At 41.6% G+C, this 71,635-nt stretch overlaps 4 protein-coding genes and 1 long non-coding RNA gene across 7 annotated transcripts; all 5 read right to left on the bottom strand.

The window, feature by feature from the left end:
• Window positions 1–3,668: 3,668 nt before the first annotated feature.
• LOC128450996 (uncharacterized) lies at window positions 3,669–9,181 on the bottom strand. Its single transcript, XM_053434767.1, has 6 exons — window positions 9,161–9,181; window positions 8,196–8,298; window positions 7,802–8,061; window positions 6,744–6,846; window positions 6,146–6,609; window positions 3,669–4,869 (listed from the first exon to the last, which is right to left on the bottom strand). Exons 1-6 carry the CDS (start codon window positions 9,179–9,181, stop codon window positions 4,792–4,794), a joined length of 1,029 nt encoding a protein of 342 aa, XP_053290742.1. The 3' UTR covers window positions 3,669–4,791.
• Window positions 9,182–19,529: 10,348 nt separating this feature from the next.
• Window positions 19,530–22,280, bottom strand: LOC128450341 (uncharacterized). 2 transcript variants are annotated; one of them, XR_008339983.1, is made up of 5 exons: window positions 22,147–22,280; window positions 21,556–21,738; window positions 20,658–20,936; window positions 19,942–20,089; window positions 19,530–19,711 (listed from the first exon to the last, which is right to left on the bottom strand). It is a non-coding gene; the product is annotated as an uncharacterized LOC128450341 (long non-coding RNA). The 2 variants fall into 2 exon arrangements; XR_008339982.1 differs by lacking the exons at window positions 19,530–19,711; window positions 19,942–20,089 and having other exon boundaries at window positions 20,120–20,936.
• Window positions 22,281–23,963: 1,683 nt separating this feature from the next.
• Window positions 23,964–29,431, bottom strand: LOC128450336 (phospholipase A and acyltransferase 1). The gene is made up of 6 exons (XM_053433743.1): window positions 29,274–29,431; window positions 27,951–28,053; window positions 27,557–27,816; window positions 26,084–26,186; window positions 25,690–25,949; window positions 23,964–24,820 (listed from the first exon to the last, which is right to left on the bottom strand). Exons 1-6 carry the CDS (start codon window positions 29,283–29,285, stop codon window positions 24,746–24,748), a joined length of 813 nt encoding a protein of 270 aa, XP_053289718.1. The 5' UTR covers window positions 29,286–29,431; the 3' UTR covers window positions 23,964–24,745.
• Window positions 29,432–41,076: 11,645 nt separating this feature from the next.
• LOC128450995 (phospholipase A and acyltransferase 4) lies at window positions 41,077–42,168 on the bottom strand. Its single transcript, XM_053434766.1, has 3 exons — window positions 42,151–42,168; window positions 41,484–41,542; window positions 41,077–41,392 (listed from the first exon to the last, which is right to left on the bottom strand). Exons 1-3 carry the CDS (start codon window positions 42,166–42,168, stop codon window positions 41,077–41,079), a joined length of 393 nt encoding a protein of 130 aa, XP_053290741.1.
• Window positions 42,169–44,767: 2,599 nt separating this feature from the next.
• LOC128450338 (phospholipase A and acyltransferase 4) lies at window positions 44,768–47,320 on the bottom strand. 2 transcript variants are annotated; one of them, XM_053433749.1, is made up of 4 exons: window positions 47,125–47,320; window positions 46,101–46,219; window positions 45,710–45,966; window positions 44,768–45,301 (listed from the first exon to the last, which is right to left on the bottom strand). In XM_053433749.1, the coding sequence occupies exons 2-4, from the start codon at window positions 46,123–46,125 to the stop codon at window positions 45,143–45,145; spliced, it is 441 nt and encodes a 146-aa protein (XP_053289724.1). In that variant the 5' UTR covers window positions 46,126–46,219; window positions 47,125–47,320; the 3' UTR covers window positions 44,768–45,142. The 2 variants fall into 2 exon arrangements, with proteins under 2 accessions (XP_053289724.1, XP_053289723.1); XM_053433748.1 differs by having other exon boundaries at window positions 46,101–46,203; window positions 47,125–47,318.
• Between the last annotated feature and the right edge of the window lie 24,315 nt (window positions 47,321–71,635).

Genomic DNA, 71,635 nt, shown 5'->3' with positions numbered 1-71,635 from the left:
ACAAAACAAGGGGGGGTGACAACAGGCAGCATGGGGAAACAGAGCGTATCCGCCATGTCCACCAACTTCCCAGAGATAGGCATTCCCACAGTAGAAGCTGCAGAAAGCCGTACTTTGACATTCTGGCCCAGACCATCAACCTCTACTCAGAAGATGATGACAGCATCTCTGAGTACAGCTCAAAACATGGTTATGATCGAGCACACAGTGACAGCACCTCTGAAGTCCATTAGGGTCTGGTTCGCAGAGCGTTACAGCCCTGATCCAACACACAGGCGATCCAGAGCTTGCTCCTCACGGCCATAACCAAAACCCAGTTAAATCCTGTACGGACAGTCAGTATTAAGTTTCATGCAGTTAAATAGGAAAACAGTTTTTGTGAGCAGCAGCAGCAAACAAAAAACAAAATTCTGATTTAAACTTACATACCACTGCCAACTTTGTAAATATGTTTGGATCGACCACCTTTCATATCACAGTTAAAAGTCAATACCACACAGTTTATGACATTAGCATATTATTACAGAAACAATGATACAGTCATTTGAATTTTCAAAATTATGACATCCTTCTGCAGAAAAACCTGAGAAGTTTAAAATTGTTAAGTCTAACAGATACGACTGAGTACTACATTGGGTAAGATCCAATGAGGTAACAAAACTCTTGGACATTCCCCCCCAAAATATGACCTTATCATTGAACATGCCTCTCTACATCTTATCTTACAATTTACAAATGTCACATTTTTCAGTTTTCTCCTTGTGAAGAGCACAGGTTATTCATATTGTACTGTTACTGTAACTCTGAATGATTTGACTAATTTGAATCTTGCTTATTTTAACTAGATATATGTACAAATGCCCAGATGTTACCGTCAAAATGAACTGACAATTTACTTTTCCGCCTTTGCACTAAACATGTTCAAGTACGCCATCAGGAACACACGTCATGTGCGATTCCTGACACCGCATGGGGGATGTTGGGATATGGTTTTTGAGCTAAAACTCTTGAGGATATTTCAGTGGTGGAGGCATGGCTGAAAGAACGGCCGTGGGTGAGCAATTTTGTCCCGTACCTCGTGGAGGTGCGGGACAGACTAGAAAAATACCACAACCCTCCAGCCCCATCCTCAAACCCTTTTGAGGGAACCCGCCTGGCCCGTGGTGGCCCCCAGCTGACGTCTCTCTTCCTCCGACGTCAGAGGTCCTCACACTGGCGTTGGCTCCTGTCCCTGCTCCGCGCCGGAGGTTCCAACCTGATGTCCCCCATGTTTCGGCGTCAGAGGTCCTCGCTGCACCTGCTCCGGTCCCTGCTCTGCGCTGTTATTCTTCTGTCTGCAGCCTCATCGAAACAGTTCCCTGGCTGCGATCCTGCCGAGCGAATGCCAATCGCCGGCACCTGAGCCGACATCCAGAAAACCTGACGTTAAAGGTAGTCCGACCCGCCACCTCCAGATCGCGTCCTCCTGGCTCTCCTCTTCATGTGGCTCTCGTTCCACCTCTCCATCCCTCCCTCCACCCCCCCCTCTCTCTTTCTACACAACCCAATTCACAAAAAGGCCCTCATACGATGAACAAAGTTTCACCAGCCCTCATTTGTTGACTTCTCTGGCAAACAGTGGTCTTTTAAGGATAAAAAACAAATCCTGTTTGTTGAGCTCGTAGGTGGGAGACTGTTGCCAACCCCCCCCACCCACACACACACACACTGCCACCAGACACACAGGAAGAGCCTTTGCCATCCTTCACGACTCCAGCAGGTGCAAAGACGAGGTTCAATGACGTCTTTGTACCCAATGGAAGAAGTTCGGGGGGGTTTAAGCACAACGCCGCCTTCCCTCCATCTGCCTTTGGAAGGGGGGGGCTTGAACGTGAGAAGTTAGCACTGGCAGGCCGGTGAGTGGGGGCCATATATCCTGAAGTGACACAGACACTACAGGTAGTTGGGTTTTGGCGGCCTGCTCTTTACACTGCTGCTCTGGTCTTTGACTGGCTGAAGTAACTCATGTTGGCTCAGTGCCTTCCCGTCTCTAAGCCCAGTTCACAGCAGAAACTCACAGTGGACGGTTCTGTTTTCAAACCGGTGCGAAATTTACTCATTTACTGCGTTTCATTTAAAAATACATCAAAACGCCTGAAGTGCACCTGACTCCAGAGTTGCCGCTTAAACTCAGAAGTTGGGAAACGCTGTTTGTCCCGTTTAAGTTTGAAAACTCCGAAGCTTCGAGAGGTTTGGAAACGATGACGCAGACGCTCACAGCCTCTTGCTGATTGGCTCTTTTCAGTCAAACCTGTCCCGTGAAGAGAACCAGCATCAGTCTTTTCTAACAGATGCAGTCAAATTTACACGTTTCAGAGATGAGATATTATTCAAGCGAATGTGCAGTAATTCCCATAACCAGCAGGACGTGCATGTCTCCCTATTTACTCCAGTTGTCAGGTGTGTTAGCATGGACCTTGTGGTAGTGTGGATGCAACCTGGGTCTTATCAGTAGATCCATTTCCTGTTTTAAAGCCCAGGGAGCTCTGAACTAAAGCATCTCCATTAGAGTTACTCTCGTTGATCAGAGAAGACAAGAAGTGACACAAGGTAAAATCATTTTAGTAAAAGAATCAGAGAGAATATGAGTTAATGTGAGATGACGGAAACACTGCTGCTTATCACAGTATACATTTATAACTGGAGCTGCCAGGTGGGTTTTCTGGCAGCGTCTGAGGACAAATCTGTCCCAGATTTATGTCCAATGGGACGTTTTCCAAATGACTGTTTCCTCCTCTGCCGACATGTTGCTATCAGATTTGACAAATCTGCCACCTGCATCTCTGGGATGTGATTCTCTCTGCCACACAACAACAATGCTCATACTTCAGCTTTGTTTTTAAAATTCATTGGCGTAATATATCTGCACCTGACGACACCAATAAACGAAACTAAAGCTTAACACCAACCATCTGATGCTCACTCAGACCCATTTACACGTATACCTATGTATATGTGTTTTATGTATGTACAGTATGTCTGTTAAGTGTATAAGCTACTGGATTACCTACATTTCCCACGGGATTAATAAAGTGTCCATCTATCTATCTATCTATCTATCTCATCACATCATGCATCTCGATATTAACAAACGTTATTCCATCCGTTTCTTGACTCTTAGAAACATTCAAGATTGTTTGAAATCTGGATCTGATTCTCAGTGTTTTGGGGTTTGAAAAACATTAACCAAAATTCAGACTAAGAGTTGAATTTTAAAATAAACATTCTACACGTGGTGATTTATTCCCGAGCTGGTTCGGATCCTAATGATCACCCTTGATTAGTCATCTTCTCCGACTCCCAAAATGTGGAAAGTGTGCAGCCGTTCCCAAGCCTGGATTTCATGGAGCTCTTAGAGCTCTCACCTCAAGAACAATGTGGGGTGCCGTGCTGATGCTGGGGACCAGGCGAGCCCAGCTGCCCCCACCCCCCCACACACACCTGCCAGCAGCTTTACTGACCGGCCCCTCACCTGCCCCTGGGGCAGTTTCTTCACTGGAGGAGACATTCAATTTATCGTTCGATCTTATTTGTGTATTAAGTTTTGAAGTGAGTTGACAAGTTGAAGATTTAAGCCATTTCATGTCTCTTTAGTAAAGCCAGTTTTTGGTTTGGTTTTAAAAGGCAAGTTGACAGTGAGAAAACTTTATTTGGTCAAATATGCAGGATCAAGTGTTCTGAATTACAGATTATACATATACGTTTTGTATTGTGTGGAATTATAAAATAAGATAAGATACATTTATTAATCCCACACACATGCACACTCATGCAAATGGGGGAAAATTTGTCCTCTGCTTTTGACCCATCTGGTGAAAACAGGAAGACACACAGAGCATTGGGCCGCCATGCAAGGCGCCCGGGGAGCAGATGTTGGGGTAGTAAGGGGCCTTGCTCAGGAGCACTTAGACAGTGGGGTAGGGAGAGTCCTCTTGGACTTCTTTGGACAGATGTTTTTTTTTTCTTTGGTTGTCACTACGTGGAGTCGAACCAGAGACCATCCAGTCAGATTTTCTGCCCATAGTCCAATTTTTCTGCCACTTGTCCATCGCCTCTCCCCACCATGTACTGGAAATGGATGTTAAAGGTGAAGTCTAAAAGGGATGTGTCTTCAGACTAATCATCCAGATGATTTAATGCCTTAAAGTCTTGAAAAAATGTATCTTCAATTATTTTATTGCAAATAAATTGTGTGCAAATGATTATTTGATCTGTTTAAAAAGTTACATGAAAGATAAAGAAACATCCCTCACATCACATCACATTTTATCCAAAGCAACAATAAGATCATCAACATGAGAGAACAAACCCAGAACAACAAGAATCAAGTACAATTTGCTTCAAGAAAGCCAAACTACAAAGTGCTATATGTAAGTGTTATATAAGTGCTACTAGATATATAGAGGTGCTACTAAACAGATATAGAAGAATATATTTTGTATCTTTTATCCAACGTGAAGTCTGGAGAGATGTGTCTTTAGTCTAATCATCCAGATGATTTAATGTCTTATTGTCTTTTCTGATTCAAGGTCAAATGTCTTTTAACTGTGTTGAAACCTTTTTCTCTCCAGATTGCACAAGTGAAATATTTTATTTCAAAAGTTGAAATCATAATTACTCTCAGCTACATGCCAACATTCATTGTTGCCAATGTTTGGGATATGTTTTTAGTTTTCTTCTTGTTTTCATCCTCTTCCTCTTAACTGCTGGAACGACTGCGAAACAGAGCTGCACAGACAACAAATGTCCCAACTACTGCAGCGACAACTGGGGTTCCAGTGACCGAGGCAACTTAGCGGTAAGGCCAAAGATCGAAGCGGCTTCTTGAATCTGCAGGACAATATGAGACAAACAGTTATTTTTTTTAATATTAAGTATTTAAATATAAAGTATGTTCATATAAAGTAATTAAATATAAAGAATGTTCATATATATAAATAAGTATTTAAATATTAACTCATATAATTTAGATGAAACACACTAGTGGAAACATCACTAGGATTATTGTATATTCAATTTCTACCAATAAATCCTCTCACCTAAATCCAGTGTTGGGAGTAACGGTGTTTAAGTATAACGGCGTTACTAACGGAGTTCTTTTTCAGTAACGGAGTAATCTAATTAATTACTTTTGTCATCGTTACAACGCCGTTATCGTTATTGATAATGTAAAGTGGCGCGTTACTACAATTTGGTTGAATGAAGCGTGCGGTTGTAACAAATCACCCTGTTCAAACCCCAGGGGAAATGCTCTACGCTTTTAATTTTAAGGACACGGGCGGACTCGACCCGCTGTGTACCTTGCGCGCTGCCCGACCAAGTTATTATAAACGAAAGATCCCTGGTTGGACCGATGACCTTGTTATCGGTCTAACCCCTAATTAAATAAATATAAATATAAACGAATTCGACACAAAAAGGTTGCGTATTATAAGTGTATTTAAACAAAACCCACATTAATCGAGCCCGCAAACCATGGCGGCCCCGTAAACATAAGCACGCTATTTACACACATTCAACACATCAATATTTCCCCCCCAGGTCCATAATATAATCCCCAAACAAAACGTCCCAAACAAAAATGCCTGCAGGTGAGCGAGGTATAGTGTTTTTATTCTTCAATCAGTTAATATAAACATCTTTGACGTTAAAGATGTTACAGAACGTAACAGCGTTATAAAACATGAAAAATAACGCCACAGTTACTTTGCTGAGTAACTAATTACTCTAACAATGTGGTAACTGAGTTACTAACTCAATTACTTTTTGGGAGAAGTAATTTGTAACTGTAACTAATTACTTTTTAGAAGTAACTTGACCAACACTGCCTAAATCTAACACACTGAACCTTTAATGGCTGTGAGACGGTTGATTTAACATTCTGGATTATTATGTAAATCAAATGGTTTTGTATTTATATAGCAGTTTTCTACTCTTGATGACCACTCAAAGCTCTTTACAGTACACTTACATTCACCCATTCACACACACATTCATACAGTACATCTATTAGCAGCACTTGTTTTTTTGTTGTTCTAACATCTACACACTAATTCTGCTGTGGAAGAGTTAACAAGGTTAACGAACACAACAGTTAGATACACACCTGACGAGACTCTGCCACGCCGTATCGCATCTTAGTAGCAAAGTGCTCACAGTTGTAAGTGAAAAGGTTGTACTTTAGCTCCCGGCCCACCATCGCAAGGGCCTCCTTCACTATGATGGAAGGATCACGTGGCTTGTACTTTTCATCCAGCCCATTGTTGATCTGGTAACGGTCATCCTTGACCAAATCGGCGAGCTTCTCACGCTTCACATATCCTATTTCGCTGATCAGCACCTCCAAAAAGATTTTTAACTTAGCCTCATTGAAATTCAGATCCTCGCCGAGTATCAGCGCAATGCCGTCCATCCCAATGATGTTGCACCCACGAGTCTGGTTCATGCACTCCAGCAGTTCGTTGTACCGTTTCTGGCCGATCACATTGATGAGAGACTGACGGAACCCATATCCAGTGCTGCTGCTGCTGCTTATGCTCAGACTCTTGAACGAGTCATACCACTTATCATCTGTGTGTTTTATAGAAAAGACAAACAGGAAGAACAGGGAGGCAAAGAAAGAGGAAAGGAGGAAGGTGCCATCATGAAATACACGTCATGTCCATGTGATATTCTAACGTGAATATAGTGATCACTTCACTCACCCTCTGTAGTGAAATGAACCACTTCATTCTCTCTGATGTAGACGGCCCAGTGCTGATAGGACCCACGGCTGATCTCAATCAGGTCTCCTGGTTTTACATTAATCTAAAAAGAAACATGAAGAACAAATATAAATAATAAAGTGTACATGTAGACAATGTGAATGTGCAGTGATCAAAGATTTTTTAATTCAGACAAAAATGTAAAGGCAAAGGGTCGTGAACAAACAAGGAAGGTGTGAAAGAGTCTTTAGAAACTAACCTGTTGTGGTTATTGTACAGATAATTTCAAACATGGCTGAAATTGTTTAATTTACCTCCAGTATTTTCATTTATTTCCATTACAAAGACAGATCTTCATATTTATGTATTTTACTTGTTGGATCACTTTGCGTCACACACAGATTTCTGACTCTCAATAACTCACTTTAGTTAATGGTTGACATTTATTTTTTTATTGTGTCGACCTTTTGACCTTATTTATATTACATTTCTCTCTCTCTTCCACTTTCACTTTCTCTCTCTCTCTCTCTCTCCTCCTTTTGTTTCTGAAATGCTCTGATCAGTCATTATATATTTTCCCCTTTGTTAGATCTGTTTTTGTCTTTGTTCAGGTTCGATTCTGCTCAGTTACATTTGGTTAAAGTTTATAAAACTTAAGTTCTGTTCAGTCGACTCCTTATGGACCAGAACTCTGTAATTTGTTCACTTTTAGTTAAATAAAATTCTTTATTGTTGAAAACCATTCAGAATATTTATATTCCTCTCGAGGGTCATTTTAATCTTTTCCACACATTTCATGCTCTATATATTTACAAGTATATGATTTATTTATATTCATATTAATTTAAAGCAGAGTTTACAATAAACAGTTTAATATCAAGGCTCATTTACATTTTATGTAATAAGGGTTTGATAACGACACCATAGGAATATATATCAGCTGATGTATTGGAGGAAGACTCGTCTACTGTCAATCGCCTTTTAAAAAACACATCTACACACTAATGTTGCTGTGGAAGAGTTAAAGAGGTTAACAAACACAACAGTTAGATACACACCTGACGAGACTCTGCCACGCCGTATCGCAGGTCGGTAGCAAAGTGCTCACTGTTGTAAGTGACAAGGTCGTACTGTGGCTCGCGGCCCACCATCGCACAGGCCTCCTTCACTATGACGGAAGGATCACGAGGCTTGAACATTTTATCCAGCAGATTGTTGACCTGGTAATGGTGATTGCCGACCACATCGTTGAACTTCTCACGCTTCACCTTTCCGTTGCTGCTGCTCAGACTCGCCGACGAGCCAGATGACTGAACACCTGTGTGTTTTATAGAAAAGACAAAGAGGAAGAACATGGAGGCAAAGAAAGAGGAAAGGAGGAAGGTGCCATCATGAAATACACGTCATGTCCATGTGATATTCTAACGTGAATATAGTTATCACATCACTCACCCTCTGTAACTAAATGAACCACTTCATTCTCTCCGATGTAGACGGCCCAGTGCTGATAGGGCCCACGGTTGATCTCTATCAGGTCTCCTGGTTTTCCATTAAACTAAAAACAAACATGAAAATACAAATATAAACTAGGGCTACGTTGTAGCACTAACGGGCCCGAGCACAGGCGATTTCAAGTCTGTTGCGGTCGGTGAAGAAAGAGCGTTCGATGACCAAGCGCTCGTCTCCGTGTTACATGTGTTTGGGCACTGCAGCAAGGATAAACGCCTCACTTTCTGTAGCCAGCAGGTGGTGCTATCGTTTTAAATCATGGTGTCTTTGCAGATGTCATCAGGTCGCGACTCTTGTCTTACATGTCTGGTTTGGACTGGATTGGACCAAATATGTCCAAGATACAGAAGATCAAGTTTTAATGGCGTGTAATCAAATTTTGACGTCACGCCAAGGTCACACCGTGAGACAAGAAATCAATCTTTTAATAACTTTTTATCTCCATCTTGTTGTGATGACACTCAACTAAATTTCACGTTGATCTGATGAAAGCTCTACAACAAGTACGTCAAAGTAAAAGTGTGGAATATGGCCAAAATGGCTACCAAATCCAGAATGGCGGGCTTCCTGTGTGGTTTAGCATATATGTCCAAGAGACTTATTTCTTTGTAATGAAAAGACACATGTCCCTATCGATTTTTGTAGATGTAGACCAATCGTAGTGCCGACCAATCGTTTAGGGGGCGCTAGTCAGTTATTTTGACACGCCCATTCCTTAAAACTATCTGTATATCTTCAGAGGTGGGCTGTAGATACACACATGTAGTTTGAGGGAGCTGGACCCATGAACACAGAAGTTACAGCAATTTCGTGTGTCATGGCGAGTTGAACTTTGATGACATGCCATTAATAATCTGCATGATGAAAAGTCAAGTAATCTTGTGGCTACATTATCAATGTCTTGAGACCCATTTGACACCGTTTGACATGGTTTCACAAAGTAGATGAGGAGAAATACATCCAAGTGTAAAATGTACCAAAAACATGACATTTCCTGCTGCCACCAGGAGGCGCTGTGTTTTTAAGTCACGATTTCTGTGTAGATGTCTTCAAGTCGCGACTCTTGTCTTACATGTGTAGTTTGGAGTCGATTGGACCAAATATGTCTGAGATAGAGAAGCTTGTGTTTTGATGGCGTTTCATTAAACTTTGACGCCACGCCACGGTCAGACGGTATGACGAAAAGTTGATCTTTCAATAACTTTTGATCTCCATTTTGTTGTGATGACACTCGTCTAAATTTTAGGTTGATATGGTGAAAACTCTACGAGAAGTACATCAAAGTAAAAATGTGGAATATGACCAAAATGGCCACTTAATCCAAAATGGCGGGCTTCCTGTTAATTTTTTCATAATGGTCCTTGAGGCTTTTTTGTGCATCTGGTCATGATACACAACTGTCTTGATTTTCGTGAGGATCAATGAATGCTAAATGAGGGGCTTTTCCGTAGGTGGCGCTGTTGAGCCATTTTGCCACGCCCATTTCCAAATACTCCAGAATACGTAAATGTACACCACTTTCTAATTTACTGCAAACTTTTACAACTTTTTGAGCATGTTTAAAAATTCTCAGAATAATCCTTTCAATTTCCATAGGGCCTCCCACCGGAGGTGCTCGGGCCCTAATAATGAAGTGTACATGTAGTCAATGTGAATGTGCAGTGATCAAAGTGCTCTTCATCGTGGCTTCATGTTGTGTTTGTTTGTGTGCACGAGCACGAGGGTCATACGAGGACACAGCCCTGCCACAGGTTGACGTACGAAAGAAACTCGACTAATGAATCAGGACTTGGAGGAAAGTTCACTGGAGTCATTTTCACACCTAAAAGTCTGAAACCAACATTGTTTCCATTTGATCTGTTTAGATTTGGTTTCACATTGTAATTCATGGAGCGCACTAAACATCTGTCAGAGATACGTACGTCCTGTGGTCATCAGCTTCGTGGACTGAGACCAACCTTCACTTGACATTGATTAGATTGTAGACAACATGTGTTTCTAACATCCACGTGTTCAGGTGCTGAATTCACCAAGTGGTTTGAATAAAGTTTGTGTTTCGTTTGATGGGAGAAAACTAATGAACCCATTGATTTCATTTGTTTGTTGGAACTTTATCATCATTTAGATTTTACTCTCACAAAATGAACGTCCTTGTCGTTCAAGCATTAAATCATCAGAGGTGAAGACAACAAGAAGTTCTGTTGAAGTTGTGAAGAAGTTGAGGCAGCATTAAATCAGAAAGTCCAAACTCTGCAGTTCTAGTTTTTAATCTGCAAACGAAACAAACCACGGTTCAGTTTGACCCTGAACGCCTCTTTTGGTCGGAGGAACCTTTCACACGTGATATTTAAATTCAGACAAAACTGAAAAGTCAAAGGGTCGTGAACAAACAAGGAAGGTGTGAAAGCTTCTTTATAAACTAACATGTTGTGGTTATTGTACAGATAATTTGATTTATTTCCATTACAAAGACCGATCTTCATGTTTATGGATTTTAGTTTGTTGCCTCGGTTTGATTCATACAAGGACTTTAACTGTCAATAACTCACTTTGGTTAATAGTCACTCTCCTCCTTTTGTTTCTGAAATGCTCTGATCAGTCATTATGTTTCTTTCCCTTTGTTAGATCTGTTTTTGTCTTTGTTCAGGTTCGATCCTGTTCAGGTACATTTGGTTAAAGTTTATAAAACTTAAGTTTTATGTAGTTCTTTCAGTTTTAGGTAAATGATTCTGTTTATTGTTGAAAAGCTGCTGTGATCACATGCTTCATCCTGTTTATTCTAATTTCTGTTGTAAACTCTTCAATATAATTATATTTTAAAGCTGCATTCAAATGATAAAGTCGTAACTAATGAGCAGCAGGAGACTCACCGTTCGTTCCATGTCTTCACCTCTTCGTCTATCAGCTTCTGAAGCAGACTGTGTATGTGCAGTAGAATACCGCAGATAAAGAACCTTTATAACCGTTATAAACTTTATAACCTGCCTGCACGGCCCTAATGGAGAGGGAGAGCGTGGCCTAGGGGAAAGAGTGTTCTGCAACAAGAAGGTTGCCAGTTCGAATCCCACTCTTTCCCATCTGCATTAAATCATCAGAGGTGAAGACAACAAGAAGTTCTGTTGAAGTTGTGAAGAAGTTGAGGCAGCATTAAATCAGAAAGTCCAAACTCTGCATTTCTAGTTTTCACTCTGCAAACGAATCAAACCACGTTTCAGTTTGACCCTGAACGCCTCTTTTGGTCGGAGGAACCTTTCACACCTGATATTTAAATTCAGACAAAACTGAAAAGTCAAAAGGTCGTGAACAAACAAGGAAGGTGTGAAAGCTTCTTTATAAACTAACATGTTGTGGTTATTGTACAGATAATTTGATTTATTTCCATTACAAAGACCGATCTTCATGTTTATGGATTTTAGTTTGTTGCCTCGGTTTGATTCATACAAGGACTTTAACTGTCAATAACTCACTTTGGTTAATAGTCACTCTCCTCCTTTTGTTTCTGAAATGCTCTGATCAGTCATTATGTTTCTTTCCCTTTGTTAGATCTGTTTTTGTCTTTGTTCAGGTTCGATCCTGTTCAGGTACATTTGGTTAAAGTTTATAAAACTTAAGTTTTATGTAGTTCTTTCAGTTTTAGGTAAATGATTCTGTTTATTGTTGAAAAGCTGCTGTGATCACATGCTTCATCCTGTTTATTCTAATTTCTGTTGTAAACTCTTCAATATAATTATATTTTAAAGCTGCATTCAAATGATAAAGTCGTAACTAATGAGCAGCAGGAGACTCACCGTTCGTTCCATGTCTTCACCTCTTCGTCTATCAGCTTCTGAAGCAGACTGTGTATGTGCAGTAGAATACCGCAGATAAAGAACCTTTATAACCGTTATAAACTTTATAACCTGCCTGCACGGCCCTAATGGAGAGGGAGAGCGTGGCCTAGGGGAAAGAGTGTTCTGCAACAAGAAGGTTGCCAGTTCGAATCCCACTCTTTCCCATCTGCATTAAATCATCAGAGGTGAAGACAACAAGAAGTTCTGTTGAAGTTGTGAAGAAGTTGAGGCAGCATTAAATCAGAAAGTCCAAACTCTGCATTTCTAGTTTTCACTCTGCAAACGAATCAAACCACGTTTCAGTTTGACCCTGAACGCCTCTTTTGGTCGGAGGAACCTTTCACACCTGATATTTAAATTCAGACAAAACTGAAAAGTCAAAAGGTCGTGAACAAACAAGGAAGGTGTGAAAGCGTCTTTAGAAACTAACCTGTTGTGGTTATTGCTCAGATAATTTGATTTATTTCCATTACAAAGACCGATCTTCATGTTTATGGATTTTAGTTTGTTGCCTCGGTTTGATTCATACAAGGACTTTAACTGTCAATAACTCACTTTGGTTAATAGTCACTCTCCTCCTTTTGTTTCTGAAATGCTCTGATCAGTCATTATGTTTCTTTCCCTTTGTTAGATCTGTTTTTGTCTTTGTTCAGGTTCGATCCTGTTCAGGTACATTTGGTTAAAGTTTATAAAACTTAAGTTTTATGTAGTTCTTTCAGTTTTAGGTAAATGATTCTGTTTATTGTTGAAAAGCTGCTGTGATCACATGCTTCATCCTGTTTATTCTAATTTCTGTTGTAAACTCTTCAATATAATTATATTTTAAAGCTGCATTCAAATGATAAAGTCGTAACTAATGAGCAGCAGGAGACTCACCGTTCGTTCCATGTCTTCACCTCTTCGTCTATCAGCTTCTGAAGCAGACTGTGTATGTGCAGTAGAATACCGCAGATAAAGAACCTTTATAACCGTTATAAACTTTATAACCTGCCTGCACGGCCCTAATGGAGAGGGAGAGCGTGGCCTAGGGGAAAGAGTGTTCTGCAACAAGAAGGTTGCCAGTTCGAATCCCACTCTTTCCCATCTGCATTAAATCATCAGAGGTGAAGACAACAAGAAGTTCTGTTGAAGTTGTGAAGAAGTTGAGGCAGCATTAAATCAGAAAGTCCAAACTCTGCATTTCTAGTTTTCACTCTGCAAACGAATCAAACCACGTTTCAGTTTGACCCTGAACGCCTCTTTTGGTCGGAGGAACCTTTCACACCTGATATTTAAATTCAGACAAAACTGAAAAGTCAAAAGGTCGTGAACAAACAAGGAAGGTGTGAAAGCGTCTTTAGAAACTAACCTGTTGTGGTTATTGCTCAGATAATTTCAAAGATGTCTGTAGATTTATTTCCATTACAAAGACCGATCTTCATGTTTATGTATTTTACTTGTTTTATCAGTTTGTGTCACACAAGGACTTTAACTATCAATAACTCACTTTAGTTAATAGTTAACATTTATTGAGTTATTATGTCTACCTTTTGACCTTATTTATATTACATTTCTCTCTCTTTCACTCTCTCTCTCTCCGTCTCTCTGCTCCTTTAGTTTCTGAAATGCTCTGATCAGTCATTATATATCCTATATATCGAAACTACACTGTGCATGTGCAGTGGAATACTGCAGATAAATAACCTTTATAACCTTTATAAACCTTATAACCTGTACGGCCCTAATTTCACAATCATTTACTAGCAGAGTGTCATTTCTCATGAATTGCACAGCAGGTGCGTTCAGGCTTCAACCATTTGTGAAGCTGTGAGAGAACATTTATACGATGTAAGTGTGGCCAACTTGGACTATGGGCAGAGAAGGTCTCTGGTTCGTCTCTGGTTCGAATCCACGGAGAAACAACAAAAAGAGGAACCTGGATTGATCTGTCCAAAAATCCAAGAGGATTCTCCCTACCCTGTCTAGTGCCCCTGAGCAAGGCACCTTACTCCCCCAACATCTGCTCCCCTTGCGCCGTACCTGGCTGCTCACTGCTTTGTGTGTCCTTCACCAGTTGGGTTAAAAGCAGAGGTTAAATTTCCCCCCTTGCATGAGTGCCTGTGCATGTGTTTGGGATGAATAAATGCATATTAATCTTAAATTTAGTGATTGACTTGTCTAATTTAACATTTAAATAGTCCAATCACGAAGAGGTCAACACCACCCTGGAATATTAATCCAGGGATTATGTATTACTCTCTTTCCACGCAACCCTCCATGGAGGACAAGTGCAGTTTGCTGCTCATCTCATCAAGGAAACCTCCTCTAAATCCAAACTCTACCAACCTTCAAGCAGGCCTGACTGGAGCGCCTGTCTATTGACCTCAGCACAACAGCTGCATCGCACAGCAGAACCACAAAAACTGGAGCCAAAACCCAGCAAGACGACTTCACTGGACTTCAAACAGCACAGAAACTTTTTTTTTTTTTTTTTCCATGGACGAGTACAACCCAGTCTCATCAGAAAATGTTCAATGGCAACGTTGGTCCACTTGGACCGACGTTACCATCTCACAATCTGGCCTCTCAGATTGTGAGATGGTAACATTTAGTCCTCCCATTGTTTTGCATTGGCGTGTTCTCACGTCACGTGACTCTCAAGCTCCCGTCTGCGGAGAGGAAAACATGGCGGAGATTCCTTGTTTTTTCAGATAAAAATATAATTTTGTAACTTAGTTTGGGCATAAAAATACATTCTGACACCATTTCTAGCGAGAAATGTGGTCTTTGCTTCCACAGTCTTCAGCCAGTTCGTGCTTATGATAAATATTTTAATAGTTATCACGCATGTTTTTATCGTTGCTATGATGGTTGCCATGGCACCACGGGCGCAGCTTGGTGTTTAAATCACAGTCCCTGCGTGGTGTCCTTCAGTGATCGTGAATGTTATTCATGTTATATAATAGTAATATTTGAGGCTAGATTACATCTCTAATGAGAAGGATCATGCGAGTCTGTTTATACCGAGGCCGGCCCGAGTGCGCGACCGGCCCGAGTGGCGCGAGCCGAGCGGCCCGAGCGGCGCGAGCCGAGCGGCCCGAGCGGCGCGAGCCGAGCGGCCCGAGTGCGCGAGCGGACCGAGTGCGCGAGCGGACATGACGTGTGGCTGTCGTAAAAACCCTATTTGTAAACAACCAGCCCTTTAACTCGGGGCTGCGTCATAAACACGGCGCGCTTGGAAGACCACGATGTCATCTTCCTTCTGTCAGGTAAGTAGTTTATTGTTTTTAAAGATCGTTACGATCTAGGTTTACAGTCCGAGTGCGGAGAGAGTCCGTCAATCCACACTATGGACGCTGTTCATCAGCTAATACGCCATTGTTAGCCACATGCTTCAGCCCACGGTAGCCTGTGCTACCTGGGAGGTGAATACATGGTTGTTGAAAGCAGTTCAAGACGCTTAGCTCATCATTGAGGGACGCTACAATATAAATATAAACATGAATTTGATTTATGAATGCTTTAGATTAATAAGGAGTGTATTTGTCTACCATTACTCCACAATATCAGGTCAATTTGGTTTAATGTATAGTATGCACTATGACAATAATGTTTCCATGTTATGGAGTTGCGATTCATTTTATAAAACAATTGCTATGTTCTGTTTTTTAATCAAGGAGGATCCAAGTGAAGCTACAGGAGTTTCATTAACGTCAACAACTTGGACCAAACAGTTTGTTTTGCTTGATGAAGAGCAGGAAGGGCAGCCTGGAGAGAAAGAGAAGCCGGGTTGAGCCCACTACCATCATCCACGTACCACGAGGAAGATGAGGGAGAGAAATGATCCTACCATTAAAGAGGTACTTTTAAGTTACATACCAGAAAAAACATTTTATATAATTTGCCAAATATACATTTTTATTAAATCCCCAAAGTACACTTGCTGAAATACAAGTTAATATCACACTGAAAGAATTTTGATCAATCATGCTTCCCTGCTGTGATTGTTTAACTAGGAAAACAACTTTTTCCACAGGAAGGCAAGTAAATTTAAGGAATACATGTGCAAAGTTTTCCTCTGTTATGTATAATGATGACCCCCATCAAACATAATGTTAGCAATATTTACACCTTTTAATTTATACTGTTTATTTCTGTCTACATGTGTGAATTTGCCTTCATTAGTTTCAGAAAAGAGCGATGATGTATCGGTCAGTGGGCGGCAGCACGAGACTCCGCAAACTAGTCTGTAAGCAAAGCAGACGAAGGCATCGAGGTTGCGGCCTGCCATCATTGTTATTTTGCTTAAGGGACTGAATATGTTTCATGTAGAAATATTAGCATTTCCCTTATATCTACCAAAACTGCTTGTTTCACAGACTGCAGTTTTGTTTTGATCCGATGTGGTGTGCAAATACAACCGTATCTGCAATGGGTTGTGGGGCATTAACATTTGTAACTCTAATTTTGTTTTGACAGACTGTGAAAAGAACGTTGAGAACATCACCACTCTACAGGAAGACACAGTCCAGTAATGGGTGTCAGAAGTTCAGTAGTGAACGACAGGTACTGTGGAAAAATATGTGTCATTGTTGTACAATGTCCTTTGACTCTGTTTAAACAAGGTCAACACAAAAAGGTTTGATTGTAAACTGATATCGGTATGAATTCATGTTATTCTCCTCGTCAAAAGAAACAAACAATCCAAATTACCTGCAGAAAGCCCTTGATGGACGCTTCAGCTGCATCGTCAGACTGGTGAGACAGCAAGATGCCAACTTTAATGCCAATTTATTTGTGTAACATTCTGTGACCAAATGTATAGATAACTTTTTGTAGATTGTAAAAATAGATAACCCATTTATTACAAAAAAACTACACTAGAATTATCGCACTGCGTTGTATGACTCCGCTAACCAGAGCAGTGTCCGTCTACATATTTCTACATATTTTCTCTCATATAAATGACACTGTATCTCTTGACAACTGAAACCATAAGATGAGGTCAGTGTGGCCTTGACCTTTTTACTTTAAGACAAATACAAAGTTAGACAATCCGAAAACATGCAGTTATGCCTCCGGCGACTCGCTATTGCAGAGGCATTAAAACCGTAGTGTAGTAGATTGGATTTTATTGGTGTTACATTGGACATCTTGTATGGGTACACCAAAAAATATATTTGGTTTCACATTCTAGATGGCAATAAGCAGAGTCATCAACTCAGGAAAAATATTTCTGTAGAAAAGAAAGCCTTGTATGTGTGTATGTATACATACACACAAACGCACAATTGAGACGTTTTTGTCTTTTATCATATATTCTCAGGCAGTACTGATGCATTTACTGAGACGGGACGTGAGGACCTACTCTGCGTGCTCAGAGTTCAAGCCCAGCAGGCTGCAGCGGGCCCGACATATTCTGGAACAGCAGCACAGTCTTTGGATGACTCCTCTGAAGATGAAAACATGGCGAGGTACTTCTCCACTGATGAAGAACTGTGAGGGCTGTGATTAGCTACACTCTCTTGCTACAATGCTACTCATGCTACTCCCTGGCAGCCTTAGGAAGGCATTAGCTTGCTGTGTGGTAGCTGTTAGCTTCAGCATTTTTAGTTTTTAGTGGCCTGTCTGACGTTTATGTTAAAAAAAAATCAGAGGGAACCATCTTCATAATTTAACACTATGGTTTGTTTGTGTCCTTCAGTTCTTCTCAAGAGAAGCAGTACAGGTGTGCCTCAGCTCCACGGTCCCTCCTGCAGCCTCCGCTCCTGATGCTAACCTCATGTCTCCATCACACCAAGCAGCAGACCTGGATTGACAGACCTTTCTCCAGAGCTGCCCCCTCCCTCTGAAACCCCCCTCTCCAAAACACTATTTGTGTAGTTTTTAAAGTATTTTTTGCATGAGAATTGTTGATCATATCATTTCCAGCAGATGCCTTAATATAATGTTTGTGCACAATAAATGACATTGATCATAACATAATGGTATTTCCTTGCACTTCTACACCATGATATTGTCAGATAAGATGCTGATTACATTAAAGCAGTGAATGCTCTGCTTTAAGCAACATAAACACACAATGATTCAATGGATCTGAAGTAGAATGGGCACATTACATTCTGTAGAGAATGCCTCAGTTATGGAAGTCAGAAAATAACTTTCTTTATCTGAGGTTCCAGCCATTTATAGTCACAGCAAAGCACACAGGTCTGGTTGTCTAAGTGGCGCCCATATCATTGTTTAAGATGTGTAACATCAAGTTTGTGTTTCAGTGCAAAATTAATCATTAGTCAAGAGTTCACCATCTTGTTTACACTAAAATTAGGTGACCCAGATGTTTCACAATGCAATCTGATAAGGTCTTATGAGAAACATTCTTAACATTAAAGAAATCAACACAGAGGATAGCAATATCTGTTTGACTTTAATCAGTAGCTGGTAATCGGCAGCCTGACTTATTCAAACACATTAATACTACAATGAATGAGGCAGGGCCTTCTATCAGAAATCAACTATATCGTCACGTTATGTTTCTCTTGAGCACATGGAAATTACCTTCAGCTTCCACTTACTGTCACCTGAACCATACTGTTATTTCTGTATCTACAGTGACTTTTAGGAAAACATATACTAGAGGGCAATGTATAAACATTAATACATCTTATTTATATAGAGCTTTTCAAGAAGTGCAAGTACTAAACTGAGGGAAAGCTAATACAAACAATATATATATATCTTATTTCCATGTGCCAGGACAGCCTCACACTTGGATATAAACCAATTTTAGAATACATTTGCTTATACTGGAGATCTTTTAAATTAATGTCCCAGAAATGATTTCTGATGGAAAACCCCTGCCTTATTCATTGTAGTATTAATGTGTTTGAATAAGTCAGGCCGCTGATTATCAGCTACGGATTAAAGTCAAACAGATATTGCTATCCTCTGTGTTGATTTCTTTAATGTTAAGAATGTTTCTCATAAGACCTTATCAGATTGCATTGTGAAACATCTGGGTCACCTAATTTTAGTGTAAAGAAGAAGGTGAACTCTTGACTAATGACTAATTTTGCACTGAAACACAAACTTGATGTTACACATCTTAAACAATATGATATGGGCGCCACTTAGACAACCAGACCCGTGTGCTTTGCTGTGACTATAAATGACTGGAACCTCAGATAAAGAAAGTTATTTTCTGACTTCCATAACTGAGGCATTCTCTACAGAATGTAATGTGCCCATTCTACTTCAGATCCATTGAATCATTGTGTGTTTATGTTGCTTAAAGCAGAGCATTCACTGCTTTAATGTAATCAGCATCTTATCTGACAATATCATGGTGTAGAAGTGCAAGGAAATACCAATATGTTATGATCAATGTAATTTATTGTGCACAAACATTACATTAAGGCATCTGCTGGAAATGTTATGATCAACAATTCTCATGCAAAAAATACTTTAAAAACTACACAAATAGTGTTTTGGAGAGGGGGGTTTCAGAGGGAGGGGGCAGCTCTGGAGAAAGGTCTGTCAATCCAGGTCTGCTGCTTGGTGTGATGGAGACATGAGGTTAGCATCAGGAGCGGAGGCTGCAGGAGGGACCGTGGAGCTGAGGCACACCTGTACTGCTTCTCTTGAGAAGAACTGAAGGACACAAACAAACCATAGTGTTAAATTATGAAGATGGTTCCCTCTGATTTTTTTTTAACATAAACGTCAGACAGGCCACTAAAAACTAAAAATGCTGAAGCTAACAGCTACCACACAGCAAGCTAATGCCTTCCTAAGGCTGCCAGGGAGTAGCATGAGTAGCCTTGTAGCAAGAGAGTGTAGCTAATCACAGCCCTCACAGTTCTTCATCAGTGGAGAAGTACCTCGCCATGTTTTCATCTTCAGAGGAGTCATCCAAAGACTGTGCTGCTGTTCCAGAATATGTCAGGCCCGCTGCAGCCTGCTGGGCTTGAACTCTGAGCACGCAGTGTAGGCCCTCACGTCCCGTCTCAGTAAATGCATCAGTACTGCCTGAGAATATATGATAAAAGACAAAAACCTCTCAATTGTGCGTTTGTGTGTATGTATACATACACACATACAAGGCTTTCTTTTCTACAGAAATATTTTTCCTGAGTTGATGACTCTGCTTATTGCCATCTAGAATGTGAAACCAAATATATTTTTTGGTGTACCCATACAAGATGTCCAATGTAACACCAATAAAATCCAATCTACTACACTACGGTTTTAATGCCTCTGCAACAGCGAGTCGCCGGAGGCATAACTGCATGTTTTCGGATTGTCTAACTTTGTATTTGTCTTAAAGTAAAAAGGTCAAGGCCACACTGACCTCATCTTATGGTTTCAGTTGTCAAGAGATACAGTGTCATTTATATGAGAGAAAATATGTAGAAATATGTAGACGGACACTGCTCTGGTTAGCGGAGTCATACAACGCAGTGCGATAATTCTAGTGTAGTTTTTTTGTAATAAATGGGTTATCTATTTTTACAATCTACAAAAAGTTATCTATACATTTGGTCACAGAATGTTACACAAATAAATTGGCATTAAAGTTGGCATCTTGCTGTCTCACCAGTCTGACGATGCAGCTGAAGCGTCCATCAAGGGCTTTCTGCAGGTAATTTGGATTGTTTGTTTCTTTTGACGAGGAGAATAACATGAATTCATACCGATATCAGTTTACAATCAAACCTTTTTGTGTTAACCTTGTTTAAACAGAGTCAAAGGACATTGTACAACAATGACACATATTTTTCCACAGTACCTGTCGTTCACTACTGAACTTCTGACACCCATTACTGGACTGTGTCTTCCTGTAGAGTGGTGATGTTCTCAACGTTCTTTTCACAGTCTGTCAAAACAAAATTAGAGTTACAAATGTTAATGCCCCACAACCCATTGCAGATACGGTTGTATTTGCACACCACATCGGATCAAAACAAAACTGCAGTCTGTGAAACAAGCAGTTTTGGTAGATATAAGGGAAATGCTAATATTTCTACATGAAACATATTCAGTCCCTTAAGCAAAATAACAATGATGGCAGGCCGCAACCTCGATGCCTTCGTCTGCTTTGCTTACAGACTAGTTTGCGGAGTCTCGTGCTGCCGCCCACTGACCGATACATCATCGCTCTTTTCTGAAACTAATGAAGGCAAATTCACACATGTAGACAGAAATAAACAGTATAAATTAAAAGGTGTAAATATTGCTAACATTATGTTTGATGGGGGTCATCATTATACATAACAGAGGAAAACTTTGCACATGTATTCCTTAAATTTACTTGACTTCCTGTGGAAAAAGTTGTTTTCCCAGTTAAACAATCACAGCAGGGAAGCATGATTGATCAAAATTCTTTCAGTGTGATATTAACTTGTATTTCAGCAAGTGTACTTTGGGGATTTAATAAAAATGTATATTTGGCAAATTATATAAAATGTTTTTTCTGGTATGTAACTTAAAAGTACCTCTTTAATGGTAGGATCATTTCTCTCCCTCATCTTCCTCGTGGTACGTGGATGATGGTAGTGGGCTCAACCCGGCTTCTCTTTCTCTCCAGGCTGCCCTTCCTGCTCTTCATCAAGCAAAACAAACTGTTTGGTCCAAGTTGTTGACGTTAATGAAACTCCTGTAGCTTCACTTGGATCCTCCTTGATTAAAAAACAGAACATAGCAATTGTTTTATAAAATGAATCGCAACTCCATAACATGGAAACATTATTGTCATAGTGCATACTATACATTAAACCAAATTGACCTGATATTGTGGAGTAATGGTAGACAAATACACTCCTTATTAATCTAAAGCATTCATAAATCAAATTCATGTTTATATTTATATTGTAGCGTCCCTCAATGATGAGCTAAGCGTCTTGAACTGCTTTCAACAACCATGTATTCACCTCCCAGGTAGCACAGGCTACCGTGGGCTGAAGCATGTGGCTAACAATGGCGTATTAGCTGATGAACAGCGTCCATAGTGTGGATTGACGGACTCTCTCCGCACTCGGACTGTAAACCTAGATCGTAACGATCTTTAAAAACAATAAACTACTTACCTGACAGAAGGAAGATGACATCGTGGTCTTCCAAGCGCGCCGTGTTTATGACGCAGCCCCGAGTTAAAGGGCTGGTTGTTTACAAATAGGGTTTTTACGACAGCCACACGTCATGTCCGCTCGCGCACTCGGTCCGCTCGCGCACTCGGGCCGCTCGGCTCGCGCCGCTCGGGCCGCTCGGCTCGCGCCACTCGGGCCGGTCGCGCACTCGGGCCGGCCTCGGTATAAACAGACTCGCATGATCCTTCTCATTAGAGATGTAATCTAGCCTCAAATATTACTATTATATAACATGAATAACATTCACGATCACTGAAGGACACCACGCAGGGACTGTGATTTAAACACCAAGCTGCGCCCGTGGTGCCATGGCAACCATCATAGCAACGATAAAAACATGCGTGATAACTATTAAAATATTTATCATAAGCACGAACTGGCTGAAGACTGTGGAAGCAAAGACCACATTTCTCGCTAGAAATGGTGTCAGAATGTATTTTTATGCCCAAACTAAGTTACAAAATTATATTTTTATCTGAAAAAACAAGGAATCTCCGCCATGTTTTCCTCTCCGCAGACGGGAGCTTGAGAGTCACGTGACGTGAGAACACGCCAATGCAAAACAATGGGAGGACTAAATGTTACCATCTCACAATCTGAGAGGCCAGATTGTGAGATGGTAACGTCGGTCCAAGTGGACCAACGTTACCATTGAACATTTTCTGATGAGACTGGGTTGACGAGTAACACAACTGGGCTTTACAATTATACTAGGCTAAGCAAAGACTGCTTATTGATTCTGTGTGATGTTTATAAGTTTGATTTGTGTTGCTGTGGTATCTTGGTTTTAAGTTATTTGAAAGTTAATGTTAGTCATGTTATGCTCTTCACAGTCTTTCCTTGCATGCATCTAGTATCTTTCTCTAATTTGGCACCAACACACACACCAGCATATCTCCCCCCCACATCTCTCTGACACTGACTACAGGTTGTAAACATTCCACAGGGGGGAAGCCGTTATCTTTGGAGTGGCCAGCCACCATTTTGAAAGCACACAGACAAACACACACACACACACACCCTCACATACACATCTTCATATAGTAAGTACATCTTTAGTAATTTGGGGTTGTATATTTTATTATCTCCACAATAAATAATAATACATCTTTTCTTTAACAAATGTTTTTTCATTAATGCTGCATAAGTGTGATTATTTTCAACCTCTACACTGTCAAGAACTCTATATCCTTCAACTTAGCTAACTATCTATCTGGTAATTCTGGTTATAGTTATTCATTTAATTGTTAATCAGAATTCTAAATTTGTAGTTAGTACTTTTTTTAGACTAAATCAATGAATTGGCTATCTTTTCACTTCCTTTGAAGGGTGGTGCCCCGAGGTAACTTTAATCAATTAAAGTTATTATTTAATATAATATTAAAATTCAATATTTTATTTTAACAGCGGAATTTATTGAATGCTGAAAGGCACACCATTTAATGGTATCACGTTTGATGCGTTATTGCACAGCAGTACTGAGGTGTCAGCGAATCACAGCCAGAGGATCAGATCTTATTTTAAGGAAGGCGTCCAAACTGGGAGAGCTGTAAGTTTCACTTCTCCCCAGCTCCTCGTTGAGAGCTTGAAACAGGAAGGCCTCAATCAGAGCAGCACTGGGATCCCATCGTCCTTTTAGCTCTGCAGGATGTTTTGAAAGAAACAAATCTAACATCCTTTTATTTTCCTGCAAAGTTCAGATACGCGTTTCAAAAGCAACAAAACACAACGTGTTGAAATAAAAAACACATCCATCGTTGGGAAGATAGTTTTCATTTAATTATACTTTGATTATTGCATTAAAAATATAATGAAGAATTGATCAATACGCAATAAATTAGTGGGATGAGAAAATAGAAACATGTGATAAATGTCTTTGCTAAATATATATTTTAAATGAGGAAAATCATTTTCACTGAAGAAATTTATCTTAAATTGTGTTTTATTGCAAATAAATTGTGTTCAAATGATTATTTGATCCTTTTAAAAAGTGAAGAATTACATGAAAGACAAAGAAAAATCCCTCACATCAAATCACATTACATTTCAATTAGCTGATGCTTTTATCCAAAGCAACAATAAGAGCATCAACCATGAGAGAACAAACCCAGAGCAACAAGAATCAAGTACAATTTGATTGAATAAAGCCAAACTACAAAGTTCTATATGTAAGTGTTATGTAAGTGCTACTAGATATATAGAGGTGCTACTAAACAGATATAGAAGTATATATTGTTTATCTTTTATCCAAGGTGAAGTCTGAAGAGATGTGCCTTGAGTCTAATCATCCAGATGATTTAATGCCTCATTGTCTTATCTGATTCAAGTCAAGTCTTTCAACTGTGTTGAAACCCTTTTCTCTCCAGATTGCACAAGTGAAATCGTTTATTACATTTTTTTAAATCATAATCACTGTCAGCTACATACCAACATTCATTGTTGCCAGTGTTTGTTCTTGTTTTATTCTTGTTGTCTTCCTCTTCCTCTTAACTGCTGGAACGACTGCGAATCAGAGCTGCACAGACTGCAAGTTCCCCAACTACTTGGATAAGTATGAGGCTCCAACGCCTGAGGTGGAAACAATTGATATGCCTGTGGTAACAGCTCCCTGAACCTGCGAGAGACAAGATCAGACAAACCGTTATTTTATAAACAATTGACAAACTGAAGTTCAAAACATTTTGATATTTTTCATTTAAATATTATCTGGATGTGTAGAATGTCACTCAGTAAATCTCTGACACAGTCCCTAATTATTGTATACTCAATTTCTGCCAATCGATCCTTTCACCTAAATCTTACACACTGGACCTTTAATGACTGTGAGATGGTTGGTGTAACATTCTGGATTATTATGTATACGACACAGTGAAGGTGACAGATGAACCCAGTGATTAAAGAGTTTGTTCATCTTCCTGCAGTGTTTGAAATATCATAATGGAGAAAATAAAGATTAAATAAATAAATAGATAAATAGATAAAAAGATAAAGAGATAAAGGGCTCAATTAAATGAGTTTTAACTACATCTGTTCTGCTGTGATTAGAGTTGAAATGTTTCAGAAGATTATTTACTCTATTATAAATCATGTACTGATTCATTCTGTTCACATGGCATCTGAGTTTATTATGAACATGATTGTTTCATAATGTAAAGATGTGGTTTCCCTGTGGGCTGCAAAAACTGAACTAAACAAACTAAACTTTACCTGATTAAACCTGTTGATAAAACAGATTTAACAAACAAAAGATGTATTTTCAACTTTATTGATCTGTATTTCCTCTGCAATAGCCTTTCAGAATATTTATATTTCTGTCGAGGGTCAGTTAGCGGAGCATTCAAGACCATGACTCACTTTGTGGAGAAAACAGAAAGGAAGAATCGTCTACTGTCAATCGCCTTTTAAAAAACACAACGTCTACACACAAATTTTTTGATGTGGAAGAGTTAACGAGGTTAAGGAACACAACAGTTAGATACACACCTGACGAGACTCTGCCTTGCCGTATCGCATCTCGGTAGCAAAGTGCTCACAGTTGTTAGTGACAAGGTCGTACTGCAGCTCACTGCCCACCATCGCACAGGCCTCCTTCACTATGATGGAAGGATCACGAGGCTTGTACTTTTTATCCAGCAGATTGTTGACCTTGTAACGGTCATCGCCGACCACTTTGGAAAACTTTTCTTGCAATACTATTCCGGGGCTGCTGCTCAGACTCACCGACGAGCCAGATGACTGACCACCTGTGTGTTTTATTGAAAAGACAAACAGGAAGAACATTGTGGCAAAGAAAGAGGAAAGGAGGAAGGTGCCATCATGAAATACACGTCATGTCCATGTGATATTCTAACATGAATATAGTTATCACTTCACTCACCCTCTGTACCGAAATGAACCACTTCTTGTCCTCCGATGTAGACGGCCCAGTGCTGATAGCCCTTACGAAAGATCTCGATCAGGTCTCCTTTATTTCCTTTACACTAAAAAGAACCATGAAAATACAAATATGAATAATAAAGTGGACATGTAGTCAATGTGAATGTGCAGTGATCAAAGTGCTCTTCATCGTGGCTTCATGTTGTGTTTGTTTGTGTTCACGAGCACGAGGGTCATACGAGGACACAGCCCTGCCACAGGTTGACGTATGAAAGAAACTCGACTAATGAATCAGGACTTGGAGGAAAGTTCACTGGAGACGTTTTCACACCTAAAAGTCTGAAACCAACATTGTTTCCATTTGATCTGTTTAGATTTGGTTTCACATTGTAATTCATGGAGCACACCATCCTGGTTTAAATTCGAAAGTTCAAACTCCAAACATGGTTTGGTTTTCACTTTACCAACAAACCGAACCATGTTTCAGTTTGACCCTGAACACCTGCTTTGGTCATAGGAACATTTCACAACTGATATTTAAGTCAAAGGGTCCGGACCAAACAAACAAGGTGTGAAAGTGTCTTTAGAAACTAACCTGTTGTGGTTATTGTACAGATAATTTCAAACATGCCTGAAAATGATAACAATCGATAACAAACTTAAGTTAAAGTTAACATTTATTTATTTATTATGTCAACTTTTTGACCGGATTTATATTACATTTCTCTCTCTCTCTCTCTCTTTCTCTCTCTCTCTCTCTCTCTCTCTCTCTCTGCTCCTTTTGTTTCTGAAATGCTCTGATCAGTCATTATATATTTTCTCCTTTGTTGGATCTGTTTTTGTCTTTGTTCAGGTTCGATTCTGTTCAGTTACATTTGGTTAAAGTTTATAAAACTTAGGTTCTGTTCAGTCGGCCCCTTATGGACCAGAACTTTGTATTTTGTTCACTTTTAGTTAAATAAAACCCTTTATTGTTGAAAACCATTCACAATATTTATATTCCTCTCGAGGTTCATTTTAATCGTGTCAAGTCATTTCACGCTCTACATATTTGCTTTATTTTGCTTTATTTATATTCATATTTATTTAAAGTAGAGTTTAAAATTAAACAGTATGATATCAAGCCTCATTTACATTTTATGGCATAAGGGTTTGATAACGACACCATAGGAATATATATCAGCTGATGTATTAGTATCAGAAATGTTTTATATCCCCAATATCAGTATCTCCACTACATGCACTTCAGATAACTATTATGAATCCTGTCTCTTTGATTCTTTTGAGTCATATCAGAGTTGTAGAGAGAGCTTCTCAGTTAGCGGAGCGTTCAAGACCATGACTCACTTTGTGGAGAAAACAGAAAAGAAGACTCGTCTACTGTCAATCGCCTTTTAACAAACACAACATCTACACACTAATTCTGCTGTGGAAGAGTTAACGAGGTTAACGAACACAACAGTTAGATACACACCTGCTGAGACCCTGCCTCGCCGTATCGCATCTCGGTAGCAAAGTGTTCACTGTTGTAAGTGACAAAGTTGTACTGTGGCTCACTGCCCACCATTGCACAGGCCTCCTTCACTATGACAGAGGGATCACGAGCCTTACGGCTTTTATCCAGCAGATTGTTGATCTGGTAACGGTGATTGCCGACCACATTGGCGAGCTTCTCACGCTTCACTTTTCCAGTGCTGCTGCCCAGATTTGCTGACGAGCCAGATGACTGACCACCTGTGTGTTTAAGAGAAAAGACAAACAGGAAGAACAGGGAGGCAAAGAAAGAGGAAAGGAGGAAGGAGCCATCATGAAATACACGTCATGTCCATGTGATATTCTAACATGAATATAGTTATCACTTCACTCACCATCTGTAGTGAAATGAACCACTTCATTTCCTCCGATGTAGACGGCCCAGTGCTGATAGGGCCCACGGTTGATCTCTATCAGGTCTCCTTTATTTCCTTTAAACTAAAAAGAAACATCAAAATACAAATATAAATAACAAAGTGTACATGTAGTCAATGTGAATGTGCAGTGATCAAAGTGCTCTTCATCGTGTCTTCATGTTGTATTTGTTTGTGTTCACGAGCACGAGGGTCATACGAGGACACAGCCCTGCCACAGGTTGACGTACGAAAGAAACTCGACTAATGAATCAGGACTTGGAGGAAAGTTCACTGGAGTCGTTTTCACACCTAAAAGTCTGAAACCAACATTGTTTCCATTTGATCTGTTTAGTTTTGGTTTCACATTGTGATTCATGGAGCGCACTAAACATCTGTCAGAGATACGTACGTCCTGTGGTCATCAGCTTCGTGGACTGAGACCAACCTTCACTTGACATTGATTAGATTGTAGACAACATGTGTTTCTAACATCCACGTGTTCAGGTGCTGTATTCACCAAGTGGTTTGAATAAAGTGCACGTGAAAAAAGGTTGTGTTTCGTTTGATGGGAGAAAACTAATGAACCCGTTGATTTCATTAGTTTGTTGGAACTCCATCATCATTTAGATTTTACTCTCACAAAATGAACGTCCTTGTCGTTCAAGCAATAAATCATCAGAGGTGAAGACAACAAGAAGTTCTGTTGAAGTTGTGAAGAAGTTGAGGCAGCATTAAATCAGAAAGTCCAAACTCTGCAGTTCTCTTTCACTTTCTCTTTCTTTGTCTCTTTTCTTAGTTTGCTCCTTTTGTTTCTGAAGTGCTCTGATCAGTCATTATATATTTTCCCCTTTGTTGGATCTGTTTTTGTCTTTGTTCAGGTTCGATTCTGTTCAGTTACATTTGATTAAAGTTTATAAAACTTACGTTCTCTTCAGTCTACCCCTTATGGACCAGAACTCTGTAATTTGTTCACTTTTATCTAAATAAATCAGTTTATTGTTAAAAAGCAGCCGTGATCAAACACTTCATCCTGTTTATTCTGGTTTCTGTTGTCAACTCTTTGATAGAATCACATTTTAAAGCTGCATTAAAATACTAATGTTGTATTTTACTCATATGTGAAAAACTTTGCACACATTACATGAACAACCTCAAAGTGAAGTTTGTTGATATATTTCAATCTTCACCTATTTATGACATCATGTCTGTGCCTTCACCTTTCCACACACAAAGAACAATTAAAACTGTTTCACTCTAAAGGGACAAAGACTAAATTTAACTAATGAGCAGCAGGAGACTCACCGTTTGCGCCATGTCTTCAGCTCTTCGTCTCTCAGCTTCTGACGCAGAGTGTGTGTAAACACTGGACTACTGCAGATAAAGAACCTGTATAACCTGCCTGCACGGCCCAAATGAAACAATACTTTACTAGGGAGGGCTAAGTTTAATTGCTCACGAATTGTACAGCAGGTGCGTTCAGGTTTCGACCATTTGTGACGCTGTGAGAAAACATTTGCACGACGTAAGTGTGGCAAGCGAAGTGAAGTTTAGTGATTGACTAGTCTAATTTAACATTTAAAAAATCCAATCACGAAGGAGTCAACAACACCACCCTGGAATATTAATCCAGGGAGTATTGATTACTTCCAACCAATATTAACAATAAGTCAATCAGGTTCATTATACTATAGAGCGTGAGATGTGGTTCTATCCAACAATAATATTTTTTATTTCAAATCACAGTTTTTGTAAAAGAGCCATCACACCATTCACATGTAAGGGTGGGGGGGGGGGGGTGGCGCCGGGATCTAGGGCTGAGGCTTAACAGTGTAGAGGCAGGCTGGTGAAAGAGGAGGGGCATCCCTATGAGAGTCACCAGGATCACACATGCACACACATCCTCACGCACACACACACAACAGTGGAAAACCAGATTGGGGGTGAAGAGCACACAGGAGGAAGACAACACCACAGGAAACACCAGCCTCCACCAGAGAGCTTGAAACAGGAAGGCTTCAATAAGAGCTACACTGGGATCCCGTCGTCCTTTTACATCTGCAGGATGTTTTGAGAGATCCCCCCCCACACACACACACTGAGATCACTGCTGCTGTGCTTTGTATGAAAAGCAGCTGTAATACAGTTAGTCCTGCTCCCGGGCCAAGAGACACTTGAACTATCACAGCGAATCGAGACCTCATCACCAAAAGCTCCTCGTCTTTGTCTGCAGCTTCTACGTGCTCGGCTTCTCTTTTTCATCCTGCAGTATTTTGTCCTGTGTTAGAAACCTCATCAACACACCCACTCTGTACAGCAGTGACATGTTCCTGCTGTATTCTCACGTGGACTCACTCTGACCTCATCTGGAGCTCTGAGGAGCAGGCAGGAAAAACTCTAGAACAATATCTGGAGTTCAGGGGATGAAAGCAGAAAAAACTGTAATACAATCGAGGAACGAGACAATTTCCAGGTAACTTTCTTCTCCTTGTGTCTCTCAGTCCTTCATTCTGATGTCATTCTCTAACTCATATCCTTTTATTCCTTCACTCCATCATGACCTCCTTCCTTCTCACGCTTCTACCTTTGACCTTTGACCTTCCTTGCTGAACTCTGCAGCATGTGTGTGCAAGGTTTAATCAGAGCTCCGAGGCAGAAAGCAGAGCTCTCATCCTGCACTGGTTTCATCGTCTACCCCCCCCCCCCCCCCCTCCTCAACCTCCACGCTCACTGCAGGTTGAGACAGGGCCCTGGTCATTGAGAGTCTAATGCCTTCCTCTTTTTCATGTCTTTTTAAAGTATCGACTGGTTGTGCGTCCGCAGCTCGATCCTCGTCTGAGAGAGGAGGGAGATATCGTGGAGAGCGAGATGCTTGGTCAGTGATTTGCAGACTTTTCCCTCATCGAGTCTTAAAAAGAAGAAAACCAGTTGAACCAGGTGAGAACGATGTTCAGGCGTTCAGGAAGTTGTGGCGGTGGCTGGGGCGTGGCAGCCGGTTGGCAGAGAGACACTCGCATGGGGTTCAGCTGAGATTCCTTTAAAAGCTCAATCACAAGGTAACAAGGTGAAGTCACTTACAGGGCAAGAGATAAACATGCATGATTAATTATTAACTATTGAAATTGTTTGCATGAAATGATACCAAAAGGTTTCAGATGTGAACTTGTGAAGTCACTACATAATTAATAATAAAAGACATTTTCCCTTTTGTCTTTCATTTATATGAAATTAAATGTATTTGATACAATCATCGTTTAAAAGTCTTTTCTTTGGCATCTTTGTTTTTATCCCAGGAGATTTTATTTTATTTAATTATCATCAGTATTTTGATATATCACGTATTGCTGTTTTCTTGTTGAACCTTTTTCTTTGAGAAGCACTTTGGTCAAACCATTTGTTTTAAATGTGCCATAAAAATAAGGTTGAAATTGTCATTGATATGTAGTTTGTGAGAAAGTGAGAAACTCCTCATAATGATTTACACGTTGTTGGGACTTGGTATTTCTGAATTACAGTTCGGCCTACATGTGTCGTCTCCCAGGGCGCGTCAACGTCACTCAGAGGAGTGAAAACCGACCGGGGGACACAAGTTTCAACCACTATTGATCACTCTGGGCCCCATGACCCATAATGTCACCATGCCAATATAAGCCCAGTTCTCCTTTCTCTTTCCACGAAACTCTCAGAGGAGAAGGATTGCTGTCCAGCTCACTCTGCTGGATTCCTTAACTCCACCCTCCGAGAGGAGCTCACTTTTTCGGTCTGCTGAAATTCAATGGAGGAGAGGTGCAGCTTCCTACTCACCTCAACAAGGAACCACAAAGGCAGGAGCCACAAACCAGCAAGACGAGTTCACAGAACTTTGAACAGCACAGCAACCCTTTTTTTTCTTTCCATGGACAGGTAACACAACTAGGCTTAACCATGATACTAGGCTAAGCATAGCCTAGTATAATTGCTGACGACACCGTTAGTAATTTGTGTTTTTATATTTTATTATCTACATAATAACTGTTTTTATTTCACAAATGTTTTTTCCTTAATGCTGCATAAGTGTGAATTTTGCCAAACTCTACACTGTCAAGAACTCCATATCCCTCAAGGTTGCTAACTATCTATGTGGTAAATTTGGTTAAAGTTATTAATTTAATTGTTAATTAGAGTTCCAAATTTGTAGTTAGTACTTTTATGAACCTTAATCAATAAATTGGCTATCTTTTCACTTTCTTTGAGGGTGGTGCCCCGCGGTAATTTCAATCAAAAAAGTTATTATAAGTTTGATTCGTGTTGCTGTGATATTTTGGTTACAACTTATTTGAAAGTTAATGTTAGTTATGCTCTTCTGTCTTTCTCTGCATGCATCTAGTAACTTCCTCTAATTTGGCACCAACACAGACACACACATATCTCAGCACCCTTCTCTCTGACCAACGCTACATGTGGTAAACATTCCGAAGGGAGGAGGAGAGGGCGTTATATGTGGATTGGCCAGCCGCCATTTTAGAACCACCCTCACTCACACACATACTCACGTACACATCTTTATATATCAAGTACACCATTAGTAATTTGTGTTTTTATATTTTATTATCTTCATAATAACTGTTTTTATTTCACAAATGTTTTTTCCTTAATGCTGCATAAGTGTGAATTTTGCCAAACTCTACACTGTCAAGAACTCTATATCCTTCAAGGTAGCTAACTATCTATGTGGTAAATTTGGTTAAAGCTATTAATTTAATTGTTAATTAGAGTTCCAAATTTATAGTTAGTACTTTCATGAACCTGTTATTACAATATTGATAATTTCTTTAGGGAACTAGATCTCCCTCTAAGTGATGTGCAAAATGCAACAGAAAGAGAGAAGGTTAAACTTGTGTTAAAAACCAGCTCTACAGCTCTTCACAAGTTAATTCAGTCACTTCCTTCCCGTGTGAGAAATGACTACACAGAGCCCAGTCAAGCACTAGTCGAGGAATTCCCTTCTACTGCTGACGAGATTACATCCTTTGTTACAGCATTCCAAATTAAAAATTCACGTCGCGTAAATCCCATCGATCATCTCAGATGTTTGAGGCATGTTTATTTTCAGGGAATGAACGAACCAGGCCTAGAAGACCATCCCACCTTCAAGACCTTGTTCTTACGTAACCTACATCCAAGAATACGCACACATGTTGTACTGATGACACAGTAAGGAAAACATTCAATTCACCAGATCAGGAAGATGTCACAGGTGGCTTTGGAAACTGTTGTCACTTCCAAGGCTACAGTAGGTGCAACCGAGCCTGTCAAAACAAACAGCACAGTGTTAAAGACATCCGCAGCCTCTTAACTTCCCCCTCACAACAGAACAAAGGGGGGTGACAAAAGGCAGCGTAGGGACACCGAGCGTATCCACCATGTCCACCAACTTCCCAGAGATGGAGATTCCCACAGAAGAAGCTGTAGGAAGCCATACTCTGACATTCTGGCCCAGAAAAATTACCACTGCTCAGATGATGATCGCAGCATCTCTGAGTACAGTTCAGAACCTGGTTATAACCGAGCAGACAGTGACAGAGCCTCTGAAGTCCTCCTGGACTCTGGCTCCCCAGAGCGTTACAGCCCAGATTGTTACAGCCCTGAGCCACGACACAGGCGATCCAGAGCTTGCTCCTCACGGCCAAAACCAACACAGTACTGACAGTAGGTTTTAAGTTTCCTACAGTTAATAGGCAAACTGTTTTTTTAGCAACAGCAGCAAACTCCAAAACCTATATTCTGATTAATGTTAGATACCACTGTGAACTTGGTAAATATGTTTGGACGACTACTTTCCATTCCATAACACTGTATTAGTCCATACAGCACATGTTGAGACATTAGCATATTATTACACAGACAATGATACAGTAATTTGGATTTCAAGACTTTGAAAAAAATTAAGACACCTCTTCTGCAGCAAAACCTGCCTGAAGGATACAATTGTTAAGTCTGCCAGATCAGACTGAGGACTATATTGAGTAGAATCCAATGAGTGAACAAAAACTCTTGGACAGTCCAAAACTGACCGTACCATTGTGTGTGCCACTCTCTCTACATCTAATCTGACAATTGACAATGTCTAACTTTCCTTTCTTTTCTCTTATCAGGTAAAGAGCACAGTCTTTCCTTGCAGGCAACTAACTACTTTCTCTTACCTGGCACTTTGTATGAAAAGCAGCTGTAATACAGTCCGTCCTGCTCCAAGGCCAAGAGACACTTGAACCATCACAGCTGCAAGTGTAACCCTCATCTCAACACTTTAATCTGCCCCACTTTAAAAAAAACGTCCTGACTCGGTAAAAACACCTTTATTTCCACAAATGTCTCCACTTGAAAGGTATAACACTCATATTGGTCCTCACAGAGATAGAGACATGCAGCATGTAGATCTGTGTGACTCCTCCTGGCTCCACCTGCCTCGTCTGGAACAGGCTCCACATGTGAACAGTGTCGGACTGTGAAGCAGCTCAATGTTGGCACAGACACGACGGAGGATAAAAACCCTCTGAGCTGAACTAAACCATCTAAACTCTACCTGATTAAACGTGTTTATAAAACAGATTTACCAAACAATAACATTCAATTACTACTAATTAAAGATGTATTAACAACATTATTAATCAGTATTTTTCTCTGCAATAGCCTTTCAGAATATTTATATTCCTCTCAAGGGTAAGTTTTAATCGTTTCCACACATTTCACGCTCAATATATTTGCTTTATTTTTATGTATTTATATTCATATATATTTAAAGTAGAGTTTATAATTAAACAGTATAATATCAAGCCTCATTTACATTTTATGTAATAAGGGTTTGATAACAACACCATATGAATATATATCAGCTGATGTATATGAATGATAACTATTATGAATCCTGTCTCTTTGATTCTTTTAAGTCATATCAGAGTTGTAGAGAGAGCTTCTCAGTTAGCGGAGCGTTCAAGACCATGACTCACTTTGTGGAGAAAACAGAAAGGAACTCGTCTACTGTCAATCACCTTTTAACAAACACAACATCTACACACTAGTTCTGCTCTGGAAGAGTTAACGAGGTTAACAAACACAACAGTTAGATACACACCTGACGAGACTCTGCCACGCCGTATCGCATCTTGTTGGCAAAGTGCTCACAGTTGTTAGTGACAACGTTGTACTGTGGCTCACTGCCCACCATTGCACAGGCCTCCTTCACTGTGACAGAGGGATCCCGAGCCTTGTACTTTTCATCCAGCTGATTCTTGACCTGGTAATGGTCATCTCTGACCACGTCGGTAAGCTTCTCTTGCACCACCTTACCGTTGCTGTTGCTCAGAAGCCCAGACGAGCCAGATAACTGACAGGGAGGAAAAGAAAGAGGAAAGGAGGAAGGTTCCATCATGAAATACATGTCATGCCCATGTTATATTCTAATGTGAATGTATGTATGTTATCCCTTCACTCACCATCTGCACCGAAATGAACCACTTCATTCTCTCTCAGTGCTGATAGGGCCCATCCCGGGAGATCTCGATCAGGTCTCCTGGTTTTTCTTTAAACTAAAAATAAACATGAAAATGAGATATAAATAGTTGACCAAACAATTGGAATCGTCTTTAAAAATATTTTACAATTGATGGATAAATGAATAGAAATAGGCTAGATGAACAGATGAACCATCCTCGATCAGCATGCTAATATATTTTCCCCAGTTATATCCTCGGAACTTACCTGACTAGTCCTGCACACTACAGCAGGGCTCAATAGCCCTGCTGTAGTGTGCAGGATGCTGGCAATTATCTGCGCATGTGATGGAAGAATGCACTTCACCCCAGCTCCTGGTTGAGAGCTTGAAACAGGAAGGCTTCAATAAGAGCTACACTGGGATCCTATCGTCCTTTTAGATCTGCAGGATGTTTTGAGAGATCCCCCCCCCCCCACACACACACACACACACACACTCAGATCACTGCTGCTGTGCTTTGTATGAAAAGCAGCTGTAATACAGTTAGTCCTGCTCCCGGGCCAAGAGACACTTGAACCATCACAGCGAATCGAGACCTCATCACCAAAAGCTCCTCGTCTTTGTCTGCAGCTTCTACGTGCTCGACTTTGCTTTTTCATCCTGCAGTATTTTGTCCTGTGTTAGAAACCTCATCAACACACCCACTCTGTACAGCAGTGACATGTTCCTGCTGTATTTTCACGTGGACTCACTCTGACCTCATCTGGAGCTCTGAGGAGCAGGCAGGAAAAACTCTAGAACAATATCTGGAGTTCAGGGGATGAAAGCAGAAAAAACTGTAACACAATCGAGGAACGAGACAATTTCCAGGGAACTTTCTTCTCCTTGTGTCTCTCAGTCCTTCATTCTGATGTCATTCTCTAACTCATATCCTTTTATTCCTTCACTCCATCATGACCTCCTTCCTTCTCAAGCTTCTACCTTTGACCTTTGACCTTACCTGCTGAACTCTGCAGCATGTGTGTGCTGGGTTTAATCAGAGCCCCGAGGCAGAAAGCAGAGCTCTCATCCTGCACTGGTTTCATGGTCTACCCCCCCCCCCCCCCCCCCTCGTCTTCCTCCTAATCTGCGTCCTGTGGGTGCACACTCCCTCTCCTCCTGTGACTGAGGAGCAGCGGTAAAACCCTCGTCGAGCTTCGACCGGCGGACTCTCATTCCTCCCTCCTCCTCCTCCTCCTCCTCCTCCACGCTCACTGCAGGTTGAGACAGGGCCCTGGTCATTGAGAGTCTAATGCCTTCCTCTTTTTCATGTCTTTTTAAAGTATCAACTGGTTGTGCGTCCGCAGCTCGGTCCTCGTCTGACAAAGGGGGGGGGGGGGGGGGGGATAAGGTGGAGAGCGAGATGCTTGGTCAGTGATTTGCAGGCTTTTCCCTCAACGAGTCTTAAAAAGCAGAAACCAGTTGAACCAGGTGAGAACAACGTTCAGGCATTCAGGAATTTGTGCCGGTGGCTGGGGCGTGGCAGCCGGTTGGCAGAGAGACACTCGCATGGCGTTCAGCTGAGATTCCTGTAAAAGCTCAATCACAAGTTAACAAGGTGAAGTCACTTACAGGGCAAGAGATAAATATGCATGATTAATTATTAACTATTGAAATTGTTTGCATGAAATGATACCAAAAGGTTTACAATGTGAATTTGTGAAGTCAATACATAATCTTATATAGAACTAAGACATTTTCCCTTTTGTCTTTCATTTATATGAAATTAAATGTATTTGATACAATCATCGTTTAAAAGTCTTTTCTTTGGCCTCTTTGGTTTTTATCCCAGGAGATTTTATTTTATTTAATTATCATCAGTATTTTGATATATCAGGTATTGCTGTTTTCTTGTTGAACCTTTTTTTTGAGAAGCACTTTGGTCAAACCATTTGTTTTGAATGTGCCATAAAAATAAGGTTGAAATTGTCATTGATATGTAGTTTTTCAGAAAGTGAGAAACTCCTCTTAATGACTTACACGTTGTTGGGACTTGGTATTTTTTGAATTACAGTTCGGCCTACATGTGTCGTCTCCCAGTGCGCGTCAACGTCACACAGAGGAGTGAAAACCGACCGGGGGACACAAGTTTCAGCCACTATTGATCACTCTGGGCCCCATGACCCATAATGTCACCATGCCAATATAAGCCCAGTTCTCCTTTCTCTTTCCACGAAACTCTCAGAGGAGAAGGATTGCTGTCCAGCTCACTCTGCTGGATTCCTTAACTCCACCCTCCGAGAGGAGCTAACTTTTTCGGTCTGCTGAAATTCAATGGAGGAGAGGTGCAGCTTCCTACTCACCTCAACAAGGAACTACAAAGGCTGGAGCCACAAACCAGCAAGACGAGTTCACAGAACTTTGAACAGCACAGCAACCCTTTTTTTTCTTTCCATGGACAGGTAACACAACTAGGCTTAACCATGATACTAGGCTAAGCATAGCCTAGTATAATTGCTGACGACACCGTTAGTAATTTGTGTTTTTATATTTTATTATCTACATAATAACTGTTTTTATTTCACAAATGTTTTTTCCTTAATGCTGCATAAGTGTGAATTTTGCCAAACTCTACACTGTCAAGAACTCCATATCCCTCAAGGTTGCTAACTATCTACGTGGTAAATTTGGTTAAAGTTATTAATTTAATTGTTAATTAGAGTTCCAAATTTGTAGTTAGTACTTTTATGAACCTTAATCAATAAATTGGCTATCTTTTCACTTTCTTTGAGGGTGGTGCCCCGCGGTAATTTCAATCAAAAAAGTTATTATAAGTTTGATTCGTGTTGCTGTGATATTTTGGTTACAACTTATTTGAAAGTTAATGTTAGTTATGCTCTTCTGTCTTTCTCTGCATGCATCTAGTAACTTCCTCTAATTTGGCACCAACACAGACACACACATATCTCAGCACCCTTCTCTCTGACCAACGCTACATGTGGTAAACATTCCGAAGGGAGGAGGAGAGGGCGTTATATGTGGATTGGCCAGCCGCCATTTTAGAACCACCCTCACTCACACACATACTCACGTACACATCTTTATATATCAAGTACACCATTAGTAATTTGTGTTTTTATATTTTATTATCTTCATAATAACTGTTTTTATTTCACAAATGTTTTTTCCTTAATGCTGCATAAGTGTGAATTTTGCCAAACTCTACACTGTCAAGAACTCTATATCCTTCAAGGTAGCTAACTATCTACGTGGTAAATTTGGTTAAAGCTATTAATTTAATTGTTAATTAGAGTTCCAAATTTATAGTTAGTACTTTCATGAACCTGTTATTACAATATTGATAATTTCTTTAGGGAACTAGATCTCCCTCTAAGTGATGTGCAAAATGCAACAGAAAGAGAGAAGGTTAAACTTGTGTTAAAAACCAGCTCTACAGCTCTTCACAAGTTAATTCAGTCACTTCCTTCCCGTGTGAGAAATGACTACACAGAGCCCAGTCAAGCACTAGTCGAGGAATTCCCTTCTACTGCTGACGAGATTACATCCTTTGTTACAGCATTCCAAATTAAAAATTCACGTCGCGTAAATCCCATCGATCATCTCAGATGTTTGAGGCATGTTTATTTTCAGGGAAAGAACGAACCAGGCCTAGAAGAGCATCCCACCTTCAAGACCTTGTTCTTACGTAACCTACATCCAAGAATACGCACACATGTTGTACTGATGACACAGTAAGGAAAACATTCAATCCACCAGATCAGGAAGATGTCACAGGTGGCTTTGGAAACTGTTGTCACTTCCAAGGCTACAGTAGGTGCAACCGAGCCTGTCAAAACAAACAGCACAGTGTTAAAGACATCCGCAGCCTCTTAACTTCCCCCTCACAACAGAACAAAGGGGGGTGACAAAAGGCAGCGTAGGGACACCGAGCGTATCCACCATGTCCACCAACTTCCCAGAGATGGAGATTCCCACAGAAGAAGCTGTAGGAAGCCATACTCTGACATTCTGGCCCAGAAAAATTACCACTGCTCAGATGATGATCGCAGCATCTCTGAGTACAGTTCAGAACCTGGTTATAACCGAGCAGACAGTGACAGAGCCTCTGAAGTCCTCCTGGACTCTGGCTCCCCAGAGTGTTACAACCCAGAGTGTTACAGCCCTGAGCCACGACACAGGCGATCCAGAGCTTGCTCCTCACGGCCAAAACCAACACAGTACTGACAGTAGGTTTTAAGTTTCCTACAGTTAATAGGCAAACTGTTTTTTTAGCAACAGCAGCAAACTCCAAAACCTATATTCTGATTAATGTTAGATACCACTGTGAACTTGGTAAATATGTTTGGACGACTACTTTCCATTCCATAACACTGTATTAGTCCATACAGCACATGTTGAGACATTAGCATATTATTACACAGACAATGATACAGTAATTTGGATTTCAAGACTTTGAAAAAAATTAAGACACCTCTTCTGCAGCAAAACCTGCCTGAAGGATACAATTGTTAAGTCTGCCAGATCAGACTGAGGACTATATTGAGTAGAATCCAATGAGTGAACAAAAACTCTTGGACAGTCCAAAACTGACCGTACCATTGTGTGTGCCACTCTCTCTACATCTAATCTGACAATTGACAATGTCTAACTTTCCTTTCTTTTCTCTTGTCAGGTAAAGAGCACAGTCTTTCCTTGCAGGCAACTAACTACTTTCTCTTACCTGGCACTTTGTATGAAAAGCAGCTGTAATACAGTACGTCCTGCTCCAAGGCCAAGAGACACTTGAACCATCACAGCTGCAAGTGTAACCCTCATCTCAACACTTTAATCTGCCCCACTTTAAAAAAAACGTCCTGACTCGGTAAAAACACCTTTATTTCCACAAATGTCTCCACTTGAAAGGTATAACACTCATATTGGTCCTCACAGAGATAGAGACATGCAGCATGTAGATCTGTGTGACTCCTCCTGGCTCCACCTGCCTCGTCTGGAACAGGCTCCACATGTGAACAGTGTCGGACTGTGAAGCAGCTCAATGTTGGCACAGACACGACGGAGGATAAAAACCCTCTGAGCTGAACTAAACCATCTAAACTCTACCTGATTAAACGTGTTTATAAAACAGATTTACCAAACAATAACATTCAATTACTACTAATTAAAGATGTATTAACAACATTATTAATCAGTATTTTTCTCTGCAATAGCCTTTCAGAATATTTATATTCCTCTCAAGGGTAAGTTTTAATCGTTTCCACACATTTCACGCTCAATATATTTGCTTTATTTTTATGTATTTATATTCATATATATTTAAAGTAGAGTTTATAATTAAACAGTATAATATCAAGCCTCATTTACATTTTATGTAATAAGGGTTTGATAACAACACCATATGAATATATATCAGCTGATGTATATGAATGATAACTATTATGAATCCTGTCTCTTTGATTCTTTTAAGTCATATCAGAGTTGTAGAGAGAGCTTCTCAGTTAGTGGAGCGTTCAAGACCATGACTCACTTTGTGGAGAAAACAGAAAGGAACTCGTCTACTGTCAATCACCTTTTAACAAACACAACATCTACACACTAGTTCTGCTCTGGAAGAGTTAACGAGGTTAACAAACACAACAGTTAGATACACACCTGACGAGACTCTGCCACGCCATATCGCATCTTGTTGGCAAAGTGCTCACAGTTGTTAGTGACAACGTTGTACTGTGGCTCACTGCCCACCATTGCACAGGCCTCCTTCACTGTGACAGAGGGATCCCGAGCCTTGTACTTTTCATCCAGCTGATTCTTGACCTGGTAATGGTCATCTCTGACCACGTCGGTGAGCTTCTCTTGCACCACCTTACCGTTGCTGTTGCTCAGAAGCCCAGACGAGCCAGATAACTGACAGGGAGGAAAAGAAAGAGGAAAGGAGGAAGGTTCCATCATGAAATACATGTCATGCCCATGTTATATTCTAATGTGAATGTATGTATGTTATCCCTTCACTCACCATCTGCACCGAAATGAACCACTTCATTCTCTCTCAGTGCTGATAGGGCCCATCCCGGGAGATCTCGATCAGGTCTCCTGGTTTTTCTTTAAACTAAAAATAAACATGAAAATGAGATATAAATAGTTGGCCAAACAATTGGAATCGTCTTTAAAAATATTTTACAATTGATGGATAAATGAATAGAAAGAGGCTAGATGAACAGATGAACCATCCTCGATCAGCATGCTAATATATTTTCCCCAGTTATATCCTCGGAACTTACCTGACTAGTCCTGCACACTACAGCAGGGCTCAATAGCCCTGCTGTAGTGTGCAGGATGCTGGCAATTATCTGCGCATGTGATGGAAGAATGCACTTCACCCCAGCTCCTGGTTGAGAGCTTGAAACAGGAAGGCTTCAATAAGAGCTACACTGGGATCCTGTCGTCCTTTTAGATCTGCAGGATGTTTTGAGAGATCCCCCCCCCACACACACACACACACACACACTCAGATCACTGCTGCTGTGCTTTGTATGAAAAGCAGCTGTAATACAGTTAGTCCTGCTCCCGGGCCAAGAGACACTTGAACCATCACAGCGAATCGAGACCTCTTCACCAAAAGCTCCTCGTCTTTGTCTGCAGCTTCTACGTGCTCTGCTTTGCTTTTTCATCCTGCAGTATTTTGTCCTGTGTTAGAAACCTCATCAACACACCCACTCTGTACAGCAGTGACATGTTCCTGCTGTATTCTCACGTGGACTCACTCTGACCTCATCTGGAGCTCTGAGGAGCAGGCAGGAAAAACTCTAGAACAATATCTGGAGTTCAGGGGATGAAAGCAGAAAAAACTATAATACAATCGAGGAACGAGACAATTTCCAGGGAACTTTCTTTTCCTTGTGTCTCTCAGTCCTTCATTCTGATGTCATTCTCTAACTCATATCCTTTTATTCCTTCACTCCATCATGACCTCCTTCCTTCTCACGCTTCTACCTGTGACCTTTGACCTTCCTTGCTGAACTCTGCAGCATGTGTGTGCAAGGTTTAATCAGAGCCCCGAGGCAGAAAGCAGAGCTCTCATCCTGCACTGGTTTCATTGTCTACCCCCCCCCCCCCCCCCCCTCGTCTTCCTCCTAATCTGCGTCCTGTGGGTGCACACTCCCTCTCCTCCTGTGACTGAGGAGCAGCGGTAAAACCCTCGTCGAGCTTCGACCGGCGGACTCTCATTCCTCCCTCCTCCTCCTCCTCCTCCTCCTCCTCCTCGTTGAGGCTTTTCCCTCAACGAGTCTTAAAAAGCAGAAACCAGTTGAACCAGGTGAGAACAATGTTCAGGCGTTCAGGAAGTTGTGGCGGTGGCTGGGGCGTGGCAGCCGGTTGGCAGACAGACGCTCGCATGGCGTTCAGATGAGATTCTTGTAAAAGCTCAATCACAAGGTAACAAGGTGAAGTCACTTACAGGGCAAGAGATAAACATGCATGATTAATTATTAACTATTGAAATTGTTTGCATGAAATGATACCAAAAGGTTTACAATTTGAACTTGTGGAGTCAATACATAATCTTATATAGAACTAAGACATTTTCCCTTTTGTCTTTCGTTTATATGAAATTAAATGTATTTGATACAATCATCGTTTAAAAGTCTTTTCTTTGGCCTCTTTGGTTTTTATCCCAGGAGATTTTATTTTATTTAATTATCATCAGTATTTTGATATATCACGTATTGCTGTTTTCTTGTTGAACCTTTTTCTTTGAGAAGCACTTTGGTCAAACCATTTGTTTTAAATGTGCCATAAAAATAAGGTTGAAATTGTCATTGATATGTAGTTTTTCAGAAAGTGAGAAACTCCTCTTAATGACTTACACGTTGTTGGGACTTGGTATTTCTGAATTACAGTTCGGCCTACGTGTCGTCTCCCAGTGTGCGTCAACGTCACAGAGAGGTGTGAAAACCGACCGGGGGACACAAGTTTCAACCACTATTGATCACTCTGTGCTCCATGACCCATAATGTCACCATGCCAATATAAGCCCAGTTCTCCTTTCTCTTTCCACGAAACTCTCAGAGGAGAAGGGTGGCTGTCCAGCTCACTCTGCTCAATTCCTTAACTCCACCCTCCGAGAGGAGCTCACTTTTTCGGTCTGCTGAAATTCAATGGAGGAGAGGTGCAGCTTCCTACACACCTCAACAAGGAACTACAAAGGCTGGAGCCACAAACCAGCAAGACGGGTTCACAGAACTTCGAACAGCACAGCAACCCTTTTCTTTTTCTTTCCATGGACGGGTAACACAACCAGGCTTAGCAATTATACTAGGCTAAGCAAAGACTGTTTATTCGATTCTGTGTGATGTTTATAAATTAGATTTTTGTTGCTGTGATATTTTGGTTTTAAGTTATTTGAAAGTCCATGTTAGTTATGTTATGCTCCTTATTCTTTCTCTGCATGCAACTAACTACATTGTCTAACCTGGCACCAACACACACACATACACACACACACACACACACACACATATCTCTCTGACCCCCGCTACAGGTCATAAACCTTCCAAAGTGGGGGTCCGTTATCTTTAGAGTGGCTAGATGGCATTTTGAGAGCACACAGACACACACACACACATACTCACATACACATATTTATATAGTAAGTAGACCTTGAGTAAGTTGTGTATTTATACTTTATTATCTTCGTAATTAATGTTTTTCTTTCACAAATGTTGTTTTCATTAATGTTGCACAAATATGAATTTTGCCAAACTTTACACTGTCAAGAACTCTATATCCTTCAACTTAGTTAACTATCTTTATGGTAATTTGGGTGATAGTTATTAATGTAATTGTTTATCCGAGTTCCAGATTTTTACTTAGTACTTTCATGAGACTTAATAAATAAATTGACTATCTTTTCCCTTCCTTTGAAGGGTGGTGTCCCGAGGTAACTTTAATCGATTAAAGAAATTATTTAATGTTAATATCTGTAATATTTTTTACCAAATTTTTTGAATGCCGAAAGGTACACAATTTAATGGTATCACATTTAATGTATCAATTGCACAACAGCATTGTAATTCATGGAGCGCACTAAACATCTGTCAGAGATACGTACGTCCTGTGGTCATCAGCTTCGTGGACTGAGACCAACCTTCACTTGACATTGATTAGATTGTAGACAACATGTGTTTCTAACATCCACGTGTTCAGGTGCTGTATTCACCAAGTGGTTTGAATAAAGTGCACGTGAAAAAAGGTTGTGTTTCATTTGATGGGAGAAAATACATGTTTAAAAAGTAACATAATGCAACGTGTTGAAATAAAAATAAAAAAACATCCATTGTTGGGAAGATAGTTTTCATTTAATTCTACTTCGATTATTACACTAAATATATCATGAAGAATTGATCACAACAAACCAATAAGTACAATGAAAAAAGGAAACATGTGATAAATAGCTTTCCTAAATATGTTTTTTACATTCACAGTTTAGATTCAAGTCTTAAAATTAGGAAAATCATTTTCACTGAAGAAAGACTTCAATTAGCTCTGATTCCAGGTCCAGTCTTTTAACTGTGTTGAAGGAACCACAACAACCGTTTCCTTTCTAGTCTGCACAAGAGAAATTGTTTATTTAAATAGTTTCAATAATAATCAATGTCATCTGCATCAACTCAAACAATGAAGAGATCTTTGTTGTCATGTTTCTGTCTCATTAGTGCCAGTGTTGATGTTGTCTTCTTCTTCTCTTCCTGTAGTCTTCCTCTTCCTCTTTCTGTTCCTCTTTGCTGGAAAGGCTGCTGAACAGAGCTGCACCCAAAGCTGCTAAGACCCCAACTGCTACAACACCTGTGATCAAACCTGCTGTTTGAACCTGTGAGAGACAAGATGAGAAGAATGGTTATTATTTAATAATCTAAAAACTGCAAGTCAAAGGTCACTAGGTTCTTCCACAGTCCCCTTATGAAACTACACTTAAAGGTTCAATGTGTATAATCTAGTGACATCTAGTGGTGAAGTGTCATGTTGCAGCTGAACACCCCCCACACACACACCCTCCCCCTTCCAAACATGAGAGAGAACCTGTGGCAGCTTCAGTCATCATAGAAACTCAAAAGGTTTAGTTTGTCCAGTTTGGGCTACTATAAAAAACATGGCTGCCTCCATAGACAGAACCTGCTCCTGATGTTAATATAAAGTAAGACAGCAACACAACATCTACACATTAATTTAGCTGTGGAAGAGTTAACGAGGTTAAAGAACACAACAGTCAGATACACACCTGTCTGGACTCTGCTTTGCCGTATCGCAGGTCAGCAGCAAAGTGTTCACAGTTGTAAGAGACAACGCTGTACGATAGCACTCGGCCCACCATCTCACAGGCCTCCTTCACTATGATGGAAGGATCACGAGCATCATACTCTTCATCCTTCAGATTGTTGACTTTGAAATGGTGATGGCCGACCACGTCAGTGAGCTTCTCACGCTTCACCTCTGCTCTGCTGCTCAGAAGCTCCAAAGGGCCAGATGACTGACCACCTGTGTGTTTTATAGAAAAGACAAACATGAAGAACATTGAGGCAAAGAAAGAGGAAAGGAGGAAGGTGCCATCATGAAATACACATCATGTCCATGTGATATTCTAACGTGAATATAGTTATCACTTCACTCACCCTCTGGGACTAAATGAACCACCATTTGTCCTCCGATGTAGACGGCCCAGTGCTGATAGGACCCACGAAAGATCTGGATCAGGTCTCCTGGTTTTCCATTAAACTAAAAAGAGAAGAAACTTGAAAATATGGATATAAATAATAAAGTGTACATGTAGTCAATGTGAATGTGCAGTGATCAAAGTGCTCTTCATCGTGGCTTCCTGTTGTGTTTGTTTGTGTTCACGAGCACGAGGGTCATACGAGGACACAGCCCTGCCACAGGTTGACGTACCAAAGAAACTCGACTAATGAATCAGGACTTGGAGGAAAGTTCACTGGAGTCGTTTTCACACCTTAAAGTGTGTGGCACCACTTTGTGCCACACAGGGACTTTAACTGCCAATAAGTCACTGCAGTTAATAGTTAACACATATTTATTTATATATTAACCTTTGGATCTTATTTATATTACAATCACTCAAAAGACAGCAAAACAGATAAATAACTTTCTGGCTTTTGTTCCAGGCAACATACTTTCCTTATTCTTAATGAACTGACAGCACCTCAGGTTCTATTGGTGGTGCACACGTTTAGTTTTCTAACTTTGAGTCACTCACTGAAGCCGGCCATTAAATACAGGAGGTAGCTAATTTATTGTTCAATGCTGACTTACTAATTAACCGTTTCTTGGGGGGGTGGAACTTGTAGTTAAGCTGTTTGTCTCTCTTTGCTCCTTTTGTTTCTGAAATGCTCTTATCAGTAGTTATATATTTTCCCCTTTGTTAGATCTGATTTTGTTCAGTCGACCTCTTATGGACCAGAACTCTGTATTTTGTTCACTTTTAGCTAAATAAATCTGTTTATTGTTGAAAAGCAGCTGCTCACACATCCTGTTTATTCTGGTTTCTGTTGTAAACTCTTTGATAAAATAATATTTTAAAGCTGCATTAAAATGCTAATGTTGTATTTTACTCATATAACCAAAGCACTTTTCTAAACAAAAACTAAATCTACTGTAACTAATGAGCAGGAGGAGACTCACCGTTCGTGCCATGTCTTCAGCTCTTCATCTATCAGCTTCTGTGTGAACACTGGATTACTGCAGATAAAGAACCTTTATAAACTGCCTGCCCGGCCCTAATTTCACAATACTTTACTAGCAGAGGGCTGAGTTTCATTTCTCATGAATTGCGCAGCAGTAACTCTGTATTCAGGTTTTGACCTTTGTGACGCTGTGAGAGAACAGAGAGCTCAGTGTAAATACTGAGTTGGCTGGTGAGTCACAGCCCGAGGATAATCTAAGTGCTGTAAGTTTCACTTCTCCCCAGCTCCTTGTTGAGAGATTGAAACAGGAACATCCCATCGTCCTTTTAGCTCTGCAGGATGTTTGGAGAAATCCCCCCCCGACTCAGATCAATGCTGCTGTGTTTTTTATTAAAAACAGCTGTAATACAGTACGTCCTGCTCCCGGACCAAGAGCCGCTTTATAAAAACTCTTCTTTCCTCTATGTATTTCCTCTCTGCTTTTTCATTCTTCAGTATTTTGTCCTGTGTTAGAAACCTCATCAACACACCCACTCTGTACATTAGTGACATGTTCCTGCTGTATTCTCACGTGAACTCTCTGACCTCATCTGGAGCTCTAAGGAACGTGCAGGAAAAACTCTAGAACAATATCTGGAGTTCAGGGGATGAAAGCAGAAAAAACTGTAATACAATCGAGGAACGAGACAATTTCCAGGTAACTTTCTTCTCCATGTGTCTCTCAGTCCTTCATTCTGATATCATTCTCTACCTCATATCCTTTTATTCCTTCACTCCCTCATGACCTCCTTCCTTCTCACGCTTCTACCTGTGACCTTTGACCCTCCTTGCTGAACTCTGCAGCATGTGTGTGCTGGGTTTAATTCCGAGCCCCGAGGCAGAAAGCAGAGCTCTCATCCGGCAGAGGTTTCATCTTCTACCGCCCTCGTCTTCCTCTCCTCCTGTGACTGAGGAGCAGCGGTAAAACCTCATCGAGCTTCGACCGGCGGACTCTCATCCCTCCTCCTCCTCCTCCTCCCCCCCCCCTCCTCCTCCTCCCCGCTCACTGCAGGTTGAGTCAGGGCTGTGGTCTTTGATATGCTAATTCCTTCCTCTTTTTCATGTCTTGTTTAAGTATCGACTGGTTGTGTGTCCTCAGCTCGATCCTCGTCTGAGAGAGGGGGAGATATCGTGGCGAGAGAGATGCTTAGTCAGTGATTTGCAGGCTTTTCCCTCAACGAGTCTTAATAAGAAGAAACCAGTTGAACCAGGTGAGATATAAACCCACATCGTAATATATACAGTATCTTAAAATGTTAATGAATTAATACTTCATAGTAACTTTACTACAAACACAACATTTTGAACAAAGCTCAGAACTTCATAACGTCACATCTGTACATTGATGATCTTTGTGTGTTTGTTTCTTCCGCTTTTATGTTTTTTATGTTTTTTATCTCATCTCATTGAGCTCTATTTGCACTTTTATATTTACGTGACTGACACTGTCTGATTAAAAGAATCATTGTTGGAGAAAAATAGGGGAAGTTAAATGGTGACTCAAGAATAATCAGATTTTTTTTTTTTGCGTCTCAGACTTTCAGTGAAATCCTGTGGTGTTAAATTACCCCCGACTGCATCTTACAGAAGAAGGAGCCCAGCTGAAGCCGCCTCCTGTAACCATTCACCCACAGGCAGTAAATCACGCCGGCTGGTTGACAGAGCTCGTGCATCAATGTTTAACGGCTAATTAAAGCCAGATCAATCTCAGTGTCACCGGTTCTCTTTTATTCTAAGTCTCCAGAAAGTAGTCTCACAGTACCTTCATCCCAGGGAGGAGGAGGAGGAGGAGGAGGAGGAGGAGGAGGAGGAGGAGGAGGACAAGGCCCATGATGTTTGTTCAGGGTTGCCACTCATATTTGTACAGAGGACAAAGCTTCACAGGCTCTCTGGCACCGTATGAAGGACGTGTTTTCACGGCAAATACAACCGTCCACTTATTTTTTTCCAGAAGCCAAATTTCAGCAAAATTAGGTTTGTGTCAGATGCCATGGTGAGTCGTCAGGCACAGTGGGCAGAGGATGGTCAGCGGCGGCCGGGGTCAGAGGTCACAGCTGAGTTCTTTATTTCTGCTGTGGGGGAACACATAATTATACTGTGAGGGGGGTGAGATATTAACCTGAGAATAAGGGTACCTGGAGGAGAGGAAAAAAACAAACAGGTTTGTAAATAACGAGAATAAACAAGCAGGAGTTTTTCCACTTGCAGCCACTGAGGCCTCAAATTTCAACTATGTGAAACAGAATATGTGTTTTCAAACCTCGGAGATGCTCCCAGCTCCTATTGTCAAGTTCAACAACTGTGAGGACAACAGCTCCTTATCTGTGCTTGTTCAGTTCCTCCATTCCTCTGGATCTTTCCCCGGGCCAAGAGTTTTTACTCCGAGAAGAGACGTGAGGAGAAGAGAGAGAAGATGCCAGCGACTGCAGACTTGTCATCTCTGAAACTAAGACGGCATGGCAATGAGTCCTCGGCAGTGTGGGATGATGGGTGATGGGAAAGAGGTTCTTGATTCCCCGTCCTGCTCTGGGCCAATCAACCACAGCCGCTCACATCATGTGGTCCCAAACAGACCCAGGAACTGATGTGACCCTGAACCCTGCCCGCCCTCTGCAGGCGCCCTCTGCAGGCGGGGAGCTCAGTCCCCCTGATGACACGATGACTGTGTTGACCTGCATGTGTGTATTCTTGTTATCTGATTCAATTCAAGTCCAAACTCAAGACTTATTGGGACTGATTGAAAAGTGTGATTCTTGGGTGGATCATCGAATGGATATAATAAGAATCAAACCATAACTCTAATCTGAAAAGCAACTGATTTCAGGAGTCATCTGTCATTATCATCAGATGTCTTTCTGAGTGGTGATGACTGTTTGAGTGCATCCGTGCTGGGAACGACACGTGGAGACGAAAACTCCCGTCAGACTTTTCTGTAAAGTGTCAGAATCCTCAGGCAGGAGGTGAACGATGACTCACAGAGAGACGGAGCCGCCTTCTGCTCGGCCTCTGGTTCTCCTCCTCGTCTCATCCACGCGACACAGACAGACGGGGGATATTCTCACCAGCAGCCGGCAGCAGTTGAAAGGTGCCCAGCTGCCGGTGACTCACTGAAGCTGCTGCTGCTGGTCTGCTGGGACGGAAACTCTGCCTGTGTGAGCTGAAGCAGAGGAGGAGCTGCAGAGGCCTTCTCAACTTTAAAACAGTTCAAAGTAACAATCCACGACAGTTTTATATATAAATATAAGAAGGTCCATGTTGTGACCTGTGAGGCAAACTGCAGATACTCCAGGAGAGCCTGTATATTTGTGGTCTTGAAGATTAGTCGCTCAGCAGCTCAGGAAAAGCAAACATCACAGGGAGGAAAGGAAAAGAAGAATCCAGAGTGAAAAGTGATGCATAACCCAAAAGAGCTTTTTTACAAATGTACATTTAAATATTACTTATTTATGTGTTTGTAACGAGTCTACTTATTCTCTTGCTGTGTACTATCTTCAAACATATGCTTTAATCTAATCATCATTTTTGTTCTGTTTACTTTATCTTTGTAGCTTCCCTGAAAATGTTTTTCACAGCATTATATTTATATAAACTGTCACGATAAACATATTGAATCTCATTTAATTTAATAAATAAACATAACATAATCTCCATAGTAATACTATATTCTATTATATCATAATTGGAACCCATAAACTGAACTCATTGACAGAATCAACCACAGTCACAGATCAGATGTTATTGTTTTGTGTGTAGCTTTGTTTTACAGTTTGAGATCTTTGGGACCATAAACGTACACAAAATCAAATTTATCAGTAAAATAAGAAAAGATCCTGATGTATAAAGGGGATGAAACAAATTAGGAGAGTTCCTGTGATGCTCATTGTATTTAAACCTCTGAAAACAAACCTGTGTAGTGAAGCAGTGTTTGGTGACACATTATTATTCCAGACTTCCCTCCATGCACTCGCCCACAAACAGATCTCACACCCGACGTGACTCTTCTATTGAAAGAGGCTTGGCCAAATAAGATAACACACTTACATAATATACAGTGTATGGGAAGTCTATATTTATTCACCCGATAAATCCTGTGCCTGCATGTTCTCTCAGATGACTTCATCCCAGTTTTTTTTCCACCTTGCTGATAAGTCAAATCAGGTAAAGAGCTTTGAGAGTTCAGATCTACAGAAGCAGAATCACGTCATCGAGGGAAACACCACGAGCTTCCCAGAGGTGGAGCTGTTGAATCAGCAGTGGATTCCACTCTGAGGTGAATGATTCTACATCACTGTGCTCAGCCGCTGATAGAGACGCTTCCCATGCCGACACAGATGAGGTAAGAGAGCCTGATAGTTTGATCTAGATAACAGTCGCTCTCCTGTTTATCCACTTCCTCCAGTGACGTGATGATAAGCAGACGTTCACCCCCAGGGGTCAGCACAGAGCACCATTACAGCACAGACCTGTTTTTCCCGACAGAGCGGCTCAGTGTGAGAAGTGTTTGACAGGTCGAGGCCTCGCACCTTTGTCTGAGAGGCATCAGCTGACTTCCACGCTTCCGGACCCCACACATCCCCACGCTGTTTGCACAAGGCCCGGTCACGGATGATTGATTAGCCCTTATCTCCCCCCCGGTGAATCTGAGCCTTAATTGAGCACGGTTTGGTTACAGATCCTTTTCTCTGGCCATGAAAGGCTTGGCCAGCGCTCCGGCTTCTCCCTCGCGATGAATGGCAGCGTTTCGGGCCAGGCCGTGCTGTGGGCTGAGCTTTGTCTCCCTGACGGATGGCTTCGGGTTGTTGAACAGCTTCCAGGAGATCGTTATTGACTTGATCTGACAGCGCTGGTGACTGCCAGGGCCCGGCGGCTTCTGCTGCCAACTCGGACAGCTGCAGAGAGCCGGGGGGCAGCGCTCCGGCACGCTGACCCCTGCTTGTGTAACTCAGATCACCCTCTTCAGCAATGTTGGTCTCACACAGCAGAACACTTCCCTGCTGCTGATGTGCCCCTGAGCAAAGCATTTAATCCGTCCTCTCTGGTGTCAACTGGCAGAAGAAGCCGTCACATTTGGGTTTTTGTTCGGGATAAATATGTCTTACGTTGGCAAACAGCCAAACTGAGTCACAGCCTGTGGGATCTTGGGTCAGTTTCTGCCCCTGATTGGAAGTCAGAGGTGTTTGCTTTTTTAAATATCTTATTTCCCCAGATAAAAAAAAAACTTTCCTTTCCACCTGCTGCCACCTGTAGTTCAGTTTCAGCCATGGCCTTGAATTTATATAAATACATTTTCTACCAGTTACACAACTTGTTTGTTCCCTCAAATTGTATTTCCGCGTGCAAACAAATAATGCTTCTCAGGACATAATCATCATGTAAACTAAATTTTGTTTTAATGTGATGTAACTTTGTAATTGATTTTCACTCGTCCTTTTCAATTAAAAAGCTTTTCAGCACTGAAAGATTTCACAAAACATGAAGTGCAATAAGAAGGAAATACAACGAGCTGCTTACAAAACAACTTTTGGGAAGTAATTGCTAAATGATTTAACATCGAATACACATAATAACCCCAAATATTTTTACTTTAGAAAACGACAAATTCCTTGCTTTAAAAAATAAATAGAATAGTAGCGCAAAAAAATTCAGTAATCAAAAACTTGAGCTTCTTACATTCAAGATGATTATTGCTCCAGTAAATAACAGCAGAGAATTATCACACACACACACACACACACACACACATGCATCCCACACACAGACCAGGGAGTGCACAGGGTTGTGTTGTGGTTGGTGGAGGATGAATCGGACAGAGAGGAGGTGAACAAACTGCTGCTGCACTCTTTAATTAGCTTCTGTTGTGTTTTTTTTGTTTTTTTGTGTTGCTGCACAATGAAACTCTGTTCAGAGTTTATCTATGAAAAACATGAGCTAACCTTTCAGAGCAGGGTCAACGAGAAGTGTGCGCCCTTTGTTTCCCCTGGAAATACTTCAAGAACTCCTTCATTTCCCTTTCATCAACTTATCTAGTCGTCCTTCGACCTGGATAAACATTTTCTGCAAAACAAAAAACTGCCATTTTGTTTCTGCTCGGACTGTGATTAATGTTCCCTGGTCTCATGTGGGAAGGGAAATCTAAATACACAAACTTTTAAAGAAGTACCTGAGAATATGAACTCTTAAAGGAGAAACTAAGCTCATGTTCAGTTCCAGGATTTGTGTCATTACTTGAAAAAGGTTAACGTGTTCTAATGTTCAGAAAACACTGTCCTCAGACTGTGCATCGCTGCAGCTCCTCTTGTCAGCCTCTGTCTCAAACACTTGGTTTAAGCTCCTGTCTCTGATTGGCCAGCTGGCTCTCCTAGTTGTGATTGGTCAGTCGCTTCCAGTGTCTGCCACCGCTCTTGTTTTACCTTGTTCATTGAGCTCTGTTGAGATGAGTAAGTGTTGCAACTAATGACTGAGAACGTCACATTTCTTTCCATTTGTACAGCTGGAGGTTTAATGAGGCGGCTCAGGTTAAGATTCAGGTTAAGTGCTGAATGTATTACAGCAGCGTGGGCCCCTGGGAGACCTGAACCAATGACCCTCTGCTCATTAGCTGCTCCATCCTCCTGCTAATGGATACAGTCGATGTCCCTGAGATGCTGCTGCAGCCTCACATCCCAGGGATTGGGATTTGTCTCATTTTTCTCTCAGCAGCTGAACACTTTGTATTTTAATTTTTGAATTTGCCTGGAGAATGAATTGGAATTGACTTTTAATCGACCACCTGGAGAAAGGAGAAATCCGACGCAGAGTGGCGGAGCTCGGTGGATTCGTGGCGTTCACAAGAAGACACAAGAAGACAGAACCAGCATCAGTGAGGACCAGCATCACTGAGAACCAGCATCAGTGAGGACCAGCGTCCCTGCTGCGGCGCCGAGGGAGGAAACAAAAACCTGCTCATATTTAAAACACCTCTGTTTTACTGAGACTCTTGTTTTGTGTCTCACCTGCAACAAGAAACACGTTTCAAAGCAAAGAGTCTTTACACACGTCCAAAAAAAAAACATGCCCCTTATCAAGTTCTTTCTGAAATATCTAAATTCTTGAAAGTGAACAAAAAGTGAATCCGTCCTTCAGCGCAGGAGAAGAACAAACCACTGTGTTCACCAGGGCCCGATAACAAACGAGGTGTCAGTCTGTGTTTTAATTTAAAACATGGCCAACAAGTGCATCCTGCCCCCCCCCCACACACACACACACACACAAACACACACTCCCTGTTTCCGACTACTGCACCGAGCACCTGTCTCACCATAATCACGACAGTGCACGAGAGTGCCCCGTCTCAGGATTGTTAATTCAGCGTGGCTATGCACAGAACAGTTGTTAGTGTAAACATGACATTTGGCCGGCAGCCACACACACCATCCTGCCGTCCGACAGCTGAGGCCGAGCCGGGTTCGATCCCAGAGGACGGAGAATCAATCCGTCAGATCAGAACGACCTCCTGTTTCACAGACGTGTGTAAATCACCTCTTCTCATGCACTGGGAAATCACCAGCTTCCTCCCTGTCCCAGTTTAGAGCCCCATCGTCTGTCCACTGTTGAGCAGAACTTAACGAGCTGTGATTCATTCACTGGATTTAATTGATATTTACGTTTTTAAAAGTTGTGTAAAATGTTTTTACTCCACTTTTTGCTTCTCGGTGTCAAAAATCTAAAATAATCCAAGAGGTCAGAGTTTTCATGACTCACCGTTCTGTTCTGTGTTAAAGGGGCTTTCCACCAATTTTAACTTATGAAACAAACTCTTTTTAGAAACTTTAAATCACTTTCTTATAGATTCAAGATTTTACAGTCGGCACCTTATCACAAGAAAAAACATTGATTAATTAATACTAATTTAAAAGAAGCTGCTCCTTCAGTCCAACTGGGTTTCAAAAGCAAACTGAACTGAGATCAGTGAGGTTTTATATTTAGACTCATCAGTCCCAGTCAGCCTCACTGGTGCCATGTGGCAAATGCATGTTTAAACAACCCATCACAATGATTTACAGCTGCCCTCCGAACCAGAGCAGGAGAATGTTCTGCACTGTTCATCTTCTCCGTCCCCGTCTCACAGCTAGAGACGTGTGTCCTCTTCCCTGTGCCTGTACCGGACTGCGTGGACAGTAAAGATTTAATATGTGATGTGAGGGGGGGGCAAACCGTACGTCTTCTGCCCGGCCTCAGTCCAAACAAAGCTCCCTGGGTACACAGTGTGGAGGAGCGTCTCCAGGAATAGCCCGGTTCTGGCATCGCTCAGGTCCTTATAAAGCCAGGTACCGGGCCCGGGTGCCAGGGATGGAGCTGAGACACTGCAGGGTTTCTGTAGTCTTTACAGCCGGAGCCATGTTGCTCTACCCTCTCACACTCTGACAGGAAGCTCTGTGAGGGATCAGGACTCATCCCGGACTCCTCACACAGAAGCACGCCAGTCTTTGATTCGCTCGCCGTGAGGATCCTGATTGTTCGAGGGCAACTTAGAAATAAATCCAGCTGAACCTGAACGGCTGTGGCCCAACATGTCGCCTGTGGAGGAGAGAAGATCTGGTGACAACCTGCCTCTGGAAGCTCGCTGTCATTGTGAAGATAGATTTGTTTAGACACTTTCTACATGTGGAGAAAGTTTTCTGCCTGTGATCAAAAACCATGGAGTCATTTCGAAGCAGTTCAGTAAACAAAGATCAGAATCAGAATCAGAATTCTTTTTATTGCCATGTATATTTGCACATACAGGAAATTGCCTGGGTGTGGTTGGTGCACTGTACAAACAACAATATAAAAAAAAAAAAAATATTGAACAACAATATATACAGTAAGACAGTTACGTGCGGTTCTAAGGTGCAGAGATTGGTGATAAATCCATTAATATACACAGTTTATCCAAGAGGCCTCGTTTGGAGAAATTAATTAATTTGCCAAAACGAAATATACGTTATTTATAAAAATAGGAGAAAGTCAGAGTTCCTGCAAGCTCCTGTTAAAGTATTTTATTTCCTGTGGTTCTTTCTCAGTCAAGATAGAAACCGTTATGTTTTGGAACAACGAGCCAGATTCAAGTTGTTTTTTCTTTCCCAGGGGACAATTCATGGATCTTGATGTAACACAACTCGTTGCTCTCGTGTGTAATCTGCTGCAGTTTGATTAAATCTAGGATGGAGAAGCCATTTGTCCGGTCTTGATGTCAGTGAATGAATTTCTCCACAGAGCGAGGAGGTGTTATCTTCGTGAGAGCGCTCCACCTCGTTTCCTGACTTCCTGTCGGCGGCAGCCCTCCTGACCTGGGGCCGGAACAGGAGGCCGACTCCAACACAAGGTCGGGAGGACCTCGGTGGGGTTTGATAATGTGTGAGAGATGATCTCTAATGCGGTGGGAGCCGGGTGTTTAGACCGGGCCGTGGTTTCCTGCTCGGCTGATTCTCTATCTGCATTTCTCCCACTCACGAGCGGGTGAGAAGCGTAAATAACATTTGAAGGTCCCATCACCTCAAACAGACCACAGACCAGAGGCTCCGACACCTTTCAGCTCACGTCCCCCAGATTTACTGTGAGACTTGTGAAACTCCATGAAGAGAATTCACCTGCTGTAAATGAAGCTGCCTCCAATCTATCATCATCACCTCAGGCGTCACATGGAGACTAAATTAGGAAATTAAACGTCTTAATTCTTAAAATGTTATGATTTTATTGTGAATTCACTTTGTTTATAATTTGAATTTGATTTCACGACCTTCCTCGTGTGTCTCATGACCCCCGCCCCCCCACACAGGATCCTGACCTGTAGTCTGGGAACCACACTGACAAATTCATGAATTAACATCACTACTAAATTACTACATTACCACTAAACAACTTCAATGTCCTAACGCATCACACATAGTTCAACACCGCAGCTTAAAACACTGGTTGATTCTTGTCCTGCTGTCTGAGGCTGTTTCCTCCAGCTGAGGTGACTGAGCTCTTTCTCTCACCGTATCAAAACCAGGGAACTAGCCATCGATGACAATAACAATCACTACACAACATGAGAAGCAGAGTAACACAAGAAAACCTCTAACATGTGTCCTTAGCTGGAGATTTGTCACTCAACACTCAAACTGGCCCATTAACCCTCGGCCCTCTGATTCTAAATGTTGATCCGAATGCCAGTGGAGTCTGTTCCACACACTGTTGCTTTTCACACCGTGTGTAGATCATCACACATTAAAGAGCGAAACATACTGTGAGCTCACACCTCACTTCACTCACAGCCACGTTGGACTCTGGATCTTCTTGTGTTCTGAATGGATTCCTGTGCACGAGGGACGAGGAAAGAAACTGGATTTGCACCACAACCCACTGCAGCCTGTCAGGTGCTACAGGCAAATTAAAATTGAAATAGCTGGTGGTCCTGGTGCAGAAACAAGGAGAGGCTGTTTCCTCTCAGCTCAGAGAGGTAACAGTTGGTTTGTGTGTTTAAACCCGGTGGAGGGATGGAGCACGGACCAGGAAAGATCACTTTATAATCTCTGTCTGCAGCACGAAGAGGTTCTTTGCATGTTTATCAGTTTTAACTGGAAATAATTGATGGATATTGATGTAAAGATTCAGACATTTATGAAATTTGAGATCTATAAATCCGCCCTGATCACCTGCATGTGGCTTTTAAACAACAGGTCCTGGAGCTGTGACTGGTTTGGGTTTGGCCAGAACCAGTGTGAGACAACAGCTTCCATCCAAGTCCCTGCTGCTGCTGCCATGTTTTCTTTCCAGCGTTAAACCGGCAAAGGCTTTTGATGTTTAAAAGCTCAATAAGTACTAATAAGTAATAACCAAGTTACAGTGTATTTCATCATATATCTATATATATATTGCATTCAGTCTTAACGGGTTGAACGTGATTCTATTGGGTCGTTTCTTTGGCGCTGCTCGAAAAACACGAGGGGTTCTCAACTTCTACTAAACAAAATGAACCACAATGCAATTCTGCACCAGCATGACATCACCCCATTCAAAAAATGAATGAGCGGCGTCTCCTGAAAGAGTTTCCCCACCGTGAATCCAGCCAATTACAGCGCAGTGTAAACGCAGAGATGGTGTGCGTCTGTAAAACCAGCTCCGACTCGTCTGTAACACACTTCAGATTTCAGGGGCTGAACAGAAACATAATGAAACGTGCACAGGAGGCCCAGCTGCTGCCGTCCCACACGTAGAGCTCGTGAAAACAAATCAGTCCATCACCACACGCCGGGGGAACCGCCACGGAGTGAAATGACTGCCGGACTCAGACAGAAATAGGTTATATGGACGCTGGTTAAATGGCCTTTTAATAGCATGGAGGGATACTTAGTGATTTCTAATTATTCCAGGCAGCAGCGGGTGTAACTCCGGCACTTAATCTGATCTCATTAGCGAGTCCCCGGTCTGAAGCGGTGGTTTATATTGATCGTCAGGACTCAAACGCTGGAAGTTAATTAAGCGATTAAACGAGGAAACAAATTAGTGAGTTTGAAATGTTGGTGCAACTGGGAATAGTGCTGCTGGTGTGAGGACAGAGTCTCAGTCACAGGGATGAGATTTAGTGGATTCATGCAAAGATAAACTGATAAACTACACATTGTTCATATCTATTTTAATTAAAATAACATTACAATTCAAATGTGTCAAGAAACATCAAACAAATCTGATGTGGTTTGCTCATAAAGAAAATTAATCAATGCATTTTTTATTTAATATATGTTTAATGGATTTAATAAAAAGGTATTTAATACCAAACAGTTGCTAGTTTGAATCTCAAAGATCTCTGGGGAAGAAATTAATGGAAGAATCATTTCACACAGGTTCCGCCGTGAGGAATCTGACTCTTATCCTCACACTGACGCAGAGAACCTGATGTTTTAAGTTCAAGGGGGATCAAGAGAATACAATATTTAGCAGCAGGCTGAATATTAATGCACTGCGGATGTGGATCTGTGAGAAGCGACCTTGTGAGACCTGACATTTTGTGACACGAGTAAAATGGAATGAAAGCCAGGAAATGGGACGTTGATGGTGTCATTAGCGAGAAGAGGATGAGAGAGAGACGGAGAAAAGAAGACAAGCTCGTAAAGATGGATGTTTGTGCTGCTCTGGAAAAGTCGACTCCTCGTGAATAACTTGTCTGCAGATTTTTTGAGCAGTTGTTTTTCTGATGTCGGGGATAAAACACTGGATTCAAACTTCAGTCTTTCATCATCTTCAACTGTGCACATCTGGTCCATTGTGTCATAACACCTCAAATAACAGTTTTCACTTAAAGGTTTAAATGTTAATTTCATTATTGAGAAATGCAACGGTAGAAAAAAAGTTGCTGAGCTTTAAGAAAAGACTTGATTCCCTCTTTGGAAACAATAAGAAGGAACATTTAATTAATCAGTCGATTCAGATATTCACTATAAACTCACGTTCCTTCTGCAGCTCTGGTTTTAAACAGTAGTTTTTCACTTGTTATTTTTTCCCCTTCAACCTAAACACTCGTTATGACTTTGTGACAAACTGTCAAAGGCATTTAATAAGACCAGTGGAACTTTCCCCTCGTTTTGAAAATGTTTGACGGAAACTAGCAGCGGAGAGATTTTCCTTCTACCCCCCCCCCCCCCCCCCCCCTTGTTCAATTAATGTCTATCTGTGGAACCAGAGGGGCTGCAGCCGCCGTCAGGTTGTGATGTGGTGTTGATACCACAGACAAAGAGAACTGGCCTCAACAGAAGAAGAAGGACAATCCGGAGTAATGCGTGTACCCGGGAGGAAATAATTGAATTTTTATCTATTTTACACTATAATGAATCCTTAGACATTAGCAGGGACTGAGCTCCCAGGACTTTGCAGAGCACGGATAATTACTGCGAGCGAGCTGAGTCTACGGGCCAGTCAGAGAGAGAGAGAGAGAGAGAGAGAAAGAGAGAGAGAGAGAGCTTCATTAGAGTGGAGGCTGAAGAGGGCACGGTGGAGTTAGAGGCGTCTGGTTCCATTCAGCACCAGAGAGAAACTCCTCAGGATCAGATAGAAGACTGGATGTGAACTCTAATCAGTTTGTACGTCTTGGAATGTTTGTTTCCTGACGAAGTGAAAGGTGTGTTACTGAGCAGCAGCTGCAATATTCACTTCCCACCCATGATATAGTGTGTGAGGGATAATGAAAGAACAAATAACAGGAGCGTCACTCGGAGTACACAGCTCCGCCAAAGTACACGTAGATAAAAAACAATCCTGCTATCGCCCCTTATTCTGCATCCGCTCCTAAATGTAATGGGACGTGATCCCTCCACCATGTTCAATGGACATTGGCTCAGAAGCTTTTTAATAATTCTTCCGACAAGTAAACCAATGAACTATCAAACCCCCCGGAAAACTGTTGAATACAAAAAACAGATCATGGAATTACACAGATTTCTTCTTTTGGGCGGATGAACCAACAATTGTAGTAGAATGTAATATATTTTCTGTTCATTTTTAGCTGAAGGTGGCGTTAGAGAACTCATGAAAGGTCTTAAAACACAAAACAGTCCCTTTTTTTTTACCTATGGCAGTGGTAAGTCAGAGGAGGATCATTGTCTCATTAAAGTTGGGAGTTCATTTTGCAAAATTTAAGTGGTATTTGTGGCATTTCTCAAGTAATTACATTTTCTCCAGAAGAAACGTTCAAATGGTGCAAATCTCTCTCTGATGTGTTTCTGTGATATTTTGTATTTGTGTTCAGGTTTGTTTCTGTCTGTGCATATATGCCTGGATGTTTGTGTATATATATATATATATATATATTGTTTGCATTGAAGAGCTTCACAGAGGAAGAAGCAGCTCTGAGGCTCATTGCTGCTCAGTCGACCGTCACTTATGAAATCATCACTTAAATGTCCACATATACGTAACTGTTCGTCAATGGACTCATCGGCCACTCCTCCTGCCCCCCCCCCCCTGTTCCCAAAGAAAAGGCCTCGTCCTCTCTGTCCCCTCTGGACGGGGATTAAGACGAGAGTCCCAACACAAGACGACCAAAGACCAGCGTCCCCATGAAGAGTCTATTTCACACATGAGTGTGTCTCCATCTCATGCTGTTGGCCACTCTTTGAATAGGCAGAGGGAGAAAATGGAGGGTGGGTCGGGGGGGGGGGGGGGGGGGGATTCCAATTGATCTCTTTAAGCCGTGGGGGCTTACTGAACTCATCCAGGAGCCGGCGCTCGGCTGAAGGTATCGCTGAGGCCTCACTTTGCATGAGAACACCAGGATTAATCCAAATATTTATCCGTGCTGAGAGAGATGTTTTCCCAGTCCTCACATCCCCTAAAGAATTTTACACATTTTTTGGGGGCCTTTTGAAACTATTAAGATTAATACATCCTCCTCCCCCCCCACCCCTGAAGGGTACTTTGCATGGTTGCTCGTCTAGAGTCTAATAAAAATCCTATGGACTGAGTGAGTGAGTGAGGTGGAGATTGCCAAAAGTGTGTTATGAATATTTCACACAGAGAAAAAGCATCATCCCCTGGTCCTGGAATGTTTTTCTGTTTGGACGGAGGACGAGTGGAAAGTGAGAAATTCTAAAAACATTCACCATGAGACATATAGGCAGGGGCGGAACCAGGAGCAGGACCAGGGGGGCACTGTCCCCAGCTAAATCTGATCGAGGGGGCCATTTTTTTATTGGTCACTTACTATGTGTGGCTTTGCTTGAAAGCTACAGAGCCAACAGTAAATAAGACAAAACCTAAATGTGCACTTCACTGAATCAGGATTTAGATGTTGGAGATATAATTGGCTCCTCTGTGTAAATTGTGGCCCCTTTATAGGCCCCTGATTGAGGTAAACCTTAGATCAGCCCCTGCTTTTTTTCGGCTGAATAACAGAAAGTTAGATTTTTTTGAAGCTGAAAGTTTCTCACTCCATCACTTTCTCTGTCTCTTGTCGTCTCTGTTCTCTCTCTGCTCCGTTTCTTTCTCCTGCTTTTTCTCTCCCTCTGCCCTCACCCTCCTTCCTCCTTCCTCCTCCCTCTCTTCCTCGCCTTCTGTCTCAATGTCTCTCCTCCTCCCTTCCAGCCCCCCCCCCCCTGTCTGAGGGCCCGTCCTTGGAAACCCTTCTGTGTGTAAACTGTTAGCTCGGCTCCAGCAGTATCTCAAACGCCGCCATTAATTCTGCTGTCAGACGTGCAGGCCAGCGTTGGGTCAGCCCGGCAGCAGAGCTCCCGTCTTTTCCTTTTTTCTTTCTGCCTTTGTCCCGGAGCGTTTTGGACCCGGGGTGGTGAGCGAGCCCTCTTCTCCTCCGCTCAGCCTGTGGCGCTTGGTTTTCACTGGGATGATGGTGGGGGGGTACTGGATTGAGGGTCCTAGAGAGAGGAGGGACTCCACTTCGGGCCCTCAGACAAACTCGGGAGTCAAACAGAGCTATTGAGGCAGGAGAATAGCCTGGCTTGGCCGGGAGGAGGGCCGAGTCCAGCCCACGCAGCGTGAGACGCGCTATCATGGGAAAGATAAGCAACACACTGCAGAGCGGCTCTGTCCACACAAAGTGGCCTCCTCTACACTTAGTGTGCAGGAAAACAAGAAGCCAGGTTCCTGCAGGATTCACTTCTACCTGTTCCCTCCCACAGCTGGACAGATGTGCTCACTGAGGGGTTCGTCTCCCTGTGACCTGGTGTCGAACCCACAACCTGCAAGTCTGAGATCTGATCCTCAGCACTGTTGCTTCTTTTCCGGCTTTGGATCACAGCAATGTGAAGTAACAAACAGTTGGGGGACACAAGTGTTTTATAACAAGTGTCTTTATGTGTGACTCCTTCAGGCAAATAAAGATAAAGACATGAATAAACAGTCCAGGTAAAAGACTCCAACATTTATCGAGTCCTGTAGAGAAACTACTGCTTTTAAAACAAACTGAATTTAATGAATTCATACAGAACTAAATTACAAGTTTGTGACTAACCACTTTGGAGTGCGGACGATATAACTTCATTCTTTAACGTCTAAATAAACAGAATAAACATCATGGGGGGAAGGTTCATGATGAAGAAACTGAAGAGAGACAATGACGGGGAGAAGACACAGGTCCCACCACACAGCTCAGGGACCTGTCTCCACCAGTAGAGGGCACTTGAGTCCCAGTTGCTCTGGTAAACGATGCCAACGTACACACCGAGCAGCAAACTGCCACCAGCACTCGGAGTCGCCACACCCAGACCAGCACATTAAACCAGAGCCCTGAGAGGAGTGTTAAAGTTACGATGCTGCATTTTGAGGTCAGACACAGATGAAATCACTCGTCTGTGAAGAGTAAATATATTTCTGTTAAATACATGAAAGGTTTTTCTACAATTAAAACATAAGATAATTAGTGTATATCGAGTTGTGTCACAGTTCTGATCCTGTGCCATGGTCGCACACTCATACGGATCCAGGCTGGAAACCATTAATTCAAAAATAATTCACATATTCTTGCTTCTTCTAAACACTGAGTCTAAATATATATAAATATCTGAACGGCTGAATAATGGGATTCTGCTCACAGAGCTTGGGCTAAAAATAAAGCTTAACCGAATAAAAAATACACTAATTATAAAGCAAAGGGATGGAAATACAGTCACTGAAGGCAAATGAGAGTAAAGTAAATATTGTGCTTGAGTTAGCGTGAAGATGGAGGTCGGGAGAAGTATGAGCTGCGCGGTCGGACGAGTCTTTGCGGCACATTCGAGGGAACGTCTCAATTTAGAAAATCCACCATTATGCAGCTGGACGGCTCGGATGGTAAAACAGTTTGCAGTTAAAAATATACAGAGAGAAAAAAGTGGATAAAATACAGTTTAGACTGAAGGTCGGTAGAATAGTGGTGAAGTCCGTCTGGGTCATTTAGAAAATATAGGTTTTTAAAGGCGGAAATACAGTAATAAAGTGCAAAGTATGGATTATAATATCTATGATTTTAGATTAAAAGTTTCTAATCTGACAAAAGAAGTAATTAGTAAGAAATAAATGGATTTAAAGATATAATTCACGATCCAGCACAATAGCCTGATGCTGAACAAGGTCCACGGGCCGGCTGACGTCTCACTCTGTGTGTCGGGTCTCTCTGTGGGAAACGTCTTCATTTGGAGGGGGGGGGGCTGCTACACAACAGGCTCATTCACTTCGGGCCTCAATGCACAACAATGGGCGTGATCAATGTACGCAGGGCCCACAAAGAAGAGATAAGGAGTTTCTGGAGGATCAACAAGCCTGCCTCTCCGTCCTGAGGAACGCTCCCTTTGAAAAACACTGCCCGGACAATCAGGATCAGATTCATCCAACTCCTGTCTGCCGGGCTCCGCTTTCTGCAGAGATAAAGATTGTGTCTCTTCAATCTGGCTTGTGAGGCAGAGGATGCTGGGGGGGGGGGGTTCCCAGTTTTACTTTAATTTCAATCTGTGGTGCTCGGAAATATGCGGCAGCCAGTTCCCAGGGTTTGGAAATGACATGTTTTTTTTTTTTTAAAGTTATCACTGCCACGACAATAAGAAATAACTTTGGCATCACATCTGCTTGACAGAGAGAAATCTCACAGGGAGGAAAACATAACACAACTCCTGTAAAACCTTAATGCCAAGAAACGTATACATTTTACATTCTACACAATATTCCGCACGGTCTTCTTGACCAGCTAGCCAACGTTATAAACCAGGATTTTTCTTATTTATTTGTTGAGATGGGTTAAAACTGATTTCTTGAATCTTTACCACTAGACGAGCAGAAGAATAATCATCCTGCGGTTGAAGGGACAGAAAAGTTGCTAAATTTTGCTTGTTAGCTGAACTAAATTGGCTTTTTCTAGCAAACGCTGCTTTATTTTTAGCTAAATGCTGCTGGAATCTATTAAGCAACACGTTTACTCTTTATGCAATAACTCATGCAGGTCTATTAGTTGTTAGAACGGTCAAATTTTAAACCCATAATATCCAGAATTGTAAACAACCCAGAATCCTTTCAGGAATACGTCACTGTTGAAAAAGTCAAAGATATACTGCCGTTGTAAAATCATATCAAGAAAGAGTACTATGTAACCTACATGTTGTTAATACCAGTCAAAGTTAAACTCTGAGGTTTATTTTATCTCAGTTACTAAAGAGAGCAGAGTGGGGGGGAGGGGGGGGTTGAGGCTGGAGCTTCAGGCAGAGCCGAGGAGTCAGATCCTGAGACCTGGATGGCGTCACGTGGAGCTGCTGTGGATCTCACTGATGTCTCATTCGGAGGCTTCAGTCTAATGAAGATTTACCTCCACAAAGCCAGAGATTTGTGAATTCATCTTCTCACCTCATTAGATATGATTTAATAAGGTTTGTTGCAGGTTTGGCCACTAACCACTCGTGGTGAGCTTCAGATCAAAGACAGAGCAGCTTAGTGTTGCACTGAAACGGATGAAACCAGGTGGATATGAGGGTGAAGAGCAGAACTGTGTCATGATCAATCAATATCCAGAATAACCACTGAAATCTAAAGAAACCAAATCAAGAAATGAAAAATGTGATCGTCCCATTTGGTCTACACGAGTGTTTTTTAAAAACTTGTGTCGGTTTGTTGTTCCTTTGCAGGATTACGCAAAATCTGGAAGGATGGAACCAAGAAAGAACCTGTGGGGAAGATTCACTTCCTTTCACACTACGTTTTAACATTTCTACCAATTTCCACTGGGAATAATTCATAGATCTTGATCTGTATGGAAACAAATAGCACCCACCACCGATGTAGAGCAATGACAAAGTAACGTGGTCTTATGTGTGAGGCTTGTTTAAATCAAGGGGCCTCTGTTCCAGGCTGGGACGGCCGAAGTAAAGATATAGAAATATTGCTCAGACACAAGTGGAGGAAACCAATGCAGTTGTTGGTTGAAATATGATCAAATAACAGAAACCTTCATGCATAACACAACATTTACAATATGGGAACCTCAGCAGAACGTAACAGCACATGAGTCTCAAAGAAAATCCCTTCTTCTGATAACCCGACGGTTCTGTTGTCTCTGATAACAGAACCGTGTTGTCGTACCAGTCGGCCTCGCCCAGCGCGGCCTCCCTCACCACTCTGCTCCGATCCCCGGCTTGTCAGCAGACACGTAGGAAAACACAAGTGGAGCCTTGCTCAAGGGCTCTGTCGGGCAAACAGTGTCCAAACAAGCCGGCTGTAATCTGCAGAGCGGGTTCCATCAATCAGGCCGAGTCGTGGGCGAGAGCGTCAGACAGCACCGGAGGCTGGAGAGGAACTAAGTGCTTCTGACCCGCTGCCACTTATTTAAGAAAGAGCTTTCAACAGAATACATCAATATACATTCAAACGTTGCAAAGTTTAGGGTGTGATGCCAGACTCTGTTTGTTCTTTCAAGGTCAGTTCCAACTCGCACTCTTAACCTCAGAGTCATTTCTGCCTCTAAGAAATACATAATAACACTTTTCTCCTTTGTCAACAAGAACTGACTGGTTTGATAGATTAGAATATATTCATACCTCACGTGATTGGAACCCTGTATTTGAGCTATACTCTAATAAACTGTTGAATAAAAAGCTGATCAATATTAACTATGTTCTAATTGTGTCAATCACACTGTTTACAGGAGGTGCCTCACAGGACAGTTACAGTAAATGTGTCGACATGTTCTGAAGCAGAGTCGTTCCCTCCGGGTTTCAATGTCAGGCCCCACACTGTCATGCTCTACCAAGGTTAAACACATTCTACACACAGACACAGACACACACACACACACACACACACACACACACACACACACACACACACACACACACACTTTCATGTTTCGACCTCGAGGACATTTTTCTCTGAACTTTGGTTTTTGAGCTGTTTTAAAGCTGTTTCTCTAAAGATATGATAATGGTTGTTTCCTTTTCCTGTCAAATGAACTTTTAACCTTCTGTTGCAAGGAAGTTCTTTACAATGGAAAATGTGCAAAAATGGGTTTAAAAGTGTTAGAACTGTAAACCATCGAAAATATTTCAGTTAAAATGGAACAAAAACAACATTGGAGTCTCCTGATGTTTTAAAAGTTAAGTGATGAAGCCTTGATTCAGTTTTATTAAAACAGTGTTTGCATAGAAACATAATACTTTAGCATTGTCCGATATGGTTTATATTTTTGTATTCAACTAAAACTTCATAAAACCAACCATTAGAAACAGCCCACATGAAGCTGAGTGGGTGAAAACAAGAGAAACTCAAACTTCATGAGCAGATCTCTGTCAAATCCCATGAAAGGGATTCAATCGTTCAAAAGAGATGATCTCCATTATGTTGTGATCTAGCAGTGGAGTGAATGGCGTTCGCTGATCAGTGTGTTGTGACCCTGTGTGTGTGTGTGGGGGGGGGTTGTGTGTGTGAAAGGGACAGTTGTCTCATTGTGTTTGTAACTCCTGGACGGTTTAAATCCCCGCAGACTGAGAGGCTGCACTTTGAGGAGCGTCCCCTCGTCGTCCAGGGATTAACCCCCACTAACAAACCAGGGGTTATCAGCTGAGAGTAAAGAGCAGGGATGATGATACCAGACACACACAGTTACCAGACCCCCCCCCCCCACCACACACACACACACACACACACACACACAAACACACACCACATCCATCCACACAACCCGGAGCTCCTTAGAGGATCACACACTGAACTGAAACACACCTTCCTCTCACATGGTTCTCATTCTACACTGACAGGTACATTCCAGGAAGTAGTCGGGTCCCTCGCCGGTTTGTCATGTGACCACAGCTGCAGCCGAAAGCCTCCAGTTGTCATTTCAACTCACCAACAGGAGACACATTTAAATGGACACAAATAATCAGATATAATCTCATCAAAGACAGTCTTCATAATAAATCATAATAATAATAACAAGAGCAATATTCCGGTTTTGTTTTTAAAATCCTAGTCGGACAAGTTGGACACGTGACGTGTTGGAGAGTCACAAGTCGGCTTCATGTAAAGTAGATCTGCAGGAGGAAGGAAACAAACATTTAATATTTAATATGCACATCATGGTTATGAGTTTAAAAAAAACTAAACGGTCAGCAGCAGATTTCAGTTTGATCCTCAGATTCTCGTCAGCGCTGCAGACTCTTGCATCAACATCTATTGACAGGACGTGTGCCCGGAGCCTTTGATGCCCAGTGAGTCACTTCCTCCATTAATAAAGCAACTAACAGGAGAAATCCAGTCCACAGATCAGAACAGTTCACAAAGGAAAAGTCCGGTTCCAGTGTCTGTGTTTATAATATATCATCCTGCAAAGAGAGAACACGAGGATCAGGTCAACAATAAGAGATATTGGGAAGAAAGGTTTGTTTTCTCGAGACGAGGAAAGAAAAAAGAAACCATAACCATAAATATGCAATTTATTAACAGACTAAAAACACTGAAGCTTTATCTGTATCAGCGATTCAATGGACGTCTGCTCTTCATAACGTGTTTTCGAGCTGAAACCAAGAGGAAGAAGCAGCTTCACCATCTTATCAATCAAGTTTTGTCTTCACTGGTCTAAGAACGAATGAATCAATGGTTCAGATAAACTGGTTCCAGCAGATTTTCAACACAACACAACACAGCAGGCAGACGTGCAAACACTAAAAACAACAAGCCTCGATGTGACAGTGTTTTACAAGAACAGCCTCAGAGAACAAGGACACACAAAGAGCTTTTCAAAATAAAATAAGCCTGAATGAAGTGTTTCCACCACAGAGGCACTGAACCAGGGTTTCTATCCTGCAGCAGACCCTCTGAGCTGATTGGTGGAGGAGTCTCAGGTGTGGAGGTGTGTTGGCAAAAAGCAAGACACAAACACACACACACACACACACTCACACAAAAAGACACACACACTCACACAGAAACCGATATTTCAAACACAGCAACAGAAATTTGATTAGAGAAGATCAATGAGCACAGTTGGATAAACAATAATCCACCACATTCTATATTTTATTACACAAGGACAGAGAAGTTTTCATAACCACAAACAAGTCATGTGACAACAAATCTCAACCGGAGTTTAATGTTCTTCTGCCTCAGCTCCTCGTCTTCATCTTCCTCGTCTGTCGCAGTTTAATCAAATTAAACTTAGAACTTTAAAATTGAAACACAATGGGTCACAACAAAGATTGTCTTGCACGGCACTGAAAGGAAGACGTGTTTTGGTTTCTGAGGATATTTTGTGTGTTCCTTCATTTCTTTGAATCCACACGTATAAGAATATGAATCTAGATTTTCCATCTCATGTGCTGTGGCTCACGATCCTCCTCTGGCTGCAGATTACCTCTAAAGACTGTGAGGACAGTGGCATCCGACTTTTTCTAAACCCTGTTCAGCAAAGCCATCTATCGCCTCGTCTGAACCCCCCCCCCCCCCCCGCCCTCATCCTCTGAAGTACATTAGGCCACAGGGTCTGCCTCCCGCATGCCGAAGCTGACCCGGAGCTCTAATAATAGCAGCACCTCCATCCTAAGTGATGCTGCTGATTGTTGTCGGTGAAAAACTGAGGGAGAATGCTGGTTTGACAGAATTCCCTGAAGCCCTTACCAACACCACCGCCACCGTTTTCATCCCTGCTTGCTTTCTTTAATTCAGAAACCAATTACTTCAGATTTTCCACTTCAGGAGAGAGACTGCGAGCGGGGATGAGAAAATGGGACGAGAGACAGAAGGAGAAGAAGAAGCACAAAGACAATCCCGCTCTGAATTAGTTTCATATGGGGGGGGGGGGGTCCCTGCCTGATGACACATCCTCCAACTAAATATCGTTCCCGTTGTGCAGCAGCGAGTTCATTCACAATCACTCCATCGCCGCATGAGGCATATTTCATGTGCATCCATTAAAAATACATGCGTTACCCCAGAGTGAAGCAAGGAGAGTGAGCTGCATGTTCTTCATTCATCAGAAGAGGAACCACTCCACCAGCACTGGGCTGATTTCAGTGGATCTGGGTTTGCTTACACACACGTCGCGGCAGCAACAGTGTGTTTGTGATTCAGTTTCTGCAGAGTGAGCAGAACAAGAGCCTGTTACATTATGTATGACGGCAGCAGAGGATACACATCTAACATTTCTCTGAGATAAAATATCCCCTCCCTCCTCTGACCCTGTGATCTGCACCGGGAAACCCCAAACTCCAATCTCGCCTCTCATCTCTCACCCCCCGCCCCCCCCCCCCCCATCCTCTCATTCTCTCCCTCCCTCCTCTTCACTACTGGAAATGAGCAGCGAGACGTTTCACTCCGGCTGCGACGCTGGTTCAAATTTACCTAAGAGCACTTGTCGAGGGAATTACACGAGTCCTGTGAGCTCCACCCGGTGCAGAGGAGCGTTTCATTTTCTGAATACTGAACCACGAGGCCTGAACCAGGGGCTGAACTCAGCGTTTAGGATTATTTGACATTGTGGTTTGGTTTTTATTCAGCTTTATGTATATTATTTTTGCCAGTTGCAGCTGTATACGTACAAATAAGGGTCTTTTCCATCCTGTGATATTTATATTCTACCAGTTTTGTCGCCAACACTTCCACACAGACTTTTGCATTCTCACATAAAACCCTCTATCCACAAAATGATCAGAGATTAGTGCATTAGTCTGAAAAGAGCTTTAAAGTAATCCCCAAGTATATAAAACGATCTAATGAATTATTTAAACTATTTAAAAATTAGTATTCTCTATATGCAGTTGCTCTTAATGTTACATAGCAAAACCAGCAACAATTTAGAGTTAGAACACTATTACACTACTGCCACACTGTCCGGTTCAGATAGTTTAAAATGTATTTAAACGAAGCATGTAAAGGAAACATCAATTATCATTTAAATATAATATTAGATATTAAAATGCTATTTGTCTTTTATCTGTGAGAGGTGAAATCCCCTGAAGGGAGGAGAGGACGGAGAGAAGCTGAGCAGCTGTGGAGGAAGCTCCTCGGTGCCAGACAGATATTATGACTTTTTCCCAGAAACTGGGACTGAATGTGCAGCTGGCACTGGGAACGTGTTGTCCTGCACATAATTGGAAATTGTTCTATTGTCGGTGAACTGCGAGAGGAAATGGGGAGAGACCAGTAGCAATTTCTCAGACGCAGCTTTTCCCTCGACCCACACGATTCTTCCGTTGAGGAACGATGTGTAAACACCGGCTAAATGAGCATCGGGGAAATTAAAGATTAAACTTTGCATTTGCACTTTTGGTTCCATCACTTTGGCGACAGTTTAATTTGTCCGATAGTTTTTGATTTTGTTGGGATAACAAAACCTGCTTCTACGTGTGTGACGCCTCTTTGTCATCCTTGTTTTCTTTTTGTGTTTGTTTTTTCTCTTTTGTGTCTCTGTGTCTTCTAGAAAACGTCCAGACTTCAGTTCATGGAAACAGTTTAAAATTCAGATTTTAGTGAAATTCAATCTAGTCCTTTTTGTAACTAGCAGAGCCTGCCAA

The sequence above is a fragment of the Pleuronectes platessa genome, chromosome 11 (genome assembly GCF_947347685.1).
Source record: "Pleuronectes platessa chromosome 11, fPlePla1.1, whole genome shotgun sequence".
Classification (NCBI taxonomy): domain Eukaryota; kingdom Metazoa; phylum Chordata; class Actinopteri; order Pleuronectiformes; family Pleuronectidae; genus Pleuronectes; species Pleuronectes platessa.
This window is presented reverse-complemented; position numbering and strand designations above follow the sequence as displayed.

Bases quoted from the DNA above. Each gene is read 5' to 3' on its own strand.
- LOC128450338 (XM_053433748.1), bottom strand. The intron at 45,967-46,100 runs GTGAGTGAAGTG...TAAAACACACAG, and splicing joins GGTTCATTTAGTCCCAGAGG to GTGGTCAGTCATCTGGCCCT. The intron at 45,302-45,709 runs GTGTGTATCTGA...TGTCTCTCACAG, and splicing joins GCAAAGCAGAGTCCAGACAG to GTTCAAACAGCAGGTTTGAT.
- LOC128450336 (XM_053433743.1), bottom strand. The intron at 27,817-27,950 runs GTGAGTGAAGTG...TTAAACACACAG, and splicing joins GGTTCATTTCACTACAGATG to GTGGTCAGTCATCTGGCTCG. The intron at 24,821-25,689 runs GTGTGTATCTAA...TGTCTCTCGCAG, and splicing joins GCAAGGCAGAGTCTCGTCAG to GTTCAGGGAGCTGTTACCAC.
- LOC128450996 (XM_053434767.1), bottom strand. From the start codon at position 9,181: ATGTCAAACGGTGTCAAATGG. The intron at 8,062-8,195 runs GTGAGTGATGTG...TAAAACACACAG, and splicing joins GGTTCATTTAGTTACAGAGG to GTGTTCAGTCATCTGGCTCG. The intron at 6,847-7,801 runs GTGTGTATCTAA...GTTTCTTTTTAG, and splicing joins GCGTGGCAGAGTCTCGTCAG to ATTAATGTAAAACCAGGAGA.
- LOC128450995 (XM_053434766.1), bottom strand. The intron at 41,393-41,483 runs AGAGAGAATGAA...TGGGCATGACAT, and splicing joins GATGGGCCCTATCAGCACTG to GTATTTCATGATGGAACCTT.